Below are 67,839 nucleotides of genomic sequence, written 5' to 3' on the forward strand. Positions count from 1 at the left end.
CTTCTCTCTTCACTCACATGCGCTCACTTCCTCTCTCTCTCTTGCTCTCCCAACTCTCTCTCTCTCTCTTACGTTTGTGACCAAAATAACTTTTGATTGTTTGGATAAATTACTTCACAAAATCAATTAATAGTTAATCAACAGTCCCTGTGAAATCGATATTTTTATTACTTGACGATTTAACTATGCACTTATGGTGAGACAACACTTATTATCACTGTCTGACCCATATCGCGCTTTGCTCCTACCATATTCCTAATTACCTCTCATCATGAGCTCTTTACCTTGATATGTCTCATCATTAGTTTTCTTCCATTAATGAAATCTCAAAAGGGCATCTATGACTTCCTCTAACTTGAGGGTTTTCTTTTCCCTTATCAAAGTCATGACCAAATTTTTGTACATAGGAGATAATGATAGAGAATTCAATATATCAACATCTTGTCTTCATCTTCATTCTTCACATCAACACATTTTAGATTACTTACAATTTAATTGAAAATATTGATATATGTTGACTCAAATATGTGCCCTATGACATCTTAAGCCTGAATAATTTCTGTTTAAGATAGAGTTTGTTCATCAATGACTTAAACATGTAACAGTTTTTCAATTTCTACCAAACTGTCACCGACGATCCCTCATCCATAACGTGATATATCACGTCATCTGTTAGACAAAGTCTGATCATTGCCACCACCTTTGTTTGTAGTTCCTCCCATCTAACTTTTTCATCACTTCTGATTTCCTTTAGCCTAGCACCTTCGTATATCATGCCTTGTTGTACTAACAAAACTTTAACCCTCCTTTGCTACAAATCAAAATTTTTAATTCAGTGAATTCCACTATATCGAATTTCGCAAAAGAGATCTCATACATGATGCATTGGCTATAATACCACTTGTTGAACTCACATCGCAATAATAGTGAAGACGCTGAAGAAAAAATCGAAGAAGAAGAAGAATCAGGAGAGGAGAGACAACAAAAACATTTTACTGTGGTTTGTTGATGTATCTACTTCACAAATGGCCAAGAACTCTTTATTAAAATTCAGTTCAAATCTCCTAATCTCGAATCCCCAGTCCTTTCCAAAATAGCACACTTTAAATGTCGTTAAATTTACGCTCACGGTCTAAATTCCTACAAAAACACCACACTTAACATACTTGAATTTAAAACAACACCAATTTATAAAAAATATATATAAATTCAATCAAAACTTTCAAATTTTTGACGAAAAAAAGCTAAAAACAGCCCCCGGCCCCCGCCCCCCCCCCCCCAACGTTTATAAATGCTTATATTTTGTCAAAAACAAATGCTACACTAAATATACCTAAGCTTAAAACAACATTAATTTACCGTTCTAACGACATTCAAAGTGTGTCATTTTGGAAGGGATTAAGAGGAAACCAATGATTTAGGAGCAGGAGATTCGAATTGATTTAAATTAGATTTAAAGTTACAATAATCCTATATACACAATCCAAGTTATATATGATATTTTAGACCAAAATACTCTAAACTCCTGATCGTGCCTTTGGATATGCTTGTGCCAATTTTTCTAGAATGGGGCATGACTATATCGTGCCTTGGACATGCCCATGCCACGGGCATGGGCATTCCCTCATATTTGGCCACGATCAGATCATATTCTGTGGCATAATCGTGTCCGTGCAAACAGGCCTAGACACAGCCAAGCATCCGATAGCACGGCTATACCTCGTACCTTAGAAGCAGCAGGCACGACGTTGCCGTACCTCGTGATGACAAAATACCATTCTATCGCAACAATATTGTCATATCTTTAGAAAAAATTCCTATGTACACGCTGTCGATGAGCGAGAAGCAATTGTAATTAAAAACTCGTGATTCACGATTATCGATAGCTATAAATTAATTAATAATTCATTATTCTCATTAACAGAACGTATCAAATTAAGTGAAAGCTATGGAGAACAACTTGTTACATCACCAGTCACCATGCACAGTAAAACCAAGTGCGTAGAATAAACTTTGCAAGGTCATTTCAACCATCAAATCTCACAACTCGACCTTTCACTCAATTAAAATAAAACCAACATGCCTTATTTGAGGAAATAGGAGCCCATCCACTTCACATTGTCGCTAAAAAACACTAATAATAAAATGAAATAATTATTCCACTTAAATTATTCCTTCAGTAGTATAGACGATGTACGCATAGTAAAAATTGACGACTTAAAATTTATTTCATCATACGTCTGATGTCTGTATATCTGTATGTATCTTTCTTGATATCCGTAAGGTCAACACTAAATAAACCGTTAATATAATAGATCTATATTTTGTTAGTGTTCTATATTAAAATTCATCCCTATAATTATTTTTTTCATCAACAGGCACTCTAAATATCATTATTCCAACTTATTTGAAGCCTCTCTTTGTATAAAAAAAAACAATTATAGGATCTGTTTTCTTAAATGCTCTTCCTAATTTTTCACTTAATCTCTCCCTATAAAACGCTGCCACTTACATTCAAGCCTTAATGTAAATCTCTCCAGTGTTCTTCTTCTCACACAGAGGTAATAAACTCTTTAACTGTTTTCTTCATTTTAAAATGAATCACAGAGATTAATTAATTAATGCCTTTCTTTGCTTAACACGCAGCAGATTAATTAACTGCCAAGATGAAGTACTCTTCTCCTTCTCCTCCTCTTCTCCTCCTCCTCCTCCTCCTCGTTTGCACCATTTGTAGCTCGGCGAGGGAGAACAAGAGCCCTGTGGATGAAGTGAAGGCTGGCCTTAATGGATACTCTTCGAGCAGCGGCATCAATAACCATCACAGCATACCCAGAGATCAGTATAACAATCTCGTTGGAGGTGGCAATGGATCGAGTGAAGGTGGTAGCCAAGGGAGTGGAGGTGGTGGCACTAATTAATTAACTTAAGCTAATACTACTAGTTCATGTTGGACTTTGATGATCAACTAATTTAAATGCATGGTTTTGTGATCTAAATAAAGATGAACTCATTTTCTAATTAGATATATTATGTTTTATTTAAGTCGAGTACTCAGGATTCAAAATAAAATTAAGATAATATCTAAAGTGATAGTTGATTGATGAACAAAGATAATGTATACTTAAAACAAAAGCTACAACATAATTAGGTGATTCACTTAATATTTAAACTTTGCTCATGTCAATCTGGTAAAAGCTTATTTGGCACTCCTTTAGTGCCCGAAATCAGTGCCTTCACTAATTAACCATAAACTATCACCACTAAAACATTAATTGCTTTGACGTTGACTTTTATGCATTTGTCATCGTTTCCACTTGAGTCTATAAATTAAATGATCAGTTGCAGTACTTCAGAAACAGTACTACTTGTGCCAAACTTCTTTCTTTCAATTCCTTCACTGAAACAGTAGTTCAGTGACTTCCCATGAAGGTTTCAGCTGCTTTCCTTGTGGTGATTTTGGTTGCTGAGCTATTTGGCATGGCAGATCAACTTGTGCAGCCAAAAGACAGTGAGGAGAAGCATGAGGCTGCAGGCTTAGGGGAAAGAGGGCCGATGGAGGGCGGAGACAACGACAATGTCAATAACCACCATCGTATACCTAGGGAGCGGTTCGACGAGTGGAGCAAGCAGAACGGCCAAAGTGGGCAGCCCAATAATGGAAGTGATGGCCAAGCTTAGGCAATAAGAGCTATGTCAAGTGTAGTGCTAAGTGGTGTAACTATATATATGTTTGTGTGATATATTTAATTTGGTGTTTAATTTGTTAACTTTGTGCTCCGGATCACCCGAACAAACTAAGTGAAAACTCCATCAGTCGATGACCGGTCGGTCGGAGAGAATATGGCCTTCAGCAAGTGAAGGATCTATGGATTTTCTTTATTTTTGTAGATAATTCTAAATGCATGAAAAGACGAAAAGCGGTAAAAATTTACAGTGATCTCCCACAGATCTGCAATCGACAATGGCGGAACTCGCTGTCGGAAGAGCGATCACAAGATCGGAAAGCCCTCTACGATTCCACAAACCAAATCTCACCGCCTCAGATGCCCTCCTATTGCTCTCGTTGCCTTTGTTCGTTCCTTCGTACGAACCTTCGAACATTCATTCGATCCCCTTGAATGATCCTTGGACGCATCCTATATAAAGGGAAATGACTCAGGGGCAAAATGGACTTTTCCATTAAAAGGAATGGGGAGCGTGGGCATGTTCCCACGTCCCACTCTCCCCATTTCCTACATCTCCCACTCGTCCAAGGTAAGTCAGTAAGACTAATTCATTCAGGTAAGTCACAAAGATTTAATAAGTCACATAGACTATAGAGAGTTTGATCACATAGACCATATTAGAACATCCAATCCATACTTAGAGAAAATGGTTCGTGCGACAGCAAACACACTGAGCGATAGTTGCTAAGAAGATTGTTACACCTTTACTTAGCCACTCTTTGAGCAATCAATGCTAATAAAGTTGTTACACTTTACTTAGCTGCTCAAATAAATTAGAGACACACTCTTCAGGGCACATAGCCTCTTTCTTGGTGGCACATAGTCTTTATCCAGGATCCATCCAATCTTCAAGTGACACACAACCATTATCTTGGAGATATCCATGTCTTGCTATTTACCCAGATTAAATAATTTTTATTTACATCAATATGAACATCTCTAATCCCTTATAATGACTATTATGTCAAGAGCATGTTTCATATCCAATATTCACATTCATTTCTATATATAACAGAAATAGGTCGACCAGTGAATAACATCAAAAGATGTAAATATATTTAATCTTCCTTTTTAGCTAGAATCTATTCATTTTAATCAGTCGCTTTCCTAGATATGCTCCATAGACCGAATCATACATAGCCATAGGATACACGCTAAAGTAGCTGACACTGATTAAAATTTCAAGTAAACAGCTAAATAGTCACTAAGGCAAAAACTGAGATTAACATATAATCTCAAAGGCCTCACATAGTAGAGAAACAGGGATTCATTCTTCTACCACCTTTATTGTCGCAATAGCACATGTGGTATGAATTACATGCTACGATGTTATTATCTTTACTAAAAAGAGTGCATGTTGTCTTCAAATTTAACATCGTACAGATTTTGATCTAGACATACCTAATGTCTAATCCTGAATTCAACATATGAATTCTAATATGGCTTTCAACAGGTTCAATAAATGGTGGGTTCATTTACTTCGATCATTATTAACACATAAATGATCTCATCTTGACACAATTATCAAAGCGACATCAACTTATGGATCTGTCTCTAATTTCAGCTACATAAGTTATTCCATAAGTAACGATCTTACCCCTATTTATACTTAATAAACAAAGATGATTGTCCATGTGAGTGGACCAATCTCCACCTGCCAACATGCTCACCGAGATCTTATATGAATGTAACATATACAGCATATACACTAAATAAATTATGACAAATGACACAATCATAACACAAAGTCTTATTGTTATTTCAATATTGTTACATTCTACAAAGTTCCAAAGACTTTACATGATCTTTAAATGACTCTTTAGTCATTAGCTTAGTAAAAGGATCTGCAAGCATAGCATGTGTAGGGACATACTCAAGAATTATTTTTCTTTTAGCCACAATATCCCTCACAAAATTATATTTAATTTCTATTTGCTTGCCTTTGCTATGATATTTGGGATCCTTGGAAAAAGCTATTGCAGCTTGACTGTCATAATAGATAGTTACTGGACTCCCACTATCCTCAGCAATTTTCAGATGCTTCAGGAGCCTTCTCAACTAGACTGTTTCTTGCACAGCAGCTGAACATGCCACATATTCAGCTTCCATAGTTGACAAAGTTACACAAGCTTGTTTCTTGCTGTTCTAAGAGATGACATCACCATTCAACAAGAATACATAGCCTGATGTAGATTTTCTATCATCCATGTCCCCAACCCAATCTGCATCTGAATAACCTTTCAGACTCATATCTGATCCTTGAAAATAGAGACAATAATCTGTTGTCGCCTTCAGATATCTGAATATCCTTTTTACCGTCTTCCAGTGTCTCAGTCCTGGGTTTGACTAGAAGCGATTGACCAAGCCCATAACATAGCTGATATCGGGACGTGTACAAAACATAGTGTACATCAAATTACCAATAGCACTGGCATATGGTTTTTTATTCATCTCAGTTATTTTCTCTGGAGTTTTAGGATACATACTCTTGCTCAATACAGTACCTTTCACAATAGGTGTATGTTCTATGTTGTAATTAAACATGCTGAAATGATGTAACATCTTATTTATATAATACTCTTGTGACAGACCCAAAAGTCTTTAGGACGATCTCTTATAATCTTCACTCCTAAGATATATTCAGGTTCTCCCATATCAGTTGTATCAAATTGTAATGACAGCCACTTCTTGACTTCATTCACATATCCTATGTCATTTCTAGCTATCAACATATAATGATAAAATGGCATACTTTCCTTTTTCCCTTTTCAGAAAAATACAATGATCCTCATTGATCATCTCGAAACAATAAGATAAAATGACTTCGTTAAATCTTATGTTCCATTGTCTTGACGCTTGTTTTAGCCCATATATAGACTTTCTAAGTCTACATACCTTACCGCTCTTGGCCTTCAGCAATGAAACTTTCTGGTTGAACCATATAGATTTCTTTGTCAAGATCACCGTTAAGGAAAGCAGTTTTTACATCCATTTGATGTAATTCCAAGTCATAATGTGCCACAAATGCCAAAATAACTCGTATTGATACAAATTTCACTACGGGAGAAAATGTCTCTTCAAAGTCAATACCCTCCATTTGGGTATATCCTTTTGCAACTAAACGAGCTTTATATCTGTTAATCGATCCATCAGCTTTCCTCTTTATTTTGAGAATCCACTTATTCTCAATAGCCCTTCGGCCCGGAGGAAGATCGACTAAGTCCCAAACATGATTACGAATCATGGACTCCATCTCTTCAACCATTGCAGTTTTCCATTTTTCTCTAACTCTACATCCCAATGCTTCCTCAATGGATTGAGGTTCGTCATCGTCAATTGGAAGTGTAACCAATGCCTTATTCTCAATATCAAACCTCTTCTTAGGTTTAACCTTACGAACGCTTTTTCGTAAGTTGGGTTGTTGAGAAGTCAACTCATGACTCGGCATATCACTCTCACTCGGTTGACTAGACTCAGGTGTCCATTTTGACACATCTCTTGTTGATAATATCTCATCCTCCTCGAATAGAGGAATATTTTTATCAACATCACCTCTGATTGGTAACTCTGTTTCGAGAAAAGTCGCATCTCTCAAATCTATTTCGGAGATGGTTCCATCTAGTTATTCACCTATGAAAACATAACCTTTGGAGGTCTCATGATATCTTATAAAGATACATTTCTTACCTCTAGGCCCTAGTTTTCCATACTTGTGAGAACTATCATGAACATAAGCAGCTGACCCCTAGGGTCTCAGATTACTCAAATCTGGTTTTCTGTTTTTTGCTTGTCCAACGTTCATATGGGATAGATGGAACTAACTTTGAAGGCACTTTGTTAAGTATATAGGTTGTAGTTAATAATGCATCTCCCCAATAGGAGATTGATAAATTAGCTTGCGTCATCATAGACCTAACTATTTCAAGAAGAGTCCTATTTCTTCTTTCAGCTACCCTATTTTGTTGTGGAGTTCTAGGGGTTGTCAGCTGTCTAATAATCCCTCTATCATTACATATTGTCTTGAACATATTAGACAAATACTCCCTTCCACAGTCAGTGCGTAAAGTCTTAACTTTATGTTCCGTTTGATTCTTAACTTCGTTCATATAACGAATAAAGAAATCTAATGCTTCAGATTTGTGAGAAATCAAATACATATGACCGAACCTAGAGCAATCATCAACAAATGTAATGAAATAAGAAGCTCCATCTCTAGCATTCACATTCATTGGACCACAAATATCCGAATGAATTAACTGCAATGTTGATTCAGATCTAATAGTCTTACCAAATGATTTCCTAGTTACTTTTCCAGCAAGACAATGCTCACATATAGACAATTGAATCTTAGCCCAAGTGCCTAATAGACCCTCTCTAGCCAACCGATTCATACGTTCTTGTCTTATGTGTCCTAATCTAGCATGTCAAACCTTATCAGTTATATCTGCATCACTAGTTAGAGCAATGTTTGAAAAACAACCATCAATAGCATAATTGACATCTGGTTCTACATCAAGAACCATAAAACTATTTGTTAAAAAATCATGTTTGATTGACACTGAGTCAATCTTAAGTTCAACAGACTGACTGTAAAAATTAATATAATACCCTAAATCAAGAAGACATGTTACGGAAACAAGATTCCGTCGAATTTCAGGAGCATACAGGACATCATGTAGAAACAAAACTCTACCACCACGAAGGTTGAGTTTGTAAGTGCCGACTCCTTTGACTTCAACTCTTGCATTGTTTCCCACATAGATCCACTTGTTGCCAGCTAGTACCCGACGGTACTCAACAAATGTAACTCATTCCCGAGCTACATGGTTGGTTGCTCTCGAATCTATAATCCACAAAGGATAAGAATCAGCTAACAACACTGAGCTAATAACAAAATGTTCTTGAAAAGAAGACACACTTGGATTTACCTTTTTCAGCTCAGTACACTCCCGAGCAAAGTGACCCTTTTTGCTGCAGTTAAAACAAGTCAACTTATTTTTAGGTTTCTTTCCAATCTTCTTTACTATTTTCTTGATTTGGCCCTTTCCCACAGTAGTGACTTCATGCTTCTTTCCCTTCCCTTTCTTGAACGTTTTCTTTTTTTTTTAGATCCATATGATCTAGCAGAACCTATAGCCACATAGGCTTGTCCAGAAATCCTTGCGGATTCAACTCTCTCCGCCTCTAATTTTACATGGCGTGAGACATCGATGAAAGTTTTGATACTCTCACTGTGAATTAAGATCTGCTTTATGATCTCCCAAGAATCTGGAAGTGAACGAATAACTACTTGAACCTGTTGTTCATCAGTCAACTCATGACCTGCAGTTTTAAGCTCCCGAATCATGTTCGACATCTCCCTGAGGTGTTGAACCATTGATACATTTGGACACTTTTTGTAGCTGTTAAATTTGATTGTCAGCTGTCGAAACTTGCTCAGACTTACTCCATTGTATTTTTCTTTAAGGGATGCCCAGACTGCATGAGCCGTAAGATATGACTCATACTCAAAAGCTAGGTCGTCTACCATTGAACTAATCAATATGTCCTTTGCAGTGGAGTCCTTTTTCTTCCATGCCTTATAGGCATCAAGATCTCATCTGTGTCGTGTAGTGGGACCATCTATAGGTTCTTCCATAACCTGATTTACAGTCTCTAGAACTTCTTGTTCCTCAAATACATACTGTATCCTAAGGTGCCAGATCTTATAGTTATCCCCATTAAGTTTTTCACATTTGTTGAGTTCAGCTATTATGTTTTTGGTTGTCATAATCTATCATAAATAAACACATTATTTAGTATTCAATGTAAACCATATGCATGCAATTTATGATTAACTTAATATTACTTTGAGTTGGTTTACAAAATCAAGTGACAACTATGTTTTCACTCATCATTTGTATGACCAATCAAATCAATATTAATCAATTCTATTACATAGATCCCAACAAATGAACTGATCATTTTTAATATCATGAATTCTTTAATTAAATGAACTAATCATTTAATATATCATGATTTCTTTAATTAAATGAACTAATCATTTAATACATCATGAACTAATCATGCATCGTCAAATAAATAGCATAAACAAATGAACATATCATTAACATAAATTATGCTGCATAATGTTAGCATATAACTAACTGACATGAATGAAAATAGACTAAATATTGTTCATACATAACGACAATAGCAATAACAGAACTCTAGTAAACTAGATAGGCTACTGCCACTCTTACTAAGATAGACACTAGTGCAGTGACCAATATTATCCCTTTCAGCCTGGACTCATTTGGGGTAATCTCAGGTAGGATAGCTTCAAGATTCTCTATAGGACCCTCAACTGGATCCTCTTTTGGTTCCTCCTCAATCATTTCCGGGTTCTCTTCGAACTCTTCCGGATCCTCTTCAGTCATATGATGAAGCAGTTCTTCACATAATACAAAATATGTGACGCGTCCTTGATGACACCCCCAAATATAGTTTGCTATCATCCTTGGATTTTCTGGCAATGAATGCATCAAAACCCAAATCCTATAATTGTCCAGGACTAGAAACTCTTCTCGCTCAAGTTTTCAAAACAGATCATCAAGCCGTCCAATGTGTCCGTCGACTCCATAAGTAGAGTTATACTCTATCTCCTGAATCCCCTCCCTGAGCTGATTTCGTCGCACTTCACGACGAGTCAATGTGGTAATCGTCCGTGCCATCTGAAAATTAAAATAAAAATAAGTCAATATAAAACCGACTAACCAGTACAAAATCGGCTTATTTCAATTTAAATAAGCATAACACCAACATAATAAATCAAGAAAAACAAATCTTCTCGACTTTCAGGAGTTCAAGTCAACAATTAGAACTGATCTAATTGGTCAGACCCATTGGATCGGTTGATCAGGAATCCAGATCCTAAGCTCGGTCCATTGTCCTTAATTAGAACTAATCTAATTGGACAAGGATTTTGTATCTATGTTCTGTTACTTTTTAATCTAAGTCCATTTCTACCAATTTCAGACTTATTGATCAAACTCAGATCCGTTTGATCAAATCAATATTCATTGGTTTAAGTCTGATTGATTAGAATAAATCTAATCATTTAATCAAATTTGACACATCTGGTCATTTGATCATATTTGGTCCAAACCCAATTAATCAACCCAAATGATTCAGGTTTAGATCAAATTGATTTGATTAAACCAACTAATGATTTAATCTAAATTATGTCTAATTGGACCAATCAAATTAAACCCACATATTTAATTAAAAAAGGACCAATAATCCTAATTTTAATTAATTAATTCCAACATATATATGAAGTTGTTATCCTGCGCGACGCCACAGTGCGCGACTGTGCGCGTCGCGCAGGATATCAACTGTTTTTTCTTTTTTTTTTTATTTTTTTAATTTATGAATTAAAAAATAATTAAAATATTTTTTTAAGATTTTATTTCTATGGTTCAGGCTTTGGGTTATAGTGTTAAAGCTATTTTCTTTTTTAGATTTTACCTCTAGGGTTCAGACTTCCCAATTAGATTATAATGTTTGGTTTAAAAAAAAAATAAAATAAATTTAATTTAAGTAGTTATTGAGTATTGTAATATGTTAAGGGGATATATTAATGTATTAGAAATTTATATAAGGAAATGTTAATTTTTTTAATTGATTTTTTAATTTAAAATATTAAAAAAAACCGAGCGATCTCCTGCGCGCGCACACAGTCGCGCACTGTGCGAGCGCGCAGGAGATCACACCTCTCTCTCTCTCTATATATATATATATAACACATAAACTTTAAAAAAAATTTAATTGCATGTGGCAATTCAGTGAACATATCACAGCACTGCCACGTTTTTTTTTATTTTAGTTTTTGTTTTGAGAAAAAATCAAAACAGAAACTTCATGTTTATCTCTTTGTCGTTTTCTTCGCCGCCACAACCCCATGCATGCACGCCACGCACACTGTGCACTTTGTGCACGTCGTATATGCTGTGCACGCCACCTTTCCCGCGACAAACACGGGTTGCAACGAGAGGTGGCCATGAGCACTTCGCCAGCCACGATCAGAGACTAACTCTGTAAGTGTTCCCTCGGGGTTTTACTGCGTCGACCATTGAGATTGTGACAGATCGCGACACAATCACGATCTCTTACTCAGCTATGGCAAAACTAGACGGAGACAAACTCCGTTCATGGCAGCGATAATAATCGCTGATCACGACTCAGTCGTGATTTCACCCAAAAAATAGAACAAACAAAACCAAGCCATAATTTTGATTCAACGTAGAGATAAAGATTTTGGGATTTATCATGCATTTAGAACTAACACAGCTCTGATACCAATGTAGATAATTCTAAATGCATGAAAAGACGATAAGCGGTAAACACCTACAGCCATCTCCCGCAGATCTACAATCGGCAATAGCGAAACTCGCTGTTGGAAGAGCGATAACAAGATCGGAAAGCCCTCCACGATTCCACGAACCAAATCTCACTGCCTCAGATGTCCTCCTATTGCTCTCGTTGCCTTTGTTCGTTCCTTCGTACGAACCTTCGAACATTCATTTGATCCCCTTGAATGATCCTTGGACGCATCCTATATAAAGGGAAATGACCCAGGGACAAAATGGACTTTTCCATTAAAAATAATAGGGAACATGGGTATGTTCCCACGTCCTCACTCTCCCCATTTCCTATCATTTCATTCCTTGAGCAAGTGAAAGACTTGATAAAGGTAGATCCGCTACCTTAGCCGCCCCCCTAGTGCCGACCCCACGGATATGGAGGGAGGTTCATGCAGGTACACAGGCCATAGGCGCATGGCGGGATACCCCAGGTCGTCAGTTCCTGAGAATCGACCCCTGACCATTACGCCGGAGATACCATGCGCCTACCGTCTACGCTACGCCCTGGGGGTAAAGTGAAAGACTTAATAGACTTCAACTTCACTTGTTGTGATACATGTTCAAATAATAACATATTTGATAATTAATCTATTTTTTTTAATAAATAAAATGTCTCTTAGGTCAAGCTCTAATAGTTAGCTATTTATAGATTTTAAGATAAATATATTCCATCAACCAACCAAGTATTAATTTGATGATATTTTATTATTTCCCTACAAAATTCTTTAATATTTGTTTAACAAATACTCACTAAACATTATTTCTCTTTCATTATATCTAGTTAATGGGTTGTCCGTTAAAAACTTTTTTATAGGATATTAGACGGTGTAGGCATCTATATTTTTTTTAGCAAATACAATAGTTAAAAAATCTTTATATCAACTATTTTATTTATTTTTTAAATTTTATATTTATAAATAATATTTTTCTAAATTTAAGAAATAAATTTTATTCCCTAAATATTATAGAAAAGAGAGAAAAAATAGAAAAATTGATATATGATATAGTTAAAAACGAATATCTAAATTTAATAAAATAATTTATTTATTTTAAATTATATATTTTACATAGAAAAATTTGGATAGTCTAACTAAACAATATCATTCAAGCAACAGGAGTAAAACAGACAAATAACATAAATGGAGGGTGTAAAACGAAAATTATTGCTTATTATATTAATTTTTTTAATTCCTTTCGTCCTTCTCACTTTGGCCCTAATCCGACGAAAGAAATGAAAGGGGAAGGACGGGCGTTCTTCCATAGGAGAGCGGTGCGAGGACGAGGGATTTGACTCCATCTTCAAGCAAAATTATTTCGTATTTTCCTCCTTGTTCTCGTTCTTCTTGTCCCAGATCAAGGGTTGATTCCCATTTGCTTTTTTCTCTTGCGGAAACAGTAAGCTACCGATGCTAAAAACAACCTTAGATTTCGTCTCTGATATTGTGAGTCAGTCTATTTGTCATTTCTTTGGTTTCTTCTGACATATTCTAGCAGTAGATCGTTAGTCTAATATTTCAATTTCGTTTTAAAATGCCAACTTTATTTCATAAAGGTGTTATTGGACTATTAGAATTCTGTCCACAATAAGTCCTACATGACTACACAACTTGGACATGGAAAAGCCTTGATCCCTTTGATTATAGTCGGTTTCCAGTGTCTCACCATTGTCCTCAATGAATTCCCTTTGTTTGGAATGATAGAACTTGGGAATGCGAATTTCAATTCCTCAGTAAATCGGGATTTCTGTATTCAGATTTATAATCCTCTTCTGCTTTGTTTATGTATTACTTATTATGTCCAAAGTTTTTTAATTTGATGACTTACTGTGTGCATGAGACCTCAAGGTTAATGTAAAATACCAAAAGAAACGTTTTACCTTTATTATTTCATTTGAAGTAATACAAGTTTAGTTTCTTGGGAGTTAATTTCTATCAAGGAATCAAAAAATTCTTTTCTCTCTTACAAGTACTGGCTCCAAACAAGCTGTATTAGTTACAGTACCATGCGTCTTATCTTTTGAGAGTGCAAATTTGAAAGAGTGCTTTATGTTATAATGTATGTAGAATTCATGAAAATGTTGGGAAATTGAATTATTACATGTGATTTTATGACAATTGAATTTTATTTTATAGTAATTTGTTTAATGTGAATGTAAGATCTTTTGAAATTTTACAAGGATATAATTGTAATACAAGTTACTAAACATTGCACTCAAGGTTCTGAATGATTTTGTAATTGGTAATGTACAACAATCCACATTATCACATAACATATACTTTCAAAGCACCAAATGATTCCAAACAGCAGTCTTACCACTAAAAAGAGGGCATTATGATTGCAACTGATCATGTCCGAAAGTCGATGAGATGGATGCTGAGGACGTAGCGCTCTTGTTGATCTCCTGTGGATTTCCCTCCAGTCCTGCAACACAAGTAGCGTCAATGTCGAACCAGGGAAGGGGTCCCTAGCAATGGTCCTCCGACGCTTAAGTCAGTCTTCGGCGAAGAAGAAGAAGAAGCAGTAAGCAGAGCAACGAGCACTGTAGCGCAACAATAAGATATCTTATGTAACGCGTATTTCCGTCGATGCTTGGATCCCCCTTTATATAGAGCTTCGGTAGCGCACGTGCACGCTTCCCAAGGCGGGCACGCATCTCGAAGCTTTCCCTGAAAAGACAGTGTCAGTCAAGTGTCCCTGACACAGTACCTTAACGGGTCGAACATATCTCTGAAGTGACAGTGGAAGTTTCCGTCGTATGATCCTTTGTCTGACCATGCCGCCTGCCAACGACACTAGCTCCCAAAAGGATATCAAAAGATAGCCTGCTGTGTCTGTTGCTTGGCCGAGCGCAATAGCCGCTCGACCGGAATTCTGCTGTTCACGTGCTCTGTTGTCGGGCCGAGCGGGATAGCCTCTCGGCAGGAAGTCCGCGACCGACCGATACCCTATAAGTGTTGACCGCCTTGACTTTAATCTCCTTTGACCTCCACCGTGGCAGCAGGGTAGGGCCCCCCTCATCATCACTGCATCATAAGCCTCCCTCTCAAGTCTAGTCGATGGAGGCTATAGTCTGACTAACTGGACAATTGTCCAAGTAGTTTTCTCCCAATCGACCTTCGTTACTGTATGGTCTCCGATCGAGATAAGACCAATCCTCGCCGATCGGCCTGTTGAAGCTTGTCGCTCAGGCATAAGTATGCTCCCTAGATCCGATCGGCACGACGAAGGCTTGCACTTGTAAAAATTCTCCCTGGGCTGTCTCGGGTGAGCGCGAGCTAGGCTGACGTCATCCAGATTTCTTGGAAATCGTGCAAATTCCCGCTCATTAAGGCTGAGCATGTTCCCATGCCTTCATTAATTGCCGACTTATGGCGAGGTGCCACGTGTCACGCCCGATGCCACCGCACGCCTGACGTGACAGGTGTGATGTGACGCTTGGCGGTTCAAATTCGATGGTGAGATCTTGGTCTACGTTTCCACGACCTAGATCGGAAGGCTCCGGTCGGCCGAGCCTAAAGTTTATAAGCCCATTGCGTCTTCTCCTCCTCTACACTTCTTCAAGCGCTCCCAGCGGCCACCTCTCTGTGCTTCTGTGCGATCCACGCTTTTCGGTGATCCTCCGCGCTTCTTCATCGGCGATCTCTGCTTTCTCAGTGAACTTTCTCCGTTAAGCCTTCTCCCCATCGCGTCTGCCTTCAATCTTTTTTGTTATTTCTTTTTGTTCTGGCGACATTCCCGTAGCTTTCTTTTCGCCTTTCCCGGTTTTTGCAATGACAAATTCTTTGCAGCCGTCTGCCTCTATCCCTGGACTCTAATACACATCCATGGAGTCTAGGTTTAATGGGGGTGACGCTGAGAGCTTGCGAGATGTTTTTGAAATCCCTTCCGATCATTGGATCATTCTGCCTTCTTCGTCCGATCAGTCTAATTCTCCGCCGACCGGCTGCATTTGTTTCTTCCAAGACCAATTTATCGCCGGTCTGCGATTCTCCCTTCATCCCTTCATTCCCGCAATTTGTAAATATTTTCGCATTTCCCTTCATCAACTTGTTCCGAACTCCTTCCGAGTACTGTGGGCGTCGTTGTTTTGTTTTGTCTGCACAACATCCCCTTTACTCCCCAGGTCTTCTACTATTTCTACTATCCCAAACTGTCTGATCCGGGGACTTTCCTTTTCCAGTCTCGAGTCGGTTTAGTTTTTTTGACAAGATGCCGACCTCCAACAAGCACTGGAAAGAATATTTTTTCTTCATGCGCCTTCCCGAGTGGCCAGACTTCCCGACCAGCTGACAGCTCAAAGTGGCGCCTCAGCCTCCTCTGAAAAGCTACAAGAGTTGATCGGACTACTTGAACGCAGCCTCCATGTTGGTCGGTCAGAAACACGACATCCATAAGTTGCTGCTGGAGGGTGTCATGTACATCTTTGGCCTGAGTCCGATCCGCACCCGGCTGCCGACAGCCTAGGTATGAAGCTTCTTTAATTCCTCCTTTGATGCTAACTGATTTCTCTTTCTCTTTTGCAGCCGAAGTCATGATGCGAGCACGTATGACCGGCAAGGCGAAGCTCAAGGACGCCGCGATCAATGCAGTGGCTGTTGAGGAACTGACGAGCCGCGACCTGTAGTCGGTCGGCTCACACAATGATCCGCTCAGCGTGAGCGAGGAGACGCTCGCTGTGGTGGGCGAAGGGACGATCAGCTGGACTCCCAGTGTTGGGGCGGCTGAGGGCTCGCAACAACCTCCTGAGTGGTTGAAGTCCGTGCAAGTAGAGGGAGTGTCCGGCTCGGCTTCCTCAGGAGAGCCGCTGATCCGCCGAAAAAGGCGCCGCGCAGAGCCTTCATCGTGTTTCGCTTCCTCAAGGTGAGGACTACCGAGCGGGTCGAGACTTCGACCCCTATTCCAGAGACCGTGGCTGCTACATTATCCGACCGAACTCCCTCATTAGCTGAGCTGTCGCAGGGAACCCTAGCCGCACCTCCGGTGGCCTTCATGCCGCCATCTTCGAAGCCCTTGAAGGTTAAGAAGTCCGGCATCCGACCGGCGTCTGCGTTTCGTCCGTCCGGTCGGGCGACCTCGGTGCAATCAGCCTCGAACGGGTAGCGACATATCACGACGATCCTCCATCTGTCGACCGAAGAATATCGCGAGTCGAGCGCTGAGTCCCGAGCCGTTGATCACCAAATTCACATCCAAGGGCCGCTCGCGAAGATCTGGGAGGATGCTCGAGCCCACGCGGCGATGATGCCCTAGGGGCGCTCGCGGACAGCCACACTCAGATGTCCATTGGGGTAAGTTTCACCTTACATTTGCATAATTTACTCTCGGCGCTTATGTTTGCTTGTTGTCCGCAGTACTGGATGGAGAGTCTGGCTATGTGCCAGAGGCTCGCCTTTCTGGAGAAGGAAGTTAAGAAGTTGAAGGCGTTAAGCGGTCAATCCTCCGCCGCTCAGGAAAAGACAAACGCTAAGGTGATCAGGCTTCGAGCCGCTCTGGAGAAGAGCGACAAATTGCTAGAGGCCGAGCGGGCCAAGAGCGCTGGGCAGACCACTATGCTGGAGCAGCTTAATAAACAAGTCACCACCTTCAGTAATAAGATTGAGTCAGCAAACGCACGGAAGAACCGGGCCATCGCCAACCTCGACGAGAAGAATAAAGAGGTTCGTGCCCTCGCCTAAAAGCTTAAGGAAGCTGAGGACTTCCTAGTCGTCGAGCGGCACAGCAGGTCGACTGAGGAAGCTGCTCTTCGAGGTCAGCTCGCCGATAAAGATAAGGAGTCGTCCACTGCCAAGGACGAATTGGAGGGCTCCTGAGTGGCCTTGAGGATTTATCAGGACGCCGAGGTGAGTAGGTTTGATGCCATGAAGTAAGCCTACATCCGCTTGCGTGCATTCTGTGACAAAGTCACCAACCAGGCCCTTCGGCTATTTGACCTGGCGATCGACAAGACGATCAGTCAGCTTCAAGAAGGTCATTTACCAACTGCTTTGTCTAGCAGCGTTATTAGCCGGGGCAAGCTCTCTGTCGGATGAGGCCTTAGACTATCTTGAGTGAGGCTGAGCGTTCCTGAGTGAGGCTGAGCGTTCCTGTAAAATGTAAAATTTTTGAAGTTTAAATGCATGCTCGTCCGTTCGGACGAGCTTTACCTCCTTGCATGTTTTTCGACTCCTTTTGATTATTTGCAAAAGCTCTTGGCCTCGTTCATAATTATTCTATCAGCCGATCGACCCCTCTGGTATTCAGAGTCCATGATTACGCGGTCTCCCGCTCGGCTTAGGAGTATTTTAAAGAATAGCGTCGAACAGTATATTATGAAGACTTCGAGCTTTTGAGTAGTCCAGGTTCGCGGTCGGCTATTCATTGACACTTGCCCGCTTACTGAGCTTTCGAAGACTGCTCAACCCCGAACGGAGGAGACAAGGAAACCCGTATGCTAGTCCGAGACCAGGGAAGACTATTTCACCCCGAACGGGGGAGATAGGAGAGTTTCTAATGCTGAGCCCGTGACTTAAATACAACTCAAATCCGGCCGATCGGCAGGGAGTCTCTGACTCATAGGTTTATAGTCGTCGCTCGACTTCTAGAGCCCGTGACTTTAATATAGCTCAAACTCGACCGATCGGCACGGGAGTCTCTGACTCATAGGTTTATAGTTGCCGCTCGACTTCTAGAGCCCGTGGCTCTAATATAACTCAAACCCGGCCAATCGGCACGGGAGTCTCTGACTCATGAGTTTATAGTTATCGCTCGACTTCTAGAGCCCGTGACTTTAATATAACTCAAATGCAGCCGATTGGCATGGGAGTCTCTGACTCATGGGTTTATAGTCGCCGCTTGACTATTGATGAAGAATATGCGAAGACTTGGGTTTAAGGTCGCCGCTCGTCCGTCGATGGAGACTAGGGTTTAAGGTCGTCGTTCGACGATTTGATGTAAACCCACATTTAGGCTATGTTTACTCAAGAGTGTGGATGAGGAAAGGAAAGGAATCAACTATGGAAAGTTATCTTTGGAGGAAGAGAAAAGAAATGGTGAAGAAATCTTTTCCTTTGCACACTTGTTTACCTTGATAGAGGAAGGTGAATACTTATGATGTAATTTTGTAAATAAAAAAGGGTGCATGCGTCATTTTTTTTGGTACATAGTGTAATTTTATGAGTTAAAAAGGCTACATGCGTCATTTTTTTTTGTATATGGTGTAATTTTGTGAATGCAAAAGGGGTACATGCGTCATTTTTTTTTCCATCCGCTGCTTTCCGTCTGATTTTGAGGTGATCGATTTTGGCTCAAAAATTATCCGCGGATGGATTGCGTTACTTTTCCTTCGGAAAATTTTAATGAAGTAAACGACGGAAACTTTTCCACTGTGGAAACTTTTCCTTAATTTTGCTTTCCACTCTCCCAAGTAAACATAACCTTAACGTTGCCGCTTGATGATCTGATGTAGACCCGCGTTTGACGTCGTCGCTCGACGATTTGATGTAGAGCCGTGTTTAACGTTGCCGCTCGACGATTTACATGATCCCGGGTTTAAAGTCGCCGCTCAATCATTGAGAAAGATGCACTTCAAGAGACCTCTTCTTTTTTATTCAAATTTTGCCGGCATACAAAGGATATAAAAGGTATTCACTTGCACACCTCTTGTCCAGCCCTGCAAGTAGGGCTGTAAATGAACCAAGCGTTCGTGAACAAGCTTGGTGTTCGACTTGGTAAGAGTTTGTTTATGTTCATTCAATATACATAAGATTAATTAAACAAACAAGTTTGAACAGCTCATTAAGCTAAACAAACAAGCTTGAACACATATGTGTTCAGCTTGTTAACGTTCGTGAACAATGTTCGGGAACAATAAATATTCATAAACAACATTCATGAACAATGTTCACGAACCATATTCATTAATAAAACTCTTTTCAATATGCTAAATACACAATAAAATAAAATAAATAAATTTAAATTATCAAACTAAATAGTCAATCAAACAACTAAAGTTTCAAACAATCAACAAGCTTGAATTGAGAGCTTGATAACATCTAAATGAACCAAGCTCGAACTAAGCTCAAGCCAATCTTGAATTGAGAGCTTGATAACATCTAAACGAACCAAGCTCAAGTCAAGCTTCAAACAAGCTCAAGCTCATAAAAAATAAACCAAGCCAAGCTTGAATACTCATTTTAAAAGCTTGGTTCATTTTAAGCTCGGCTCGGCTTGTTTACAACCCTACTTGCAAGGTTACAGCCGCTCTGCCTTCTTTTCATGTTCCCGATCGTCTGTAATTAATATAGTGACCCCCGTCTGGCTCCAAGCGCGGATTCTTCCAAGCGCTTCTTGCTTCGTTCTTGACTATCTCGACATAGCATCGTCGAGCAGCCAGCTGATTGCCTCTGACTTCACCCACACGGTCGCCCACTGGGAATTTGATCTTTTGGCAATAGGTATACATCACTGCCCGGAATTCGTTAAGGGTCGGTCGGCCTAGGATGACGTTGTAGGCCGACTGTGCGTCCACCACGATGAAGTTCGTGATCCTGGTCCTCCTCAGTTGCTCTTCTCCGAGCGAGACGGCCATACGGGCTTGTCCGAGCGGCAGTACTTCGTTCCCCATAAAGTCATACACCGGCGTCGTCATGAGCAGTAGCCCACTTCGATCAATTTGCAGCTGATCGAACGCCTTCTTGAAAATAATGTTCACCGAACTCCTTGTATCAACAAAAGTATAGTGAATAGTGTAATTGGCAATTACCGCTCGGATGATCAACGCGTCGTCGTGAGGGATCTCCACTCCCTCCAAGTCGCTAAGGTCGAAGTTGATCTGAGGTCCTTCGACCTTCTCCTTGATGCATCCCACGGCATGGATCTCCAATCGCTGAGCGTATGACTTTCTGGCTCGGTTGGAGTCTCCGCCGGTCGGCCCTCCGGCGATCATTCCTATTTCTCCTCTGGACACATTGCCCCTGTTTTCTTCTTCCCGAGCGGATGATCTATTTTGCTCGGCCGGGACTCGAGAAGGATCAACGTTATCACTTCCTTGGTGCTGGTTGGATTGCTCGGGCGTTCCTCTTTCAAACTCTCATCGCCTGGCGGACCGTTGCCTCTGTCGCCGATCGGGGTTTGGAGATCGACGGTGGTATCCTCTTGAGGCCGGTCGGCTGACGACTGGTGTCAAACTGCAGCAATCACGCGTGTTGTGGGTCGGCGATTGGTGAAAGGAGCAAAACATGAACATTCATACCTTGCCTCTTGTCGTTTTCGTCCGACTGGAGGCCACATGCTGTGCGACATGTGTCCTAGCCTCCTGGTATGACCGCTCTCCCTCTACTCTTGGCCCCTTGGGCGGTTGGTGGCTGCCTGCAGATCGCCGCTCGAACGCCGGAGCTGAGTGTTCGGTCGGTGGCGACTTGGTTGAAGCGCTGGATGTATGCTCGGAGCGCTTCCTTGTGCCCTTGCTTTATGGAAAAGAGGTTAATGCTCGTCTTTTGGTAGCGTTGGATGTTGGCGAAATGATGCTAGAACACGGCTCAAAAATCTTTGAAGCTTCTTATCAAGCCGTCCGGCAGTCTTCTGAACCAGCGCTGCGCCGATCCGGAGAGGGTCGTGAGGAAAATACGACACTTCACTCCGTCCGTGTATTGGTGCAGTGTGGCTTCGTTATCGAACTGATCCAGATGATCATCTGGCTTGGTCAACCCGTTGTACGTCCCGATCACCAACGGGGTGTAGTGTCGGGGCAGAGGGTCTTGTAAGATCTCCTCTAAGAACTGCCTGTTGATCCGTTCGGGAGACGTGGCACTTCGGGGCGCTTTGCCTTTCCATGCATCCCGAACGGGAGCATCGTCTGAAGATGATCCTCGCTCTTGATGCGCTTGGGCTATCTCCGAGGGTGTTTGAAACAAGGCTCAATGGAAGGGGATTGGCGCGGGCGGCACTTCCCTTGTGTACCGGTCGGCCTTCGGTTCTGTCCCCATACGAAGAGTTGTTCCGCTCGGTCTTCTTGTCCCGCTCACCTATTGGCTGCCGATGTTGCAGGTTGTGGCGCTAGCCGATAGGCCAGCACCTGTTGTTGTTGTTGCTCGATCATTTTTGCTGCTCTGGCTTGAACGAGCATCTTAAGCTCCTCCTGAGTGAGTGTCACGGTGGTGAGTCGTCTAACGTTTTCCATCCTCTTGGCTCGGATGCAGGTGACGTTCCCACATATGGCGCCAAGTATAATCCTGTCCGAAAGTCGATGAGATGAATGCTGGGGACGTGGTGCTCCTGCTGATTTCTTATGGACTTCGCTCTGGTCCTGCATTACAAGCAGCGTCAGTGCCGAGCCAGGGAAGGGAAGGGGTCCCCGGCGATAGCCCTCCGGCGCTTAAGTCAGTCTCCGACAAAGAAGAAGAAGCAGTAAGTGGAGCAATGAGCACTGTAGCGCAACAGTAAGATATCACATGTAACGCGTATCTCCGCCAATGTTTGGACCTCCCTTTATATAGAGCTTCGGTAGCGCGCGTATACGCTTCCCAAGGCGAGCACGCATCTTGAAGCTTTCTCTGGAAAAACATGTTCCTGATACAGTACCTTAACGGGCCGAGCATATCTCTGAAGTGATAGTGGAAGCTTCCGCCGTACGATCCTTTGTCTAACCATGCCGTCTGTAAGCAGCACTAGCTCCCAAAAGGATATCAAAAGATAGTTTGCTGTGTCTGTTGCTTAGCCGAGCGGAATAGCCACTCGGCCGGAATTTTGCTGTCCACGTGCTATCTGCTGTCGGGCCGAGCGGGATAGCCGCTCAGCCGGAAGTCCACTGTCCAAGTGTTGTCTATTTTTAGGCCGAGCGGATGGTCACTCGGCCGGAAGTCCACTATCCGCATGCTCGGTTGATGTCAAGCCTACTGCTAAGCCGAGTGGAAGAGTCGCTCGGTCGAAGTTGAACTCTGTCAGTGTCAGGCCTCGCTGTCTGGCCGAGTGGAGTAGTCGCTCAGCTTGGCTTCTACACATCGTTGTCCCTTGAGCGTCGGGTGTTTGAATGCTTCTCCTCGGTCGGGGCATGCTTCGCTCGACTGGCTGATACCCTATAAGCGTTGACCGCTTTGACTTTGACCTCCTTTGATCTCCACCGTGTCAACATGGTAGGGCCCCTCATCATCACCACATCGCAACCAACGTCTTCATTCAACTCAGGGTTCGCATCAGTCTTTAAGACTTATCTTTTGATTTATGTTTTGGTGATGAATTCTTGAAACATAGTTTGGGATGCAAAAAAGATGTGAGTTGGCTTGCATAAATGTGTTGGATTAGGATTGATGATCATAATCTTTTGGTCATATGGAGCTTAAAGGTATTCACCTCGGCTTTGGCGAGATTCGAACTCCAGATCTCATTGTGGCAACACCTCATGTGCTAGTCATTATTCCAAAGGCTAGTAGCCACCCGTGATTTACCTCCTCCGTGTTAGCCTTGGGACGGGTTGGCGGGGGCGCTGGGGGCGAGCGTATTCGTATTTTGCCACAATTAAAGGTAAAATAACATAATTATAACTTTACATCTGCATGCCTTAGTTGAGATCAAATTATACATTTTGGTATATATATATATATATATATATGCTAAGCGACACTTTACACTCTGTGCACGACCGTGAGCAAAATTCGACATGGGCTATTTGACGCGGTCAAAATCCAATTTTTTTAATCTCTCTCTCATCTGCATGCAATAATTTTTCTCTCTCATCTGCATGTAACTATAAAATTTTTTAATCTCTCTCTCATCTGGTTACATGCAACAATCACTGTGCTACTAATTTTTAAAAGTGATGTAGCTGCTACAACGTTATAGCAGCTACTACACAATAGCTGCTATACGTTCTAACAACTTCCGTATAGTAGCTGCTATAACGTGTAGCAGTGTTATTATGTAACTAGTATGTTGTAGCAGCTACTGCACCGTTGTAATAGTTTCTGCACCTGCACTGTTGTAGCAGTTACTGCATAGTAGCTGCTACAAGTTGTATCATCACTACCACAATAATTTTTTGCATCTAATAATAGGAGAGAGAAAATAAAATATCATTTTAATTTAAAAAGAAAGAGAGAAAAGTTGTTGCATGTTGATGAGAGAGATTAAAAAATTTTATAGTTGTTGTATGCAGATGAGAGAGAAAAGTTGTTGCATGCAGATGATAGAGAGATTAAAAAAATTAGGTTTTGGCCGCGTCAAATAACTCACGTCGGATTTCGCTCACGATCGCGCACAAAGTGTCGCTCAATATATCAAATCTCTCTCTCTCTCTCTCTCTCTCTCTCTATATATATATATATATATATATATATATATATCTTTGGCGTTATATAATAAATTGGATGCTTTTCTTTTTTCCATGTATTTTTTTTTGTATTTCTGGTTCTGTCTATATTTTCCTTGATGAACACAATAATCATTTTTTTTTTCTTACAGGTTTATTAGGGAAACCATATCAGTTCAATTGACTATGGATCGACCAAATGGAGATGACCATGTAAGTGAAAAATTTTAGCTTGTTTATATTTCAGTCATCCCTTTGTATCCTGAAGAGGAAATTCATGCTGTAGGAAGGGGTCGGTGTTGTGGGTTTTGAAGTTCCTACATCGCCTGATTCAAGCTATAACAATCCGACACCAGGAATTGAGGATGAAGCTCGAGAGCCCCCAATTGTCCCCCCTCATCTGCAACATACCGTGCTGAACTACCTACCCAGACAAGATGATCCCAGTAGTCTTTCTGTGCCTCAACATGTGATTCTTAACCACCTCTACATTGAAAATCGAGATGTCTCCAGATCTGTTGTTGCTCTTGGGATAACCCACCGTTTCTTATCTAAATATGTTACTGTTGTTCTTTATAAGCCAGTTTGGAGAAGGTGATCAGGAACATTGGATTCTATTTGCCTATGGCTGTTCAGCCAATATTCATGAGAGCTGTTGCTTTGATTGTTAACATCTGATAAGTAAATCTCCTCTTTTCAGTTGCCCATCTGGGTTTGTTGAACTCATTTATTTAAATCTGGATCAAATATTCTGAATGACTCTGCAAGTTTTTTTCTATATGATCGATATCATTTTCATCCTTCATGCAATTACTTTATTTTTGTTTCCCTTTCTTGTTTATTTGAGTTTACAGTATGTTATTCATGTGCATGTTAGGTTGGCCTTTGTCCCCAGATCATTACAATGCCTAATTTTGCATGTTTGCAAACCAAACCATGCCCTATTGAACTATTCTACCCATGTGTTTCTGCAGATTGAGGATAGAATCCTAGTAAGACAATTATTTAGCTTAAGCGTGTCATGCCCTGTTTACAGTCCTTATTCTTCAGTTTGGCAGTATTTTTCAGTTTGTGTACCTAAATTAATTCTTTGCTTTTCCCCACACAATTCACCATAAGAGATTATTTCGTCTTTTTTCTGTCATTACAAATACTTGTTTGCACTATCCAAATTAGGCAATTATGATAGTGAGATGCATTTGGTTTTTTATCTTTACAGGATTCTAGGATATGAACTTTATTTTTATGCCAAAAAGGAGAATATATTAACTTCTTGTACACAACCCTAGCACCATCTGAAGAAAGGATGAGAGTTGCATTGGTTCCTCATAGCCTACATAAAATTATGTCTAAAAAATTAAGTAGGAATTATAATTGAATGTTTGCTATATCATTATGTCATCATTTCTCATTGTAAAATGATCTAGTTATGATTAGCACAATGATGTCATTGGATTCATGTTGATTCTGAATAGTTTGTACTACTAATTGTTGTCCTTGATACAAATTCTATGATAAACACCAGTTTGGTTACTTTAATGGAAGCACATGTTCTTTTTTTTTTATTTCTGAGAAAGAAAACAGGTGGAGTCTAATTCTTCACATCAGAAAAGGACTAGCAGCTCAGTCTCTCTTCATGGTTTCAGCCAGTGGTGAGTTTGATTGCCATTATGAAGAGTATCCATTTCAATTCCTAATCATGTCAAAGAGGGGCCAAAATCTAATTACCATCATCTTATCTGCCCCCACACACCTGTGCCCATCAGTCTCAGACACTGTTACCCAAGAGCAGAGAACTGCCACTTCTGTCTGTTGCTAGCTATAAAGCTCAGTCCCTAGCCATCTCTTTTCTTTCAGCCTTCTGCACCAGTTTGGGCTCAGAAAGAGAGAAGCTGCTGGTAATGGCAAAGAGCGAGAAGAAGCTGCAATCCTCATCTTTCACTCGCCGGTGCCGGTTGCTAGTAAGTGAGCAGCGAGCAAGGTTCTACATCCTTCGGCGATGCATCGTGATGCTGGTTTGCTGGAGTGAGAGTGAAGATCACTGAGCTCAAATATGCATGGAAGAGATAGACTGGTGTAATATACTGCTTGATATACGAAGATAAGCTTTTAGCTCCAGGAAATTTAGGTCTGAAGCCATTCAGCTAGTGTATATCATGAAACAGAATCATCAAGGAATTTGTTTGTGATGATTATGTCATGCTTTAAACCTTGGTCATTTTTTTTGGGGTGAAATCACCTTCGACCTTATGATGTTGACAAGGAGTGCCAAATATGACTTCTGTTCATTCTTCTCAACACACTAACATGGTATAGTATTGAAGAGATATGCAGTAATTTATATTTTGTAGGTAAACTCTCTCTGGAAAATTCAGGTCTCATGCTGGACTACTACTTGCTTAATTATGGAACAGAATCATTAAGGTGATATCCTTTTGATGTTTTTTTAATTTTTTAATTTTTTTTTTTTTGAGTATATGTAGAATTTCTTCAAGTTGATCTTGTTAATTAGGCAGCTATTCTTGTTCATGCACCTTATTGTCTGAGATATATATATATATATATATATATATATATATATATATATATATATATATAAAACATAGGATTCGGAGTTCTTGTGATGCATAGGAGATCATAGAATAAATAATAATTTTAGTTGATCAATGTTTTGAATACGTGGATACCTGACGTAATGATATTGAAATTTAACCATTTTGGTTGGACATCAATTTTTGTCTTGGCATACCTCGCCTCCTCAATATATTTTTTTTATTGAGAAAGTAATGGCACATGTTTAATCAACTCCTCCGTACTATTGATTATTACATGGAGGGACTGAATGATGTCCAGTTGATTAAAAGACTAAAATAAGCTATCAATTTTTTATGAATATATATGTTAAGAAAAAAAAACAATCTTTTTATTCTTTAGCCGTCAGTTAAAATTAATTTCACAATTTATTTTTGTTTATATAATTTAAGGAATAATTAGTATAATTATTTTTTTACTAATGTTTAATTCCCAACGAAGTTTGTATTTGTACAAGTGGCTGATGTTAAGATTAATTTTTAATGAATAGAAAATGTTTTATTGGGTATCCTATCTCATATTAGGATAAAATGTTTTCTATGATTAATTTATCTATATCTTGTCGTGGAATTAATAATACTGGATTATTTAAGGATAAATAATATTATATTTTATTCTAATATTCAATTCAGACCTTGAATCAATTTTTAATTACGGCTAAGTGTAGAATTAGTTTTTTCAATAGAAAGACAATTCTAGAATATTAGATGCGGAGTCAGGAGTGATGAGTTTGTACTACTGGATTTACTTTAGTAGATAATAAAAAATTTCTTTAAGATCGAACTGCTTACTGATTAATTAATTAAAAGAGCTGAATACTCTATAATTCACCTTTGATTAATTAGTTAACAGAGTTGAATATATGAATTCTATATATAATCATTGTTGGGTTCTTTTGTATTAGTATCTATCTATTTTTTTCACCTTAAAAATAATTATTTTTATTGTTATTGTGAAATTCTTATTGTTGAGTTCTTGGATGTTGGAGTTATCTGAATCATAAGTTTGATTGAAGCAACAACAAAATATAATACGACAAGACTTAAAACCTTGATAGAGATTTGAAGAATCTTTACTTTACTTTGTTTTTTTTTTTAAAAAAATTCTTTATTATCTTTTTTTACCTTGGGAATTTGTGTGTTTGTACGTTTTTAACTTTGCCCTTGTACTTTTTTTATTCCTCTTTTAAGACGTGACTTAAATTAAAAGGATTAAAGCTGAAAGAACAACAACTGTATTTTAAAAATATATTTAAGTGCCATAGAAAATAAAGAAAAAGATTAAAGAAATGGTGCGATTTATTTAGGGCTTTTATTTTGTATAAGTTGACATCCGATAATTAAATCTGTGCCCGACTAATAGATGAGCTAACCATAGCCCCTATATCGGAGGGCTATTTAGGACTTTTATTAATTATACAAATCAATCATAATTAATAAAAAAATAATTAATCAGGTCAAATTTAAAATTATCTATAAAAATAATTAATCAAATTAAGCAACATCCAACATAAAAAATTAATATGATAAAAAAAGATTTATTTTTTCAATTTCTCTATCAATCTATCTAGATTATTAATATAGAAGAGATAAATTATATATATATATATATATATATAAATTCTTAGTACAGTGACTAAGACGGAGAGGTTGCCATATTAAATTTTTTTATTTTTTATTTGTTAAGGCGAGTGCAGCAGTTAGACACAACAAATCCATCACAATTTAAAGATGAACGAGCTAAAGACGCTAAGGCAACGCCGCCACCAAATTTGACCGGCACGTGGATCAATGTAATGCGTAATCTATTTCAATATGAAAGAAACCCACTAGATTTGGGAGAGCTAGATCTTTTGAAGAATAATGGAGGAATATTCCGGCGAGGTTAAGCCCCACGCCCTCTTCGTGGCTATCCCCTTCCAAGGCCACTTCACGCCCTCCGCCAACCTCGCCGTCCTGCTCGCCGCCCGGGGTTTCATCGTCACCTTCGTCACCACCGAAGCCTTCCACCAGCAGATCCTCGCCTCCAGCGTCACCGGCGCCGATGTCTTCGCCGGCGCTCGCTCTCGCGGCCTCGACATCCGCCACGAGCTCGTCAGCGACGGCCGCCTCCAGTCCCCCGCCAAAGACGAGCGGCCACTCCACAACCTGGCCTTCTCCCTTCTCCACCTCATGTCCCCCCACGTCGAGCAGCTGATAATGAAGCTCTCAGCCGGCGGCGACAGAGATACCCCCGTCGACGTACTCGTCGCCGACTCCTACTTCGTGTGGCCCTCCACCTTGGCCAAGCGCTTCGGGATCCCCTACGTCTCCTTCTGGACCGAGCCGGCCCTCGTCTTCTCCCTCTTCTACCACCTTCCCCTGCTCCTGCCACCGCCGGAGGACCGCACCGCAACCATCACCCGCGTGGGCCGTATCCCCGGCGTGCCGGCGATCGAGCCGAGAGACCTCGTCTCCTTCTTCCACACCCCCGAGTCCTCGTCGCTGACGCTCCAAATGATCGGGAAGGCGTTCGAGGAGGCGAAGGCTGCCGACTTCGTGCTCTGCAACACCGTCGAGGAGCTCGAAGCCGGCACCGTTGCGGCGCTGCAAGAATACTACTCCGGCGCCCGTTTCTACTCCATCGGCCCCATCACGGACTTCTCCGGCGGCGCAATCTCAACGAGCATCTTCCCCGCGTCGGACAGCTCCCGGTGGCTGGACGCGATGCCGCCGCGCTCAGTGCTCTACATCTCTTTCGGCAGCGCAGTCCAAGTGAGCAAAAGGTGTCGCCCTTTGGAATTCTATATAATATGAGATAATTAGCGGGTTTCTGAGCAATCCTTATTTCTCAAAAGGGATTTGAATGAGATCGCCGGCGGCGTGTTAAGCAGCGGAGTCAGATTCCTGTGGGTGCTTCGGCATGGATCAGAGCAGCTCCCGGAGGGATTCGAGGAGGCGAGCCGCGGGCGGGGATTGGTGGTGCCGTGGTGCCGGCAGAGGGAGGTGCTGCTCCACCCGGCGGTGGGCGGGTTCTTGACGCACTGCGGTTGGAACTCGGTGTTGGAGAGCATGTGGTGCGGCGTGCCGATGCTCTGCTTCCCTCAGGCGGCGGACCAGCCGACGAACAGGAAGCTGGTGGTGGAGGTGAGGGCGGGAATCGATATCGGCGGCGCCGGTGAGGTCGTCAGGGCGGAGGTGGCGAAGGCGATCGATGGATTGATGGGCGGCGAGGTGGGAGGTGAGGTGAGGAGGGAGATGGAGAGGGTGAGGAAGGTTTTGGTGAGTGCAGTGGCTCCAGACGGTTCATCTTCCAGGAACATCACTCGGTTTGTCGAAGAACTGACCAGAGACTTGTCGGAGAAGAAGATTCGGAGTTAGCCTATGTCAGCTGCGGGATCCATTTCTTTCATTACTGCTATATTCTTATATTGATTTCACTATTTGAATTTAGAAGATATTGTCCACTTTTATTTTTCAATATTCTTGATGCTGGCATTTCAGAGATTTCAAGAAATAAAAATCATTTTAAAGGGTACATTTAGTTGAGGAGGTTATCCTTATAATCTTAATTATTCTTTTAAGATTATCAATTAAAATCTTATTTAATTTAAGTAATTGATGATTCCATTCAACCCAACACGTAGACACAAAAAGGAACATATAATCTAAAATAAAAAATATTAAAAAAAGGTAAGATTTATCTTGATTCTCAATTAATTTTTTTTTTTCAGATATATCCTTAATATTTATACATAAAAATATTCTTAAAATTTTTATAACAAAAATATTATTTTAAATTATAAAAACTAAATAAAAAATAAAAATATGTGTTATTTTATTAAAAAATAAAATAATATTTTTAAAAATATTATATATATAAAGTTACAAAAATACTAAAAAAATGTAAAGTTATAAAAAACCATAAAAAGAATATTAAAATTTAATAAAATATAAAATTAAGTTATAAATTAAAACCTTCAAATAAATAAATAAATTATATTAGAATCAAATAATATTAAATTATATTTTATTTTTCATAACCTTGGTTATAACCAAAATTATACATAATAATTTAAATTAAACACACTACAAGGAAACAGCTCAGATTAACAAGATTACCAGAACAGGTTTAGGAAAGCAGCAATGGGCAATGGATTGCTACTGCTTAACGAAGGACATAACCCAGATCCACCTTGGAGTTCGATGATTCAACTGCAAGAAAATTCAGAAAGCGACCACCTAAGTAACTCAGGCTTGGCCCTACAATAACTCCAAGTTCTACCACATAAACTCAGTGAGGTTGGGCCAGCTAAGCTTCTTCAGCATAGGCTGGTTCGAGGATTTCAGACTCAGCATCCTGCACCTCCTTCTCGGTTTTCTTTCCTTTCTTGCATTTGTAGTAGACGCCCATGAATGTCCCTACCGCCCCATATTTTTGCCGACAGTGCTCGTAGTGGGAACCATCAAACATCCGCCAAAAGTTCTTCTCCGTGAGCTCGGAGACAGAGTACTGAGGCTGGAAACCATGGTTCTGAATCAGCCACTGTTCGAGATTGCGAACTGCTTGTGCACCATCGAACTCTTCACCCCTGAGAACTGGACCTGGAGCATAGTACAGACCGATGTCGGTAAACATTTGGGCGTAGCTAGTGTCGCCTTGTCGGTGATGATGATCAAATCCTGGCTCCGGGTACACCATAGTTCTAACTGGAAGCTTGAACAATCGATGAGGGCAGAACCATATCGGATAGACCTGACAAGAAAAGAAAGTGTTAATAACTCTAGAATAGAATTTTCATGACACTGGCTGAACTTAAAAAGTGTTTGAAGCACAAGGTTTCGAATATTAATCCTTGAATCCTTTAATATATAAAAAAGCCTAGATTATGTTAAGATTTGTGCAAGAACAAATTCCAAACTAGCAAATTTATTTATAACGATTAGCAAGGGAAGCGTAGATATATACCTCCATTTCACGATGAACATACTCGAAAGTATCTCCAACTTTGTACAGAGGAACCAAGAGATCCTGGATGACATGATGATCGTGGTAGTAATTTCTAATAGCGTCACCTTGGGTGGCCTTGAGGAAAGAAACCTTAGGAGGCATTATCCAGCCCAAAAGAAATCTGAACCACCATTGGTCAGCGAATGGCAAGATGAGCTTACCTTCCCAATACAAAGATCTTGTGTGCCTGTGGTAATACTCTCTAGTGGGAATATACTCAACAAACTCACCCCTCTTAAGAGCAGTCTGCGCGTGCTGATAAAACCAAGTTTTAAACCACCAGCCTATGTTGTTAATAGCATTGCCCTTCTTTTTAGCTTCTTCTGTCGATGCATACCTGCCGGTCATGAGCACAGACTCAGTTGGATTATAGATCATTCCCTCGACAAAGTCAGGAACCTTTGCTGGATCTCCGTCTCTGGGCGCAAACGAATCAGCATAAGCCTGAGCAATTTCCTTTAGCTTTCCTCTGAAAGGAGTATAGGTAACCCTCATATATTCCTTAATAGGTATTAATTTTATCTCTGCAGAAACTAAGAGGCCCAAGGTTCCTTGAGACCAAGGAATCCCATAGAAAAGATCCGAGTACTCGTTGTCCTTGGTGCACCTCACAACTTGGCCATTGGCAAGCACAACTTCCATGGCAACAACTGTATCAGAAAAGAGACCGTATATGTGTGAGCTCCCCTCGACTCCATATCCATTGATAAGTCCTCCTACAGTGAGATCATCAAGCTCGGCAACCACTGCTAGTGCAAGGTTCATGGGAACTGTATATCTAGTAATCTGACCCATGTTAACCAGAGGCTCCACCTTAGCAATCATCCTCTCTTTATCAATCTCGAGTATATTTCTAAAAGCAGAGAGATCGACCTCAAAATGCCGTGCACGTTTGTAGTCGACATTACGCATGCCGACAGCAATATATGGTTTCCTTGCTGTGCACACAAGTCCATCTTTCTTGGGATCTCTCTGCTTGAGCCGATTCACAACTTTCTTTACATCTTCATCATGTTGTTTCTGGCGACGCTTTTCCGATTTCATAGCAGATTTCACGTCACCAAGATACAAACTGAAGTACATTAAGAACGAAGCTGGCAGCACAACAAAAATGACAACTATCCATCTGAACTGAACCAGATAGTCCACCCAAATTTTCTTTCGCTTGGGCGGTACGAGAGGTTTCTGCAAATCAGGCATGATTTGCACCTGCATTTGACAAGGAGAAAGCATATTAACAAGCATTTCAGCTTCTTGTCTCGTTGACAATATATTAAGAAATATGTGAGCCCAAGAGTTGATAAGATATAAAACAACATTCAGAATAACCACTTGTAAGAATGGAGAGTAGCTCGAGTATCAGAGAAGTGTGAACTCCCCTTCAACTAGACTAGCCATTAATGAACAATAGTTTTGATCTCACATAATCACTTTTTCTGATAAACATTTCCAAAATTTGAGGCAAACAAAGAACTAAAAACAGGTGCAGGCAGAATATAATATTTGCAATAGTACGCGCTATGGAAGTCCCAAGATAGTGACATGGAAATACACCATTCGAATCATATAAATTAATGGAGTAGAAAAAGGTGGATAGTAAAGAGTTAACATGGATCATGTGTTTCAAATGCTAAAATCATGCAAAAACTTCTATACAAGTAAAAGATAGGAAATCAAACAGTGCTTCAAACTCTAATTGGTTGGTTACTCTGAAGGCATTTGCAATGTGATAGAACATTATATATTAAGATTCTCCCCATTAAACAAAATCGATGAACACGTAGGAAGTCGATGCATGTTAAATACAATACACTCGTGACTTATTGGTTGAGACAACAACGACACTTGCAGGTCATATGCTCCATACAGCGGAGTGCTGATTGCACAAATTGCATGTTTCTAGGGCAAGGAAACATGTGCTTACAATTTAGATTAGTTAGAGCATCCTTCAGAGCACACCATTGTGACGTGGATGAGCAAGGAGCTCCCTCCTTCGGTGTTATCGAGGATGCGGAGCCGCTTCTTTAATTTTTTTTAATTATTAAAATGATTTTATTTTTTTATATTTGTAAAAAAACAAACGAAACCTTGCACAATGGCTAACAAAGTAGTCGTTGCACGACGGTTAATTTGTTAACCATTTTTAACAATAAAATTTTAATTATTTAAAAAAAATCTATAAGGTGACCTTTGGTTCTTTTCTAGAAATCAGAATCGGAATCGGAATATAAATGATAATATTGTGAATAGGAATGGGTATTGAGCATAAGTATTACTTTTAAAAATAATATTTGATTAGTTGAATATTTTCTATCGAAATGAATCAAAATATCTTTTTTTTTACCTTTAGAGGAAAATAAGAGAAAAAAAAAATTAAATGTAAGAGAAAGCTGAATGTGAAAGAAAAAGATAGAGAACGTGTGATGAGAGAGAAAGTATGACTGGAGAGAATAAGTAGAGAGAAATTGTGATGAGAGAGAAAGTATGATGAGAGAGAATGAAGAGAGGAAAAGTGTGATGAGAAAAATACGGAGAGAGAGTGTGATGGGAGAGATTGGGTAAGAGAAAGTATGATCAGAAAGAAAGCATGATTAGAGAGAAAGTGTGATAAGAGAGAAAGTGAGAAGAGAAAAAGTATGATAAGAGAAATTGAGGAGAGAAACAGTATGATGAGAGAAAAAGTGTGATGAGAGAGAAAGTATGATGGAAGAGAATGAAGAGAGTGTGTGTGATGAGAGAGAGTGTAATGGGAGAGATTAAGGAGAGAAAAAGTATGATAACAAAAAAAACATAATGAGAGAGGATGAGGAGAGAAAAAGTATGATGAGAGGGAATGAAAAGAGAGATAGTATGATGAGAGAAAATAAGGAGAGAGTGTCTGATGGAAGAGAATGCATGATGAGAGATACCCTGTAAATAAACTAAATGTTCATGAACAAGGTTGGTGTTCGGCTTGGTAAAAGCTTGTTTACATTCGTTCAATATACACAAGATCAATTAAATAAACAAGCTTGAACAACTCATTAAACTAAACAAACAAGCTTGAACACATATGTGTTCAACTAGTTAATATTCGTGAACATTGTTCGTGAATAATATTCACGAACCATGTTCATTAATAAAACTCTTATCAATATGCTAAATAAATAAAAAAATAAAATAAAATAAACAAATAAGATTGAATTATCAAACTCAATAACTAATCAAACAAATAAAAGTTTCAAACAATCAAACGAACTTGAATTGAGAGTTCGATAATATTTAAACGAACTAAGCTCGAACCAAGTTCAAGCTAAGCTTGAATTGAGAGTTCAATAACATCTAAACAAACCAAACTCAAGTCAACCTTCAAACAAACTCAAGCTCATAAAAAATAAACTAAGTCAAACTTGAACAATCATTTCAAAGGCTTGGTTCATTTTAAGCTCGACTCAGCTTGGTTACTTTATCAAACAAGCTTGAACACCACAAAGCTCAGCTCGACTTTTCAAAATATTTCATATGCTCAACAATATCCTCTAAATTTCCCAAATTCCCAAAGTTCTCAAAATATTTCGATGAATCTAAGTAATGCAACCCCAACTCCATTTGGTATGTATTCACCCCAAGATTGGTCAGCCATGGACAATCAATTTCGGACACCTTCTCTACCTTACATATTTTCTCCTCCTTAACCATCAGTCATGCTTTCAAATGAATCAAGAAGGGCTACTACCAATATTTCTATCAGCGACAAAGAATCTCTAATGTCATCATCTATTTCAACAACTCAGTGGCCACCATACTCATATCACAAGAAGAGCGTGAAGTTGAACCGGAGAAAAAAGATTCAAAACGAAGATTTGGGTCTCTCAATGGAGATGTGATCCTTATAAAGTCATGGTAATGACTAGAAGGATTAAGTTTTTTGAAAACGTATAGCTGATTACTATAACAAGCATCGACCTACTGGAACTTTGACAAGAAGCTATCAGCAACTAAAATCATATTATTATAAGTTTGTGCCGATGGTAAATAAATTTTTTGCAACTTATAATAATTTTTATACTTGTCGTCAAAGAGGTTGGAGTGACAAGCATGTGTTGGAAAACGCATTGAACATGTAGAAAGCCAACAACAATAACAAAGACTTCAAGTATATTTATGTGTAGAGGGTTCTCAAAGAGTATGAGAAATATACTCCACAATCAGTTACTCATTATTCTAGCAAGAAGGCAAGGACATTTGAATAGGGGGAAACACTTCAACATCAAATCCAAATACGAGTGTTGATGTGGATGACTCTGAAGTCCGCATTTGTCCAATATGACAAAAGGCAGCAAAGAGGAAGGACAAATCCAAAGTTCGAGAGGGCGACACAATGGAACAAAACATCGATAAAAAATGATAAGATATTAAAGAATATTAAATACAAAAAATGATTTTGCAAAAAGTTGAGATCTTTCATAAAGATACTAGTGAGATGACAATCGAACAACTTAATATACATGAGAAAATGGTTGGAAAAAAATAAAAAAGAGAAGTGGTGTTTAAATTTATTTGTATATATTATTATAATTTATGTCTTTTTATAATAATTTGTATGTATCATAATATTTATGTAATTTTTAAAAATATTTTTTAATATTATTACATGTTAGTAATTTATAAATTTAAATTTTATAAAAATTCAATTATATATAAGATAAAATACAAAGGAGAGATAAGAAATCTTTACTTTTGATGTGGCGTGGATGCCCTTATATGAACAATTATTTTGACAGATCTGCTATAAAACTTCCTGACTTGCATCAAACGAAATAGGAACTAATTCAGGTACTTTCAAAACCATATTAAAAAAAATACACAAATAGTGTTCACATCGTGAGATAAACAAGTAAACCTATACTAGTAAGTACCGATCAATGATCAATAACTAACTCATCATTCAACATGCACACTTAAACGTCGACAAAAGTTAGAGAAAACATTGAAAATAAAAGAAAACAATACGGATCTTGCAAGTATACTCTAGATCTATGCAGTGTCGTGGTTCATCAGAAGTAAAATGAGTGGCAACAACAAGCCAGTAAAAGAGAACATATAAATGGCCACAACCACAGTGGATCAACGAGGTACTCAATGATCCATAAATTTTTAGACCTACCAAAAAACCCGAAAACGCTACTATATTTATTTGTCTTCACATCAACGGACGGGCAAGAAAGCAAAAGTAATAGCAAAATAATAACAAACACAGCAGATTAGATAAGAACAGACGCCGATGCCAAAAGCAACAGCAGAACCTAAAAAAACCTAAAAAAAAAAAAAAACTTGATTCGCTTTAACAAGTGAAATGTAAGAAAGAAGTAGCAGAGATCCATAAACACACAGAAAACTGGGGAAAGAAAAACTCATCCAAAATCGAAAGCAAATCATAGAGCAAACCTTTCGAGATTTGATTAAGAGAAAGGGAGAGGGGGAAGACCTGGAAGCGGACGACGGGGGCCGGCGAGAAAGGCAGCAGAGTACCTAGGGAAGGTGTGGGGAAGGAGCGTTAGCGGTCAATAGCCATATATAGACGGGCGCAGAGATGATTTCAGTTCAGTGGCAGCCTTTCCTGGCAGCTATTTATAGAAATTCCATAAAGATCGCACCGCCAACTTTTATGAATTTCTTTTTTACCCAAGGGCAATTTCCAAAATAATTAATTTTTCTTATTTAAATCGAATAAAAAACATTAAAAAAATAATTATTTCTTTAATAATTTCTATGCAAAAGATATTGATAACCCTAAAGCATTATTTTATTTATATATTGTTCTTCACGAACTTCCCCTTCCATTCTCAACGGACAGAAAGCATTCCATTATTTGAAATTGTGATCCCTATTATTTAAAGTGAGTATATAGTTAACTAATGTGAATTGAGCATCTCAAAACGCCAATAGCTTTCCATTGTCATGTTATGAATATATAACATTTATAACCCATGAGAAATAATACGCCGTGTAGCATTCCCTAGATGACATTGCACACCTAGATGGTAGGAACGCCTGAAAGTGGAAGTGACTCAGATGCCCTGGATGCATTTACTCGGAGTGCTCGAGTCAATGCCGGACGCCTAGCCACTCATGTGCGCAAAGGAGGTGCGCATAGGAGGCGCAAGTCCAGTCCGCAACGGATGATTATCTTAAATTTTAAAATTTGAAGTGTTTTTATTTCAAATTTAGAAGACCATATTAATAAACCATAAATACTAAAAAAAATAATAATAAATAAATTAATATTAGAAGATGTGGAATACACATAATTAAAATGGAAAAAAAATTAAAATACTAACTAATTTTAAGATGATATTTATGTTATTTAAAAAGTAGAGAAATTATTTTTTAAATATTTTTTAATACATTAACAAATTAATTAATAAAAGTAAAATTAGACATTTATTTAATTTTTATTAATTCTAAAGAAACATTATCAATTACAATCATGTTCATTTCAGAATTTGAATCATGATGTGGCAATAAAGGGATGATCCACCTGTCACGGGTCAGTTGACATGGTATCAATCAAAGTTAAGGCGATCAAACACCGGAATCATTGGCTGTCTGGTTATCCCAGTCGACAAAGGATTAGACCGAGCGGATCACCCAGCCGGTCAGGTGAGCGGATCACCCGTCCGATCGGGCGAATGAACAAAACCTGTAACCGGTCATTGCGGTCGACAGGAAAGCGAGCCACTCGGATTGCCCGACGCAAGGAATGTCGGCACAGGAAGGGACGAGAAAATAAAAGAGAACTTCATCTATCATTAAATATGAAGAAGCCAAGACAAAGAAAAACACTTCATCAATCATTAATGCACGGAAGTCAAAACAAAGAAGTCTTCTTCTGGTAATGAATGTCATTAAATAAGGGCAGATGAACAATCACTAGAAAAGGTATAAAAGGGGACACTAGGTATGAGGAAAGAAAAGATTTTCTATTTTCTTGATTACTTCATTCTCTCTTCCTGATTTTGACTTGGGCGTTGGAGGGCCAACGCTAAGGATCCCTTCCCTGGTTTTTGGTTTTGTTTGCAGGATGAAGTCTTCAATCCATCAGCAGTCATCCCATTCCCGGCTTTCCAGCTTCCTTCATTCGGGCAGGATCAATTTGGCGTCGTCTGTGGGAACATTGTCTATATCCGAAGAAGAAAATGGAAGACGTTGGACGACTCACAACTGTGACACTGACGCAAGAAGAACTCGATGCACTCATACAAGCTCGAGCGACGAAAATACTAGAGCAACAGCAACAGGTGTTGGTCGATCGGCCAATACATGAACCAATTGCCTCTGCGGTAGGTCGGCAGAGTGAAAGGGAAAGAGAAGATCGAGCAGATCAACTTTCCGCTCGGGAGTCAAATAGGAGACTGATCGGCTCCTATGGGGACACTCATAATGCGGCAATCCCCTTTAACCGCGCACTATTGTGGGCTCCCCCAATAGAAAGAGGTCGAGTGGATAGAGACTGAGGATCTTCCTCAAATGAGGCGCTCATTCGGGATGTACGAAAAGGAAAAGAGCCGAGGAAAGACGACTCACCCGAGCGGGTCAATCAATAATTTTTGGAGGAGATCCTAAATGACCCTCTGCCAAAGCATTATACCCCGTTAACGATCGGAGAGCATAATGGAACAACCGATCCCGACGACCATTTGACCAAGTTTGACAACGCGGCCACCCTTCACCAGTATACGGACGGGGTAAAATACTGAGTCTTCCTTACTACTTTGTATGGGTCGATGCAAAGGTGGTTCAAGTGGTTGCTAAACAGCTCTATATACAACTTCAAGGACTTCTGAATGACATTCATACACCACTTTGCTAGTAGTCGCCACCACCAGAAGACTAGCGTGAACCTATCTCGCTAAAGCAAGGGCCCCGAGAGGCCTTGAGGGTCTATATCCAGTGCTTCAATCAGGTGGCGATGGACATTCCGGCAGTCTCCTCAGATGTATTGGTGAACGCCTTCACCCAAGGGCTCACCGAGGGAGAGTTCTTCCGATCACTCATTCGGCGGCCTCCGAAGGACTTTGGTCATCTCCAAAAGAAGGCCAACGAGTACATTAATGTGGAAGAAGCCCAAGCGACAAGGAAGAAAGAGATGACCGCCGATCCCGCAGTGGCATCTGAACGGCGTCAGTCGAGCAGTCACCAACCACCAAAAGGACCCTGATCGAGAGCCCCTTCACACCAGGAGACTAAGCCACATGTCATACAGCAAGTGACAGCCGCTCATCCAGGAGGCAAGAGGTGGGCACCAATGTTTTGCAGTTTCCACCAGTCAACGACACACAACACTAGGAACTGCTACGACCTGGTAGCTAATAGGTTGATTCCACACGGATACCGTCATCGTTCGCCACCTCCAGTTCGACGTCATTGAAGCCGATCTGCAGAACGAAAGAAGTAGAGGACGACTAAGCCACGCCACCACCATACGGACCAAATCCCTGCCCGAGCCTCTTCCGAACGGACCAGACCGTCCTCAAGGGAAGAAGAGAACCAGAGATATGTCGCTCGAGGGGAGATAGGAATGATCGTCGACAGGCCGACCGACGGAGATTCTAACCGAGCAAGGAAGTTCCATGTTTGACGACTTGAGATACATTCTATTGGCTGCAGCAAGGAAAAAGCTTAGGGACCCGAGATTAGCTTCGGGCCTAAGGATTTGGAGGGAGTGGAGGTCCCTCACGATGATTCATTAATCATCCGAGCGGTAAACTCCAACTATACAGTCCATCGAACTTTTATTGATACAAGTAGCTCAGTAAATATCATATACAGGAAGGCCTTTAATCAATTGTAAATTGACCGAAGTCAACGGCTACCCATGTTGACACCACTCTACAACTTCACGGGCAATGAAGTGTTTCTGATCGGCCAGATTAAGTTGGTCATCTCACTTGGAGAAGAACTCCTGAAGCGGGCAAGGACCACAAATTTTATATTGGTAGATGTGCCCTCGACCTACAACGTTATTTTGGGCCTACCGACACTCAATGAGTTCCGAGCGGTGGTGTTCACATACTGCCAGAAGATTAAATTCCCGGTGGACGGCAAAGTAGGAGAAGTTAAAGGAGATCAGTTGGCCACTCAGCGTTGCTACGTTGAGATGGTCAGAACGGAAGGACGGGTTGCTCAGAAGACCCCTCGCCTGGAGGTGAACACCATCATTGAAAAACCCCCCTACGTTGGTCTATGAAGAAAAAGAAGAGGTTCAGATTCACCCTGACCATCCGGAAGTAACTACCTTCATTGCTGTCAATCTGGAGGACGAGTAAAGGATGGAACTAGTAGCTTGCCTCAGAAAGAATCATGATGTGTTTACTTGGACAACACACGGGCTTTTTGGTATTTCGGTGAGTGTGGCTCAACATGAGTTACACGTCTGACCGGACGCTCAACTAGTGAAGCAAAAGAAAAGGGACTTTAGCATGGAACAGAACTTGGTCATCAGAGCGGAGATAGAGAAATTGCTGGAGGCTGGTCACATACGGGAGGTACAATTTTTGAGCTGGCTTGCTAATATTGTGTTGGTCCCCAAGCCGGATAACAAATGGAGAGTCTGCATAGACTTCCGCGACCTAAATAAAGCATGCCCGAAGGATTTCTATCGCCTGCCTCAGATAGACCAGATGGTGGACTCTATAGTTAGCTGTAAGCTGATATGTATGCTCGACTCATATCAAGGTTATCACCAAGTGTCGCTCGCCCGAGAAGATCAAGAAAAGGTCAGTTTCATCACAGTTGACAGAACATTTTGCTACAATGTCATGCCGTTCGGACTAAAGAACGTCGGTGTCACCTACCAAAGACTCATGAACAAGGTGTTCCGGAAGCAGATCAGCCGAAACATAGAGGTATATGTCGATGACATACTCATAAAATCTCCAAGAGCTATTGATTTTTGCACAGACATCGAGGAGGTCTGTCAAACTCTAAGGGCTTATGGAATAAAGTTGAACCCAAACAAGTGCATGTTCAGCGCCAAAAGCGGTCGATTCCTGGGATATATAGTCACCGAGCGGGGGATTGAGGTGAATCTGAGCAAGGTCAAGGCTCTACAAGATATGCCACCACCACACAACTTGAAGGAAGCTCAACGGCTGACCGGGTGCATTACCACTCTGTCTAGATTCATATCCAAGTCATCTGACCAGAGCTTACCATTCTTCAAGGTGCTACGTCGAGCGATAAAATTCTAATGGGATGCGGAGTGCGATCGGGCATTCGAAGAGCTCAAAGATTATCTCAACTCCTTTCCTATATTAGCTAAGCCGAGCGCAGGAGAGGCGCTCTGGGTCTATCTGTCCTCCACTGAAAATATGGTCGGCTCGGCATTAGTTAAGAAGAATGGGCAAGAGCAACAACCCTTATATTTTTTAAGTCATATATTGAAAGATGTTGAATCTCGCTACACTGGTCTCGAAAAATTAGCTTATGCTTTGGTACTAGCCGCTCGGAGACTCCGCTCGTACTTCCTCTCCCATCCAATCATCGTGTTGACCAATAGTACCTTGGGAAAAGTCTTCCTTAACCCAGAAGCATCTGGTTGGCTAATCAAGTGGACCACTGAATTAAGTGAGTTCGACATCCAATACCAGCCCTAAATGATGATAAAAGCTCAGGTCTTGGCTGATTTCGTCACAGAGATCTAGAACGACGAGCCACAAGCAACTTGGAGAATATATGTTGATAACTCTTCCACCCGACAAGGCAGCGGGATTGACATTCTGCTTATCTCCCCAAGGGAAGACTGAATACAACTTTTCGTTTGGTTGGATTATCATGCCACCAACAATGAGGCTGAGTATGAAGCCTTGATAGCCATCTTGCAAGCAGCATGACATGTCGGAGCCATAAAGGTCCTCATTCACTTAGACTCCCAGTTGGCCACCCAGTAGTTGACGGGGGCGTTCGAGATTAGCACACTACAACAAAAATCCTCATAGACATCGATTTTCCACCGGTGTCTATTTCATTTTCGACCGATGTCTATGAAGCCGATGTTAAAAGTCTGTCATTTTAGACATCGGATTAAAACTGGTGTAGTATCACTTAACGACACCGGTCTTCGAATCGGTTATTAACCGGTGTAGTATCACTTAACGACACCGTTTCATCAACGGTATAAAACCGATGTAATATTGTATGTTAATAACACCAGTTTTGGCAGCGGTAAATGACCGATGTAATATTAGTTAATAACACCGGTTTTGCAGCGGTGGAAAACCGATGTAATATGTATATTTTTTAACAGCACAAATTTGATTTCCGAAACAATGAAAAACCGACAATAATAAAAAAAAATACACAAATATTTACAAATTATACAAATATTCTTCATTCAACAATATCCATAAAATACACAAATATTCACAAATTATATAAATAATCTTCTTACAACAGTATCCATAAAATACCCAAACATTCTTTTTACATCAAAAGTTAGCTAATAGATATCAAAATCAAGGTAGAACATTCTTTTAACACATCAAGGTAGAACCGCACTTCAAATGTAATCTAGCATGCATTCAGCCCACTCGAACCGCACTTCATCAATTTCAACTCTGGAGTACTTGAGATTTGTAAACTGTAAAAACACATAAATAATATATTAGTAAACCAAGACCAAAGATCTTAGTTGGAAATGCAATAAGAGCACCAGATAACAAGATGACTAATTGGAATGCTTAAAAAGATAAACATTCATCAATTATCTCAACCACATCATATAGTGATAGATCTATGAATAACAGGTTCAAATCTAACCCTTGCATCCTTTTGGGAGGCAATCTAATTTGATAAACGAGCAAAAAGATGATTTACTCAAAATTAGTTTGCATTTGTAAAAAACAATATCACTTCTGATACTTTATTTTGTACATTTTATCAGTTAAAAGGAAAAAAGTACACTTACCACATTGAACACAAAGGGGCCTCTTTACCTGGAGACAAATTCATGTTCAGAAACAGATACTGAGACAAATCAAATTAATAGATGTGTAAATATTAGTGGAACTGTTTCTTTCGTTTTCGGTTACTTGTTTCAAGATCATGCCAAGGATGGACATCCACTGATCTCTTGGACAATGACGACAATATCCTTTCATTCAACTTTGGAGCTGCAACGTTCTCCTGTTGTCCGCTCATATTTCTACATACATAACAACATAATAAGGAGTATTTGAGGAGATTGCAAGAGTTTATTGATAACAAAAGTCCAAGGTAACTCATGATCTATAAAAAAAATATATAGAGAGAAAACAAAAACTAGCAATCTGGAAGTTTTGCGCCTTGGCATTATCAGAATGAAAGTTTAGTAATATGATAGCTGACGTCAAACAGAGTTGCAAATCCAAAAGATGGCCATTTGTTCCCCTATTATGGAAGTTAATTAACAATTGAACTTGTATCCAACAAATTAAAGAATGAAAAATTACTGGACAAGTTGAAAATATGTTATTGTTTCATTTTTATGCTCGCATAATCATTGTGGTACTAATGAACCGTATACAAATTACAGGGCACTAATTGGATAGTCAACCAACTACTTGCATTTAAAGCAATGTAGAAGGTTTCATCACTTAACAAGACCTCATAAAAACAAGTCCTTCATCAAGTTCACCAGCATTACTACAGCAGATCGATAATTCACGAATAGTTTAATGATTTCAATGCAAGTAAATGATCAAAATCAAGACTAAAAGAGATTAAAGTAGGAACCGAAACCAAGAGTGCGATGCTTTTACCTTGACGAAGGAATCGGAAGTGATGAGGGCGTAGTGATCGGGATCGGAAAGAGAGAGATCCACACGCTTCGATCGCACAAGCACCTATCTTTGAGCAGTAGCTGACATCCAAGTAAGTCAAATTGCACAATCTTGGTGCAACAAGTTTGACAATGGCATCGTTCATTTCACTTCTTGGAAGCTCCAACCTCTGAAGGGAACCAGCACTAGACAGATAGAAGAACAACAATAGTGACGATCAGTCATCGAAACAAAAGTTCACCCAAATCTTTTAGAGGACTAAGTTCTCACCAAACTCAAATTGACCTACTAACAAGGAATGAATGTGTTATCCTCCAAACAAACAAAGAACAAATTTACCAGAGAGATGTCATCTAGAATGGTAAGTTACAGTGTGGTAATTGGCGAGAGGAATTTATCAACAAACTTAAAAAAAAAAAAATCAGTATGAGGGAAGCATAAAAAGTGGATTATCCTTTGCACCTCTAGTTGTTACTCCTACAGGAAGGTACCATGATGTATGTAGTTGGCAAAGACAAATCTAAAATAGACCTTCATTAAAAAGATGAAATTTCCAAAACGAAGGCGACCAGAAACTCAATGGAAAAATCACTATTTTCACTGGCGACTGTTACCAACAGTTCATCTCCTTGTTACTCTGCATGGTGATACAGGGAAGACTCCAGATAAAGCATAACTTCATGAGAACTTTTGTCATTTTCTACCACGAGCTTGGTTTGTTTATCAACAATTTGTATAATTGAGAGTGATAGCGACAGGCATACTAATTAAGTCATCATTTAACGAAGCTATCTCCATGCATTAAGCAGATGCAAGCTATTAAATTCAAGGGTATTAATCAGCTTGAATGAGATGAGATGAGATCTACATACTGGTCTGCAATTAAGGTGAACATGGACTCGGTATGGAGGCCCGAAACACTGAGCCTGCGGAAGGAGCCACAGCTGCGATCTATGAGCATGTGAAGCATTTTATCGAGTTGCTCTGGCTTGCAGTGCTGGCTCCACTCGTCGATGTCGATTTCCTGCCAGCAGTAGGGGCCCAACACTACCCGCGACCACGATTTGCAGACCCTAGGAATAACGGTGAGGATCTCTTGGAGAGGGAGGTTGCGGAAGATGAGGCCCAGGGCATCGGGGATCAGCTCCTCCCACGCCCTCGCATCACTCCCTTCAGCCATGTCGTCGCCGCCGCCGAGAGGAATCAACCTACATTCCTGTTCGAGCAACCATATCAACCGGCGAAATGAAAAAATCCAGGAGTTTGCAAAATGAGATGAAGGTAGATTCACAGGAAATTAGGAGCCAGAAACAAAAATCCAGGAAAATTATAAACAAAAAAGACAAATGAAGAAATCAACTAACAGATCCACGGAGACATTGAAATGGAACCCTAACAAGTAACACCTCCGTAGTGGAATCTCGGGCGACCAAGGAAGGGAACTGCCCTATTAACGGCGGGGAAAGCAAAGAGTTTAGGTCGAATTGAGCTCCTCAGAGTTAAATGAAGTGCCAAATATCACAGCTTTAGCTACTAAAAAATAAGTATAAGAAACAAAAAATCAACTCTCAGAGACAACCAAATCACTGGAGTTAAAAAAGAGGAGACCCACCTGACTTCGAACTGGATGACACTCCGTAGATGGACGTCCTCCCTCTGACCTAGCAGTTACCCATTAATTATCTAGGAACTACCAATACAACTCACCAGGCGCGAGATCAGCCAAAGATGATCTTTTTCACAAGTAGGGTTGAGGACAGAGATAGGAAGGCATCCACGACCAAAGCTCACTCCTTTCAGTGAAGGAAGCGCACGGGGCTGCTGCTCTTGCCTCGCTACAAATTTTTCCTTGGTGCCAGATCGTGCAATAGTGCCCAAATTGTTCACCAGATCTCCTTGGTGCTAGACCGTGCGATAGTGTCCGGTTTTAGTATTGTTCTTGATGAACACTTTCCATGGGCGGGTAGGGTGAGAGGAGGCCTACGTTTTCAGTCACGAAAAGGTAAGGTTTGACTTCATTGAAAGCACAGAGGCGGAGGAGACATTGAGAGGAGATGGGTGTTCAGGTCGCTGGGACGTGGTCCGCCTCCACGACGCTGTCGCAGGCCGCCGTCTTCGCTGCCGTTGTCTCCACCGTTGGGTTCGGTGGAGGTTGGGGGAGGCAGAGGAAGGCAGCCGCTTGGACATGGCTTTTTACGCCGCCGCGCCTTCGGCGCCAGGACCGAGTGCTTCCCTTCTGGCGGCGTCGATGATGGTCGGGCGGAGGAGGATAATGTGGAGGAGTTTGCTCAGAGGTTGGAGGAATCGATTCTCGAGCTTCAGCAGTAACAAGGAAATGGAGGAGACGCATCCCTGTTCTCTGCTTCCTTTTGCCTCAACACGAGCTCGCCGCCGTCGTTGAGCAAGCAAGAGCCTTCAACGGAGCCCCCGTGGGTGCCGGTGAGGCCGGAGCCGCCGGACTGGCCCGGCCAGATCATGCCGGCGAGCGTGGAGAAGAAGCAGGTGGTTTTGATCTTCCTCATCGATCCAAGATCCAAGAAGGGGAAGAGATGCAGTAAGGGGAAGAGGGAGATGAGGCTGAGAGAGATGGTCAAGAGGTTTAGGTTTAGACTGAGAGAAGTAGCGCGATATTAGTTTAGGTTTGGAGGGAACTTTGTGAAGTGTTGTAAATTTTGGCTGGTGGAAAAATTAAATTATTATTTTTGGTTCATTAACACCGGGTTTTAAAAACCGGTGTTAAAACCGGTGTCTATTAACAAAAAAAAAGGCGCTCATAGATATCGGCTAAAAAACCGATGTCTATGAGCGAAAATCTGCGCTCATAGACACCGGTTTTTGGAAAAACCGGTGTAAAATATTCAAAGACATCGATTTTTGCTCAAAATTATTGTTGTTCCACCGATGTCTATGAGGGTTTTTCTTGTAGTGGCAACTCCCGACTCAAGTTATATGCAGAAGTCTTCGAGAAGTTAAAGGTAAATTTTCAAGAAGTCACTATACAGAAGATTCCCCGATCGAATAATCAAGCATCAGATGAACTGGTTGAGTTAGATAGTTTATTATCACCGATCGTGATCAACCAGTCGATTGAAAAGGTTTCGTTGGTGGCGCATATTGATCAAATGGAGGGAGTTATCTTTCCAAGCGACAGGAGAACACCACTAATCGAATTTCTCCGATCGGGAAGTACGCCGTGTTGAACCTCATGGTTGTTTTGATGTGATCAACCAAGTTAGGTTAGATCCTGTTTGGTTTTGATCCTTGTGTCTAAGTGTGCAAGAGCTTAGGAGAATAGGAAGTCGAGCGAAAGACGCAGCTGGCAAGAAGGACGACACGGGAAGGGAGTCGACGGGCTCGGTGCGTCCAAGGGACGAAAGAGTACACCGGTGGACGAGAAGTACGTACGTGACGTTCGAGGGATGAGAAGCCGGAGCAGAAGCCTGCTCGAGGAGAAGGCTGGAAATTGGGTTCGGGTGAATCCTATTTCGGTTGGCCGTAATCACCCAAACGAATGGAGTAGTGGAAGATCCAAAGGAAAGCTGGAGCTATTTATACGCTGTAGCATTGAGGGCACCCTCCACATTGAGGGCGCCCTCCATAGGGTTGAGGACGCCCTCAAACTAATTAAAGTGTTTGTTTCGTATTTGGATAAAACTTTATCCAAATGTCACGCTGGAGGCGCCCTCCAAGCTTATGTGAGGCGCCCTCAAGCCGAAGATAGAGTTTCCATGCCCTATAAAAAGGGCCCTAAAGCTAGGGAATTAATTATCAACTCTTGTACTAACTTCCTAGCAACTACTTAAGCTTTTATTGTGTAAAAGGCATCTCCGCCTTCAGAGAAGGCAATTCTGACTGAGCTTTTCAACCGCCTTGGATTAACAACCACCTAGGTTGTAACCAAGTCAATCCCTGAGTCTCTTCTTTAATTATGTTCTTTTTTTTTATTTATTATTGTTGCATCTTAAGAGTTGAAAGAACGAGCAGGGTATTTTTTTTTATTTCAGGCAATTCACCCCTCTCCTCTTGCTGACCCGCTACACTAACAATTGGTATCAGAGCCTAACCGTCTCAGAAGAACTAACCATCGACTAAAGCATCAAGATCAAGACAATGGCCAGTGCAAGCATTCACCCTCCAAAATTTGACAGAGACTTTGGACAATGGAAATGTCGGATGGAGGTATTTTTCAAAACAGATTTTGAAATTCTGTTAATTATGAAATACGGCTTTGCAGTTCCAAAAGATAAAGAAGAATACTAATGGACGAAGAAGGAGCAAGCCGACTTCGTGACAAATGGCAAAGTAGAGTTCCATCTGCTTAGTGTTCTTCCACCCCAAGAGGTCAATTGAATTGGCAGTTATGACTCTGCCAAAGATCTTTGGGAGAAGTTCCTAGAACTCTACGAAGGAACCTCGGAAGTAAAGTTAGCAAGATGAGACATTCTCTGAACCTAGCTAACAAACCTGAGGATGAACAATGGAGAAAAGGTAGCACAACTCCAAGCATGAATCAAGGAGCTGATAACTCAGCTAAACAATCTCGGAGAATCAGTAACAAACTGAGATTCGATTCGGTATGCGCTCAACGCCTTCCCGAGAACTTCAGAATGAGCGTCCTTAGTAGATGCATACTATATCTTTAAGGACTTTGAGATAAGTACACTAGAAAATCTATTTTCTACTTTCGAACTTCACAAATCTCGAATCACAGATTCAAAAGACATAGAAAAGACAAACCTCAATATTGTCCTAAAGGCAAGAATGGAAGATCAAGAGTCCGAGACATCCATCGATGAAGACAAAACGACTCTACTGGTAAAAAGGTTCAATAAATTTCTTAAGTCTAATAAGTTTAAATCGCAGTCAAGAAGGCATCAGTGAAACAAAAGGATCGTCCGTTGCTACAACTGCAATGAAGAAGGGCATATCAAAGACGACTGCCCAAAATTGAAGAGCAAAGATAAGGAAAAGAACAAGAAACTAGCTCGGTCCAAATATATGTTGGGACCGATGTGCCCGCTAGAGGGGGGGGGGGTGAATAGCGTCTCACCCAAATCGATGGCTTCCTATGTATTCGTTAGTTGCACAGCGGAATAATACGAAACTAAATACGAATATGAAAGCTAAAAGACAAAGAAAAGAAATGCAAACCAATGCACGTCAATGTAACGTGGTTCGGAGATAACTTGCTCCTACTCCACGGCTGTCCGTAAGGTGGACGATCCCGATCCTTCGGTGGATTAACCCCCGGCAAACTCCGGCTACTCAAGCAACTCCTTGTGGGTGGAGAAACCTCACCACAACACCAACCAAGAACACTTGGACACAAGAGAACCTTGAGCACGTTTGGTGACTACTAATTAGGCTTTAACCAAGTCTAATTTCGTCACCTTGGCTGGCTACACCAAGCTCCTTCTTATAGAGCTTGGAACAAATCAGCAACCTGATTTGCCCATTACCAGTCGGCTGGTCCATGCACCAGTCAACTGGTGCCAGCCCAACGACTCTCTGCTACAGTGCATCAGTCGACTGGTCCATGCACTAGTCGACTGCTACAGTAACGCTACAGTACTGCTACAGTAAAACCCTAAAACTAAGATTTTATTCCGAGTACAATCTCTCATGCACTCGTCCTCGCCTGACCAACCTAGACCTAGCCTTCTAGCCTCCTCCATCAGCCTCGCGTCCCTCGGATGTCTCCCCATCCTTCACGTCTTGCCTTCTGGAGCTTCCTTCGGCCTTGTCTATATTGTCGGGTCTTCCTTTACCAAGAGGCTCCTCACCTCCGGGACTTCATCCATTGCCAAGTCACACTTGGACTTACGTTGCCAAGACTACATGCTTGGACTTACACCGCCAAGACTCATTCTTGGACTTTCCTCCTTTATCAAGATCACACTTGGGCTTTCCTTGTTGTACCTATATCCTGCACACTCACAATGCATATCAGATACAACAATAAACCTAACTTAAATCTTTGCCCAAACATCAAAACCTAGGGCACCTAGATTGCTTCAACAATATAACCTCAAAGTCACGTGGGAGGATTCATCATCCTCCGAATATGAAGTTGAAGCATACGTCGGACTAGCCCTAATGGCAAACCATCAAGAAGAAGATGAGACCAGCTCAGAGATGAGCATAGATGAAGGGGGAGGATCATCGGTAGAAAGTAGCAATGAAGAGGGAGCATTAGCACTTACAGTAAGTGAGGTACATACTCTTTCACCTAAGCACTCTTTTAAGTTCATTAAAGTACTTTCAAAAGATTTAGTAAAAATAGAAAAAGAGAATGTTGAGTTAAACAGAATGTTAGATAACTTGAAATCAGAAAATGAAAAATTAAAATTACAAATTGAAAATTTGAAAACAGATACATGTTAAAAATCAAACAATTTTCAAAAGTCAAAACTTAAGATTTATGGGAAATTAAACTGGTACATTAGAAAACATCAAGGACAACTTAGAAGAATACCTAAAGGATATGTGCCCCCCAGATATCTAACTAACCCAGTAGGAAGGAACCTCTATTGGGTTCCAAAATCATATCTAGATTAAACCTTCTGTTAATCAAGGCTTTCAGAAGAAATTAAATGTTTAAATTTCTTAAAAGGCTTTGTTTAGAAGTGGTTGATGATCCAATAACCAAGAAGGCCTAGTGCCTCATCACAGCTTGGAATCCGATTATCAAATTAAATATTTAATTGACAAACTGATAAGCAATTAAGATAATGCTTTTAAATTCTTGTCAACTATTTAAACGTTTCAAATCCTTTTTTAAAATTTCTAACATGGAAATTGTTTCAAATTTTGTTTAACTTGAAAATTTGAAAATTTTTATTTGGAATTTTTAAAAATTTGTACATTGATTTTTTTTTTGATGTGATCAAATGGGGAGAAATAGGTACAAGTTTAGGGGGAGGAAATTATTATAACTTCAGAGAATATTTTTATGTTAGCTTAGAAAATTTTTAATTTAAATATTATAATTTCTTTTATTGTAATTTTTATGCTTAAATTATTAGTATGATAATTTCTTTAAATTATTACTTGTATGTTATTACCCTAACTTGAACTTGGGTTGATGCACATCAAAAAGGGAGAAATTGTTGGACCCCGTGATTGTTTTGATGTGATCAATCAAGTTAGGTTACATTTTGTTTGGTTTGATCCCTGTGTCTAAGTGTGCAGGAGTTTAGGAGCACAGGAAGTCTATCGGAAGACGCAGCTGGCGAGAAGGACTGCACAGGAAGGGAGCCAACTGCACAGGAAGGGAGCCGACGGACTTGGTGTATCTGAGGGATGAAAGAGTTGTGCAAGAATACACCGGTGGATGAGAAGAACGTACGCAACGTTCGAGGGATGAGAAGTCGGAGTGGAAGCCTGCTCGAGAAGAAGGCCAGAAATTGGGTTCGGATGAGCTCTATTTCGGTTGGCCAGAATCACCGGAGCAGCGTAAGATCCAAAGGAAAGCTAGAGCTATTTATACGCTATAGCATTGAGGGCACCCTCCATAGTGTTGAGGGCGCCCTCCAACCAGTCAAAGTGACCGTTTCGTATTTGGATAAAACTTTATCCAAATGCCACGCTGGAGGCACCCTCCATGCTTATGGGAGGCGCCCTCAAGCCGAAGATTGAGTTTTCATGCCCTATAAAAAGGGCCCTGGAGCTAGGGAATTAATTATCAACTCTTGTACTAACTTCCTAGCAACTACTTAAGCTTTTATTGTGTAAAAGGCGTCTCCGCCTTCAGAGAAGAAAATTCTGACTGAGCTTTTCAATCGCCTTGGATTAACAACCACCTAGGTTGTAACCAAGTCAATCCCTGAGTCTCTTCTTTAATTCTGTTCTTTTATTTTTATTTATTATTGTTGCACCTTAAGAGTTGAGAGAACGAGGAGGGTATTTTTTGTTTCAGGCAATTCACCCCTCCTCTCTTGCCGGCCTACTGCACCAACATGTCGGCCAACAAGGAAGCGACACATCTATTAAAGAAGAGGGCTGGATAATTCACCTTGGTTGGAGATTAGTTGTACAAAAGAGCCTTCTCTAGGACTTTGCCCAAGTGTGTTGGACCAGAGGATACAACGTACATCTTGCAAGAAGTGCACCAAGGCTCTTGTGGAAGCCATCCGGGCGGTCGTTCGCTAGCTCGAAAGATTCTCTTGGTCGAATGCTTTTGGCCAATGCTCCGACAGGATACCACTCGGATGATAGTCACATGCCTATCCTGCCAAAAATATCACAATATTTCACACCGACCAACCGAAGAGATGAAGACGCCCACGGTATCCTACCCGTTAGACCAATGGGATATGGACATCGCAGGATCATTTCCCATGGCGACCGGTCAGTGAAGGTTCCTGCTCGTTGCTGTGAATTACTTTTCAAAATGGGTGGAGGCTGAACCTCTATAAAGATAAGCGAACAGATGGTCATCAAGTTCATTTGGAAGCACATCCTTTGTTGGTTCGGCATCCCTTGCCAGCTCGTCACGGATAATGGGAGGCAGTTCGCGGGTTAGAAGCTACGGGAGTGGTGCGAAGGCTATGACATCCAACAGACCTTCACATCAGTCGCCTAACCCTAGAGCAACGATCAGGCAGAGGTCACAAACTGAGACATCCTTAGAGGCTTACGAACTCGGATCGACCACGCAGGAGGTAGCTGGGTTAACTAGCTCCCAAGTGTCTTGTGGGCACTTCGCATGAATCCCAAACAGCCGACCAGGATAACACTATTCCAGTTGGTGTACGGAGGAGAAGCAGTGGTTCCTGTAGAGGTTGGAGTAGAATCCGACGGGGTGAAACTCTACGACAAAGGAAATGGTGAGCGAAGGCTAATGGAGCTCGACTTGGTGGATGAAGTGTGGGATAAAGCGGTCGGTTAACTAATGGCTTACCGACAGCGGATGAGGCAAAACTACAGCAGGAGGATGATCCCGAGGTCCTTCCAGGTTGGTGATTTGGTTTGGAAGACAATCAACCTAGTTGGCGACGTCACCAATTCGAGGCACCATGGGTGGGACCTTACAAGATCGTATAGAAACTCCGCTCGGGGGCCTATTACTTGGAAGATGAAAATGGGAAACGACTCGAGTGGCCGTGAAGTGCGAATCATGTTTAATCCTACAGGCCCGGGTGAGAGGTGCGTGAGCAAATATAAATGTATATGCCTTCTGAATGCAGGGCCAACATGAATAAAAACCAAAGTTTTCCAGAATCTTGGGTCGATCAGACCAAGTTAAAAGTCGAGCGGCGACTATAAACCCCTGTCTTCACCGACGGTTGAGCGGCGACCTTAAACCCCTGTCTACGTCAGTGGTCGAGCGGCGACCTTAGACCCTTGTCTCCATCAGCGATCGAGTGGTGACTTAAACCCTAGTCTTCACCGACGGTCAAGCGGCGACCTTAAACCCTAGTCTTCACCGACAGTCAAGCGGCGATCTTAAACTCTAGTCTTCATTGACGGTCGAGCGGCGACCTTAAACCCTTGTCTCCATCAGTGGTCGAGTAGCGACCTTAAAACCTTGTCTCCATCAGCGGTCGAACGACGACCTTAAACCCTTGTCTCCATCAGCGGTCAAGCGACGACCTTAAACCCTAGTCTTCACCGACGATCGAGCGACGACCTTAAACGCTAGTCTTCACCGACAGTCGAGTGACGACCTTAAACCATTATCTCCATCAGCAGTCGAGCGGTGGCCTTAAAACCTTGTCTCCATTAGCAGTCGAGCGGTGACCTTAAATCCCTATCTATGTCAGCGGTCAAGCGACAACCTTAAATCCTTGTTTCCATCAGCAGTCGAGCGGCGACCTTAAAGCCTAGTCTTCACCGATGGTCGAGCAGCGATCTTAAACCCTAATCTTCACCGATAGTCAAGCGGCGATCTTAAACCCTTGTCTCCATCAGCGGTTGAGCGACAACCTTAAAACCTTGTCTTCATCAGCGGTCGAGTGGCGACCTTAAACCCTTGTCTCCATCAGCGGTCAAGCGACGACCTTAAACCCTAGTCTTCACTGACGGTCGAGCGGTGAACTTAAACCCTAGTCTTCACCGACGGTCGAGCGACGACCTTAAACCATTGTCTCCATTAGCGGTCGAGCGACGACCTTAAAACCTTATCTCCATCAACGGTCGAGCGGCGACCTTAAATCCCTGTCTATGTCAGTGGTCGAGCGATGACCTTAAACTCTTGTCTCCATCAGTAGTTAAGCGGCGACCTTAAACCCTATTCTTTGTTGGGACAATTTCCCTAGGTCAAGTTTGACCAGTTTGACTAAGCTTGAGTTGAGTCAAGCTTGAGCCGGGATTTGAGTTTTTATGTTTGACAATATAAGGAGATTGCTGGAGCAATCGTCCGATTATGGAGATGGTCAAAGGGTTGACTAGGTTGATGAGAATACAAGTCAAGTAGGTCAAGGTTGACAGGAGACTTGACTGGGATGTTAGCATTTTGAGCCGCAAAAATCACTTTTTGCGTTGTAGAAACCCCGAAGCTAGCCGGATCCGTGCGAAAATATGTAAAATAATCTTGTACATGTTTGTCTACACTAGATCTACTTAGATCTACATGAAAAGAGCGTTACCCTTATAGCGATGCCCTTCGCTTATCCTACTCATCCAAATGGTTGCCGGATCTTGTAGAGTGTCAAGTGTACACTCCTCTACACGTATCCATACGGACAAAAGGTGGAGAAAAAACACTTAGAGTGTGCTAGCACCCTTGTATGGTTTCGGCAATGGAGGAGAGGAAGAGAAGAGATGAGAGGAAGAAGAAGAAGTGAATGAGCACACAATTGTAACTTCCACACTAATGTGGTCGACCACTCATGGAGGTGTTTTATACCTCCATGTAATACCAAGAGTCATGACTCTTGGTCTTCCTCATGAGGTGACACACAATGATGTAGCCTTGATGATGTGGAACATCATCATTGGCCGACCCCATGCCAAGTCACAATGAGATGACATTTGGCCAAGTCAAACTTGACCCTTCATCTTCCCTCTGAAGTCAAGTCAAACTTGACCTCTTATCTCCCATGGTTGATCAAATCTAATATTTGATTCAAATCAATTTAATTTAATGAATCTCTATTCATTGGTTTAAATTGACTCAATAAATCATAATCTAAATTAGACTCATTCGACACATGAATCAAATTGAGTCCAACTCAATTAGTCTAATTTGGATTACTCTTAATCCAATTTGGTTCATCATATGAACCTAATCCTCTTGGTCCATCATATGAACCTAATCTCCATTTAATTATTCTTTGTGTGTGACCCTATAGGTTCTTGTAACGTTGGCAATACTCCTAAACCCATTTAGAAATATAAGTAATGAGCGGTATCTAGCAACACATCATTACTACTCAAGTTACAAGAATGTTGAGATCAAACATCACCTTTGTGACTACTAATTGTGACTCTCACAATATGTGACAATGTCCTTCTATCATTGACATCTAAATTGATCAATTGAGACATAGACCGTGTCATACTCTAATCAATTTATGTCTTGAACTCCAAGTAGACTCACTATAATCAAATGAGCTTAATATCTCATATTGACTCATTTGGGCATGACCATGCACTTAGTGGTCTCACTCTATCAAGAATCATGATATTACTCCCGTCATATAGGAGGGATAGATTACATCTACATCACTTACATCCCTCCGTATAATTTGTTACATACCTAGTAATCGCCTTTATAGTCCACCCATTTACGGGTGACGTTTGACGAAGCCAAAGTATGCAACTCCTTATGTAGGGAACCATGGTGATTTCAAGTTCAATGACTGATAGTCATACTAATAGTCACATGAGAAAGTATATGACACTCATATAACGATCCATGATACTTTCTCATGGCGGGTAATTCAGTATACATTCTCCAATGCATACCCATGTGTCAACTTGATATCTAATATCCATGACTTGTGAGATCAAGTCATTGAGTTGACTTACATGCTAGTCTCATCACATTAACATTGTCCCTAAATGTTAATACTTGACTAGGAATGATTAAGAGTAGTGTTCGCTATATCATCTCACTATCAATTCAACCAATCGATTGATATAGATAAGAACCTTCCACTCAAGGACGCTATTATACTTAGTTATTTGGCACCAATACAAGTAAGTATAATAACAATAAAGAAATACCTTTATATATATAGGAATATGATACATCGAGTCCATACAACAATCATCACATGATTGGCTCTAGGGCTCTCACTAACAATCTCCCACTAGCACTAGTGGCAATCAGTGTAGGCTCTAAGACCCAATGACCTAATGTGACCATCATGCTTTCTCTGTGCCAAAGCCTTGGTCAAGGGATCAGCGACATTAACCTCTGCGAACTCTTCCAGCTCACAGCACAACCATTCAAACAAAACACGAACCCAGACTGCGATCTGTAATCATCTTGGTCAGTTTGGAAACTGGCATCACTATAACCCTTTACAGCTAGTTCGCCATCGCCTCCATATATCAAGAAATATTCTTTAGTCCTTCTCAAGTACTTGAGAATATTCTTGACTGTTATCCAGTGACGTTCACCTGGATCTGACTAGTATCTACTTGTCATGCTCAAAGCATAGATACATCAGGACGAGTACATAACATGGCGTACATGATAGATCCTATGGCTGAAGCATAAGGGATCTTATCCAAGCGGTCTCTCTCCTCTCTAGAAGAGGGACTTTGAGTCTTCGAAAGACTCACACCATGTGACATCGGCATAAATCCTTTCTTGGAATTCTGCATGGCAAACTGTAGTAATACCGTGTCAATATATATACTTTGACTTAGGACAAGAAATCTCTTAGATCTATCTCTATAGATCTTTATGCCTAGAATACAGGTTGCTTCCCCTAAGTTCTTCATTGAGAAACAATTCCCCAGCCAAGTCTTTACAGACTGCAGCAAAGGGATGTCATTTCCAATGAGTAGTATGTCATCCACATACAATACAAGGAAGACAACTGTGTTCCCAACAACCTTCTTGTAGACACATGGTTCATCTTCGTTCTTGATGAAACTAAACTGTTTGATCGCATCATCGAATCGAAGATTCCAGCTCCGAGAAGCTTGCTTTAGTCCATAAATGGACTTATGCAGCTTGTATACTCTGCCAGTATGCAGTGGATCTACAAAACCCTCAGGTTGTGTCATGTACACATTCTCGAGCAAGTTTTCACTCAGAAACGCGGTTTTGACATCCATCTGCCAGATCTCATAATCGTGGTATGTTGCAATAGCAAGCATGATCCGAATGGACTTAAACATCGCTACTGGAGAAAAAGTTTCATCATAGTCAATACCATGGATTTGCTTGAAACCTTTAGCTACCAAACGACCCTTATAAGTATTAAGTCCATCCATGTCAGTCTTTCTCTTAAAGACCCACTTACACCCAATGGGTTTGACGCCTTCAGGTGGATCAACCAAAGTCCATACTTAGTTGGTGTACATGGATTCCATCTCGGATCTCATGGCCTCTAGCCATTTCTCAGAATCTGGTCTCATCACAGCTTCCTGATAGGAGGTAGGCTCATTCTCAACGAGCATAACGTCGTCATGGTCAGACAAGAGAAATGAGTATATCTCAGGCTGACGATGTACCCTGTCAGACCTGCGAAGAGGTAGGTCTACTTGAACTGGTTGTTGTTCCTCAACTCCTTGTGCAACAATCTCATTATCCACAACGTTTTGTGGTTCCAGTTCAACTTCCATCAAAGCTTCAGTGCTATGGCCCATATCTTGAACTTTTTCAAGATCGAACGTACTCCTACTAGTTTTTCTAGAAACAACGTCCTTTTCTAGAAATACCCCAGTCTTAGCCACAAACACTTTGTGGTGACTGGGAATATAGAAGTAATATCCCTTCGTTTCCTTGGGATATCCTATAAAATAGCACTTATCGGATTTGGGTCCCAGTTTGTCTGAGACTTGACGTCAAACGTAAGCCTCATAACCCCAAATCCTCATAAAAGACATCTGGGCATCTCTCCCAGTCCATATCCTATATGGTGTCTTTATCACAGCTTTGGATGGAACACAGTTAAGTGTGAAGGTTGTTGTGTCTAGAGCATATCCCGAAAAGGATATAGGAAGATCTGTGTGACTCTTCATAGATCGCACCATATCTAATAGGGTACGATTCCTCCTTTTGGATACACCATTCCACTGTGGTGTTCCAGGATGATTGAGTTGGGATAGAATCCCACACTCAGCTAGATAGTCACGAAACTCATGGCTAAGGTATTCACCACCTCGATCTGATCGAAGTATCTTAATACTTTTGTCAAGCTAGTTTTGTACTTCATTCTTGAATTCTTTGAACTTTTCAAAGGATTGCGACTTATGTGTCATCAGATACACATAACCATATCTACTGAAGTTATCAGTAAATGTAATGAAGTACATATAACCACCTCTGGTAGTGACATTGAAAGGGCCACATACATCACTATGTATAAGTCCTAACAAGTCAGTTGCCCTTTCATTGTATCCACTAAAGGGAGTCTTGGTCATCTTGCCCAGTAGGCATGACTCACAGTCTCATATGATTCAAAATCAAATGAGTCCAGCAAACCATCTTTATGGAGCTGGGATAAGCGATTCTCATTTATATGACCTAAGTGACAATGCCAGATATAGGTTCGGTTCATTTCATTTGACTTGAACCTTTTGGTACTTATGTTATAGATGGGGTTCTCTAAGTCTAGAATGTAGAGTCCGTTCGTCAGAGGTGCACTACAATAGAACATATCTTTCAAATAAATAGAACAACATTTGTTCTTTATTATAAAAGAAAAGTCTTTCTTGTCTAAATAAGAAACTAAAATGATGTTCTTTGTGAGAGCAGGCACATAACAACATTTATCTAATTCTAGTACAAGCCCAGAAGGTAGAGATAGAAAGTAAGTTCTTACAGCAACAGCAGCAACCCGTGCTCCATTGCCTACTCGTAGGTCCACCTCGCCCTTCGTCAATGTCCTGCTATTTCTCAATGCCTGTACATTAGTACACATGTGAGAAGCACATCCAGTATCTAATACCCATGATGAAGAAATAGAGAGATTGACTTCTATAACATATATACCTGAAGTAGAAACCTCATTTCTCTTCTTCTTATGATCTTCCAGGTATACTTTGCAGTTCCTCTTCCAGTGTCTAGTCTGACTGTAGTGGAAGCAGGTAGCATCCTTGGCAACCCCTCCTTTAGGTTTCATTACCTTGCCTTTGCCCTTGGCTTGGGACTTTCCCTTGCTTTTATGCTTGCCCTTGCCTTTATGCTTTTGCACCATCAGAATGGAGTTGGGATTTACCTTCTTAAGGTTGAGCTCAGCAGTTCGCAACATGCTTAGCAGCTCAGGCAGTGACTTATCAATTTCGTTCATGTTGTAATTCATGACAAATTGACAGTAACGTTCTGGCAAGGATTGCAAGATCAAGTCAGTGGCCAGTTTTTGGCCAAGTGGGAATTCCAACCTCTGTAGGTTCTCTATATACCTAATCATCTTGAGTACATATGGACCTACGGGAGTCCCATCTTGCATCTTGCACTGAAACAGTGCCTTAGAGATCTCGAATCTCTCGTACCTTGCTTGTCCTTGATATAGTTGACGAAGATGTTCAACCATATCATAAGCAGTCATCAACTCGTGTTGCTTCTGAAGCTCAGAGTTCATGGTTGCGAGCATGAGGTATGACACATCTAATGCATCATCTTGATGCTTCTTATAAGCATCTCGGTCAGCTCGCGTGACAGTGGCAAGAGGTGCCTCCGGAATGGGCTGCTCCAGGACGTACAGTTTTCTTTCTTATGTGAGAATGATTCTCAGATTCCTGTACTAGTCCAGGAAATTAGCTCCATTGAGCTTGTCCTTGTCAAGGACAGAACGCAAGGAGAAAGTGTTCGTGTTTGTCGACATGGCAATCTACAACATAAATAAAGCAAAGAGTAAATATCATATTCCACTGATCATTTAATTAGGCCTTTAACTAAATGATGCTCCCACTGAATTATAGGATTTTTGTAAAATCAAGTCATGGATGTGGTCAAACCACACTACTAGATTGATACCTACTAGCTATAATTCTCGTGGGACAAGATCCACATCATACTACGCCTTGAGTTAGCTTTGGCTAAATCGCCCAAGACTTAGTATGATTGGTAGATAACTAATTATTAATTACATCTCTATGCAACTCTTGTTTATCCAACCGTTGGAAAATGCCTATAGTTTTACCCGATCCAATTGAGTTAACTAGTTTTACTCAATCTAATTGAGTTTGTACTCATCCAAGCTTTGATACGCGGGACCAAGATTGTCCTTCCGCACCCTACCAAGATAATATGCGTTGCTCTGCTTTGGCAGATTCAACAACAACAAATGATCGAGGTAGTGATGAGTATCAAAACTTGGTAGGCATTTCGAGTTGACTTGATTAAGATCTAATCTAATCATGAATATGTATCATATACACATTAAGACACTAATTACCCTACATTAGCATGTATCACATACACATAAGAAAAATAATTTGTGATGAGGTCATGGCCCTACTACGATCTTTTCAAGCCAATGAAAAGATCGGACGGTCAACCTCGGTTTAACGGCTTCTTCAAGCGTCTCCTTTTGACCGCCATGTGTTGAAATCACCCTCCTCGTAGCTCCTTCTTGAGTGGACCTTCCACCGCTTCATTTTGTACATTACAAATATGAAACTCAAGTTACATTCGAGTCTAAAATCTATTTACAATAGGAACATAAAAGGGGAGTCACGACACACAGGTCGTATATCATATACAACACGCACAATACAAAAAATGGCGCGCATGCCATATTATGAATTACAACACAATTTTATCCAATCAAATTGGGTTTTTGGACCATGATCATCACAATATCATACATAATTATAAATTATGTATTGTACATAAATTTCTATAATTTTACTACTTTTTTTTTTTATCAATTTTATGAATTAAAACTTCCCGGCGGTCCCGATTAGCAATTTTCGGGCGCGATCATGAGACAATGCCCGTTGCGGGGTTAGGGGCAGCGCCCCTTCTCGCGAAATGAATATCACGAGTGTCCCATCTTGATCTAACATCACCTTAAGTCGCTATCCCAAACAAAAATAATTTTGTTTGGGCCAGATCTTGCCGTTTCGGAAGGTTTTTCTTGGTAGATGAAGCCTACAAGTGTCCAAGCACTTGTTGCTTTGCCTCTACAAGAAAAATACTCACAAAATCCATAAAAATAGAAAAATTATAGAAACTTACAAATATGAAACCTTTTCATAATAACAAAAACAAAACATGTACAAGCTTCGCATGTGGCTCTGATACCACTGTTAGCATTTCGAGCCGCAAAAACCGATTTTTGCGTTGCGGAAACCCCGAAGCTAGCAGGATCCGTGTGAAAATATATAAAATAATCTTGTACATGTTTGTATACACTAGATCTACCTTAGATCTACATGAAAAGAGCATTACCCTTGAAGCGATGCCCTTCGCTTATCCCGCTCGTCCAAACGGTTGCCAGATCTCGTAGAGTGTCAAGTGTACACTCCTCTACACGTATCCACACGGACAAAAGGTGAAGAAAAACCACTTAGAGTGTGCTAGCACCCTTGTATGGTTTCGGCAATGGAGGAGAGGGAGAGAAGAGATGAGAGGAAAAAGAAGAAGTGAATGAGCACACAATTGTAACTTCCACACTAATGTGGCCGGCCACTCATGGAGGTGTTTTATACCTCCATGTAATAACAAGAGTCATGGCTCTTGGTCTTCCTCATGAGGTGGCACACAATGATATAGCCTTGATGATGTGGAACATCATCATTGGTCGGCCCCATGCCAAGTCACAATGAGGTGGCATTTGGTCAAGTCAAACTTAACCCTTCATCTTCCCTCTCAAGTCAAGTCAAACTTGACATCTTATCTCTCATGGTTGATCAAATATAATATTTGATTCAAATCAATTTAATTTAATGAATCTCTATTCATTGGTTTAAATTGACTCAATGAATCATAATCTAAATTAGACTCATTCGACACATGAATCAAATTGAGTCCAACTCAATTAGTCTAATTTGGATTACTCTTAATCCAATTTGGTTCATCATATGAACCTAATCCTCTTGGTCCATCATATGAACCTAATCTCCATCTAATTGTCCTTTGTGTGTGACCCTATAGGTTCTTGTAACGTTGGCAATGCTCCTAAACCCATTTAGAAACATAAGTAATGAGAGGTATCTAGCAACAGATCATTACTACCCAAGTTACAAGAATGTTGAGATCCAACATCACCTTTGTGACTACTAATTGTGACTCTCACAATATGTGGCAATGTCCTTCTATCATTGACATCTAACTTGATCAATTGAGGCATAGACCGCGTCATCCTCTAATCAATTTATGTCTTGAACTCCAAGTAGACTCAATATAATCAAATGAGCTCAATATCTCATATTGACTCATTTGGGCATGACCATGCACTTAGTGGTCTCACTCTATCAAAAATCATGATATCACTCCCGTCATATAGGAGGGATAGATCCCATCTACATCACTCACATCCCTCCGCATAATTTGTTACATACCCAGTAATCGCCTTTATAGTCAACCCATTTACGGGTGACGTTTGACGAAGCCAAAGTATGCAACTCCTTATGTAGGGAACCATGGTGACTTTAGGTCCAAGGACTAATAGTCACATGAGAAAGTATATGACACTCATATAACGATCCATGATACTTTCTCATGGCGAGTCATTCAGTATACATTCTCCAATGTATACTCATGTGTCAACTTGATATCTAATATCTATGACTTGTGAGATCAAGTCATCGAGTTGACCTACATGCTAGTCTCATCGCATTAACATTGTTCTTGAATGTTAATACTTGACTAGGAATGATTAAGAGTAATGTTCTTTATATCTTCTCACTATCAATTCAACCAATCGATTGATATAGATAAGAACCTTCCACTCAAGGACGCTATTATACTTAGTTATTTGGCACCAATACAAGTAAGTATAATAACCATAAAAAAATGCCTTTATATATATATATAGGAATATGATACATCGAGTCCATACAACAATCATCACATAATTGGCTCTAGGGCTCTCACTAACATGGGAAAGTCCTAATTGGATGTTAGGCATTTGGAAATTCCTAGTGAGGAGCTAGGCAGGGGAAAGTCCTGGTGAGGAGCTAGGCAACGGGAAAGTCCTAGTGAGGAGCTAGGCAGGAGAAAGTCCTGGTGAAGAGCCAGGCAACGGGAAAGTCCTAGTGAGGAGCTAGGTAGGAGAAAGTTCTGGTGAGGAGCCAGACAATTGGAAAGTCCTGGTGAGTAGTCAGGCAAGTGGAAAGTCCTGGTGAGGAGCCAGGCAGTTGGAAAGTCCAAGTGTGATCTTGGCAAAGGAAAAAGTTCTGGTGAGGAGCCAGGCAATTGGAAAGTCCAAGTGTGATCTTGGCAAAGGGTGTAAGTCTAAGCATGTGGTCTTGGCAAGGTAAGTCTTGGTATGACTTGGCAAGGAAGACCCAACAACTAGGATGAGGCCAAAGGAAGCTCCTGAAGGTAAGGCGTGAAGGATGGGGAGATATTCGAGGGACGCGAGGCTGATGGAGGAGGCTAGTTCGAGGTTGGTCGGGTGTGGCCAAATGCTAGGCATGGAGACCCAACAGGTCACGTTTGACCGGGAGTTGGGTTGGAGACTTTGGACTTGAAATTGAGTCAAGTCCAGGATGGTCAATCGATTGGGCAATCGATTGAACCAGGGTCCAATCGATCAACCGATCGATTGGAGTGTACTGCGAAGGAAGAAATGCCCCAATTGATTGGTCGATCGATTGGGAGCATGAGTCGCGAGCACAGAGGCCTTCTTAATCGATCAGGCAATCGATTGGGAATCTCCAATCGATTGGTTGATCGATTGGAGCTGGGAGTTCTCGCGCGATCGCAAGAACACATAAAGCATCTGAATCGATCGGTGGATCGATTGAGACTATCCTAATCGATTGGCCGATCCATTGAGATTTTACCGTTGCGCAGGATGCAGGTGATGGACGACTGCGATGGAGCGGTGCTGATGTGGCAATCGATTGGGGTTGATTTCAATCAATTAGAGGCACTGTATATAGCCTGGGTGGAGTGTTTTCTTCTCCAGAACTTTGTGTTCTTCTCCTGCAATCTTCATTGATTTTCACGCGAGCTTCTTCCGATCTTCACCGCCAGTTCTTGAAGGCGCTTGGGTGCATTCCCAAGCTTCAAGAGGCAACAACAAGCAACAAATAAGCAAGAAGAAGGGTGTATTTCATTTATATCTTGTATTTTCTTCTTGTGTGAGTTGTGTTGTTGTGTGTGAGTTTGTACGAGGCTTCTCCGCCTCCAGTTGCGACCGAGAAGGAGTTTTTCTTAGTGGAGATAGCGTGTCATGTGTGGATCCTTGGATTAGTCACCTCTTCTTGAGGTGGATACCAAGTAAATCTTAGGTGTTAACGTTTTGGTTTGTTGTGTCTTTCTTTCTGCTGCATATCATCAAGACGACACAACCAAAGAGAAAGCGACGAGAAGCTATTCACCCCCCTCTAGCTGGACACATCGGTCCCAACAATTGGTATGAGAGCGAGGTCACTCTTCTACGGACTAACCTCCAAGTGAGCAAGAAGCTAAAGGAAGAAGAAGATGGAGTCCGAAGGACCTCTCGGATGGGATATCCGAATTCCACCTCTGTATGACAAAAAAGATTTCAACTATTAGAGGACGAGGTTGGAAACTTGGTTCTAAATGGATTGGAACCAATGGGTTGCATTGGAAGATCCATTTGAGCCTCCAAAGGACAAAAAGGGGAAGCACCTCCGACCTCGACATTGGACCGAGGAACAAAGGGAGCAAGCAGAGGCGGATAAGGAGGTAACAAAAATTTTGTTAAATCTATTACCCTCTAACATAATTTTGAGTGTAGGTGAATGCACGAGTGCAAGTGATCTTTAGAAAAAGGTCATTGCCTATCATGAGAACCCCACTCAATTTCAAGGAGTGGATGAGCCTAAGGAGAAGGGCTCATTGGTCCAAGAAGAGAAGGACCAATTTGATGTTGACATAAGGTCAACATTCGAGGGGAAGAAGGAAGAGGAGGAGAAGGAAGAAGATGAGAGATCTTCTACATCTTCAAGAGAGGAAGAGGTGGAAGTATCCACATCCTCAAGAGTTGAAGAGGTGGAAGCACCCACACCCTCAAGAGGAGAAGAAGAAGAAGATGATGCAACCCCTACAAGAAAAGGTATAGAAATTTCGATTGTAAATAATAAAAATTATATCATTTGCTTTGAGTATAGGGAACATGGACACTATAAGAGCAAGTGTCTAAAATTGGCCAAGAAGAAGGGCCAAGTGACAACCAAGGCTAAGGAGAAGCCTAAAGTGGTTGGTCCCACGGAACACAAAAGCAAGGAGCACATTGTGTACTTCTCATGCAAACAAAGAGGACATTACCGAAGTTAATGTCCTAAAGAAAGGAAGCCAACCAAAGTCAAAGGAGGAAGCACAAGCCTAGGGGGAGCTTCTAAGGTAAAAACAAGGTATCATTTAATGAATCTATTCCTTTGACACAAGATAAAAAGTATGCTAGAAGTAATTTTTATCATTTTAATGCTAATTATCATGAAAGTAGGAAGCATGATGGCACTAAGGATAAATATATTCCTCCTCATGCTAGATCTACCATACCTAAGTTTAGGAAGGTAGATAGTATCTTAGGCAATAACTCTAAGGATTATAGATATATGCCAAAATATAGAAATGCTCATAAGGGTCAATAAAAATCCAAATCTATGGATTTAATGACGGAGAACCAAGTCTTGAGGTCAAGATTTGATAACTTAGAAGGGACTCTAGCAAGAATGGAAAACATGTTTGGGGGTCAAAATGAGTATAACCTAGGAAAAGCTAGACAAAACTCATCCAATGGCTATAGAGGTTTGGGATACAAACCTAAAGTCAAGAAGGATGTGACTTCTTTTCATAGGATTCCACATAGCTAAGGGACCAACTCTAGGTGTAAAGGTCAAGTCAAGGATACTAGGGAAGGAATCCCTAAAAGTTCTTTTGGCAAGACCAATATGACTAAGACTTCTAAGAAGTCTAATAAAGTCACAAAGAAGGTTACAAGGGAAGTTATCCCTAGGAGTGACCTAGTAGAGGTGACCAAGGCTTCTAAGAAGCCTAGAAAGGTCCTTAGGAAGGTATCTAGGGAAGTCATCCTTAGTGAGTACCTAGAACATCCAAGGAGTACCAATAGGTTTTGGGTTCCTAGGAGCATATTCTCTACACCCTAGATAGGTTTAGAGAGTGTCAACTCTAATTGGAAGGGTAGTCAACCCAACCTTGATGAAGTTGGCACTTGGAGAGCATTTTCAAGGTTTTACTAACCTTTGAAAATGAGAAGGGTTATTAGTGTTACTTTTTGAAAGAGTAAAATGTGTCAAAATTTGAGGAGTTAAATCTAATTTAAATTGACACACTTGAGAGAAGCAAAAGAAATGCCAAAGTGGGAATTTGACATTTTCCTATGGAATTAAGGGAAATGTAAACCTTAATCCAAATTGTCACTCTTAGAAAGAGTAAAATGTGCCAAATAAAATTTGAGGATTTAATTTTTAATTTCAATTGACACAAATAGGAAAGGGTAAAAGACATGCCAAGTTAGGTTGTGGCATTTCTTCAATAGGCAATCTAGGATTAGAATTTAAAGACTTAGCTAAAGGATTAAGGATACTTAGATAGTCTATCTAGGTATATTTTATATATGCTAAAGTGCCATGATTGATTGCTTATCACATATCATGACATCATGTGTTGCATTCATTTTTAGTATGAAAAACACAAAAATACCATGTCATGCCATACATACACACTACAAGAAAATCTGCATTCAACAAAACTCAAACGACAACGGTTTTATACCAAATCGTTGTCTTTTTACCTTTTAACAACGGTTTTAACAAAA

At 40.7% G+C, this 67,839-nt stretch overlaps 4 protein-coding genes and 1 long non-coding RNA gene across 6 annotated transcripts; 3 read left to right on the forward strand and 2 right to left on the reverse strand.

Annotated features, from left to right (window-relative positions):
* The first annotated feature begins 2,428 nt into the window (after positions 1 to 2,428).
* LOC122021144 lies at positions 2,429 to 3,042 on the forward strand. The gene is made up of 2 exons (XR_006122460.1): positions 2,429 to 2,561; positions 2,650 to 3,042. It is a non-coding gene; the product is annotated as an uncharacterized LOC122021144 (long non-coding RNA).
* A 10,295-nt stretch (positions 3,043 to 13,337) lies between these two features.
* Positions 13,338 to 26,710, forward strand: LOC122019956 (SNF1-related protein kinase regulatory subunit beta-3-like). Of its 2 annotated transcripts, none has more exons than XM_042577614.1 (3): positions 13,338 to 13,572; positions 24,563 to 24,623; positions 24,697 to 26,710. In XM_042577614.1, exons 2-3 carry the CDS (start codon positions 24,597 to 24,599, stop codon positions 25,006 to 25,008), a joined length of 339 nt encoding a protein of 112 aa, XP_042433548.1. In that variant the 5' UTR covers positions 13,338 to 13,572; positions 24,563 to 24,596; the 3' UTR covers positions 25,009 to 26,710. The 2 variants fall into 2 exon arrangements, with proteins under 2 accessions (XP_042433548.1, XP_042433547.1); XM_042577613.1 differs by having other exon boundaries at positions 13,338 to 13,525.
* A 2,071-nt stretch (positions 26,711 to 28,781) lies between these two features.
* LOC122021864 (UDP-glycosyltransferase 86A2-like) lies at positions 28,782 to 30,433 on the forward strand. Its single transcript, XM_042580038.1, has 2 exons — positions 28,782 to 29,766; positions 29,839 to 30,433. The coding sequence occupies exons 1-2, from the start codon at positions 28,865 to 28,867 to the stop codon at positions 30,359 to 30,361; spliced, it is 1,425 nt and encodes a 474-aa protein (XP_042435972.1). The 5' UTR covers positions 28,782 to 28,864; the 3' UTR covers positions 30,362 to 30,433.
* A 644-nt stretch (positions 30,434 to 31,077) lies between these two features.
* Positions 31,078 to 37,576, reverse strand: LOC122020729 (delta(24)-sterol reductase-like). Its single transcript, XM_042578749.1, has 3 exons — positions 37,459 to 37,576; positions 31,950 to 33,200; positions 31,078 to 31,736 (listed from the first exon to the last, which is right to left on the reverse strand). Exons 2-3 carry the CDS (start codon positions 33,189 to 33,191, stop codon positions 31,293 to 31,295), a joined length of 1,686 nt encoding a protein of 561 aa, XP_042434683.1. The 5' UTR covers positions 33,192 to 33,200; positions 37,459 to 37,576; the 3' UTR covers positions 31,078 to 31,292.
* A 6,358-nt stretch (positions 37,577 to 43,934) lies between these two features.
* On the reverse strand, positions 43,935 to 46,029 carry LOC122019323 (F-box protein FBW2-like). Its single transcript, XM_042576802.1, has 4 exons — positions 45,664 to 46,029; positions 44,836 to 44,976; positions 44,063 to 44,175; positions 43,935 to 43,966 (listed from the first exon to the last, which is right to left on the reverse strand). Exons 1-4 carry the CDS (start codon positions 45,969 to 45,971, stop codon positions 43,935 to 43,937), a joined length of 594 nt encoding a protein of 197 aa, XP_042432736.1. The 5' UTR covers positions 45,972 to 46,029.
* Positions 46,030 to 67,839: the final 21,810 nt, after the last annotated feature.

This window comes from Zingiber officinale, chromosome 9A (assembly GCF_018446385.1).
Source record: "Zingiber officinale cultivar Zhangliang chromosome 9A, Zo_v1.1, whole genome shotgun sequence".
Taxonomy (NCBI): Eukaryota; Viridiplantae; Streptophyta; class Magnoliopsida; order Zingiberales; family Zingiberaceae; genus Zingiber; species Zingiber officinale.

What these genes read in the sequence shown, in the direction of transcription:
- LOC122019956 (XM_042577614.1), top strand. Translation starts at nt 24,597, where the DNA reads ATGGATCGACCAAATGGAGATGACCAT. An exon ending in GACCAAATGGAGATGACCAT is followed by an intron (nt 24,624 to 24,696) that starts GTAAGTGAAAAA and finishes TTCATGCTGTAG; the next exon opens with GAAGGGGTCGGTGTTGTGGG.
- LOC122021864 (XM_042580038.1), top strand. Translation starts at nt 28,865, where the DNA reads ATGGAGGAATATTCCGGCGAGGTTAAGCCCCACGCCCTCTTCGTGGCT. An exon ending in GCAGTCCAAGTGAGCAAAAG is followed by an intron (nt 29,767 to 29,838) that starts GTGTCGCCCTTT and finishes ATTTCTCAAAAG; the next exon opens with GGATTTGAATGAGATCGCCG.
- LOC122020729 (XM_042578749.1), bottom strand. Translation starts at nt 33,191, where the DNA reads ATGCCTGATTTGCAGAAACCTCTCGTACCGCCCAAGCGAAAGAAAATT. An exon ending in ATGTTCATCGTGAAATGGAG is followed by an intron (nt 31,737 to 31,949) that starts GTATATATCTAC and finishes TTTTCTTGTCAG; the next exon opens with GTCTATCCGATATGGTTCTG.
- LOC122019323 (XM_042576802.1), bottom strand. Translation starts at nt 45,971, where the DNA reads ATGGCTGAAGGGAGTGATGCGAGGGCGTGGGAGGAGCTGATCCCCGAT. An exon ending in TTCACCTTAATTGCAGACCA is followed by an intron (nt 44,977 to 45,663) that starts GTATGTAGATCT and finishes CTATCTGTCTAG; the next exon opens with TGCTGGTTCCCTTCAGAGGT. An exon ending in GGTGCTTGTGCGATCGAAGC is followed by an intron (nt 44,176 to 44,835) that starts GTGTGGATCTCT and finishes TTATGTATGTAG; the next exon opens with AAATATGAGCGGACAACAGG.